The following is a 72,089-nucleotide window of genomic DNA, read 5'->3' on the forward strand; positions in this document are numbered from 1 at the left end:
GCTTAGTTACCAAAAAGAATAGTGTCCCTTTTAATTCCTTGAGTTTGATAATAGTATTCTCATGTTTTTTTTTTCTTTTTAATTTATGATAAATTTGGTAAAATTTCAATAGAATTTGTATTATGGCTTGCAATTGATTGACCTAAATTTTTAGACAAAAATGTCCATTTATATGACATGATGATCATGTAGAAACTAATATCTTTTTTCCTATCCATATGCTTTAGTTTAATCATTCACAAGCCATATGACAAAAAGCGCCAACTACTATATGTAGTGTAATGACATTTCTATTACCATTCCAAATGGGTGGTCACATGATCAAACTTTGACAGTGGAGGCATTGATTCTTTGAGCTACCTTGTTAGGAATATAATACTACCAAACTCATATTTTATCTAACAAAATGGGAAAAAAAATTAAACACTCTTAAAAAAATGTTGGAATCAAAGTTGTTGTCATCATATGTTTAAACTTCACTAAAACGGAGTAACAACAACTATAATGAGGTCATGGTCTAGTTCCTTTTTATGACGTTTGTAGTATTGTATTTATTAGATTTATATATATATATATATATATATATATATATATATATATATATATATATATATATATATATATATATATATATATATATGCTGAATTAAAAATATTCGTTAATATTATAGTACATGTTGGACGGAGATTTGGAGAGTACGTCAAATCCAATATCCTATCTTTGAAACATAACATTGATTGTCACACAAGTATAAAAAAAATAATAAATAAAAAATAAAGTTGTACAATTCCTACTAATAATGATAACTTTTAGGGTTATAATAAGTGCATTATATAATCATTATTTCCTTAAAATTATGTAAACATTCTTAATTGAGCATTATTTGTGTACATGCATATCGCAAAGAGTTTTTATGGAATTTAATTAAGATTCCAAAACTTATGAAAGACGTACTAGTCCATCGTAACGGTCAGAGAATTGGAGTGTCTATTGATTATAAAACGTTACTTCAATCGTCTATTGTATGAATTAATATGAAACCTCCTTAAATTTACTCCCCCCATTTCATTATTAAATTTCTTTCCATTAATGAAGACCAGAAGTTTAATTAAGTTTAACAAGTAAATATTATATTTAGAAGTAGTCATAAATAGGTACTAATAGGAATTTTAGCCTTCAGAAATAGCTTAACTGGTTGAATAATTAAAAAAATATTAAATAGTTTTGTTTCGTTGGTAACACGAAAGTACATTTATTTTGAAGAACTTAAAAGGTTAAGACACATGTATCAATTTACTTTTTCCACCACGTACAGTCGTACACTTCAATCCAGGGACAGACAGTGACTCTTAAAATTGGGGTCCAATTCATTGAAAAACATGCAGGACTCTGAAAAACATGTAAACAATTGAGACCCATCACGTTATCTGCTTCTTCCACCGTGAAAGCTCGATCTAGGTGTCAGATCAAGCGGGCATAAGTATGTCAAATACTATAATTAGTAACAAGTGTATGTAACATTAGATCAAGGGGACAGAACTGAAGGAATATAATGGTATTCAGAAGTATAGTTTAACATAGGCTATAAGAGAAGGGGAAAAATGGCATTCTCTCTAGTAATGGCCGGCCGGAATGACAACACACTGGTGGGGTGTTTAATTTGTAACCCTAATATATGAACCACACAGTGTATGTAACATAGGCAGCCTTAAAATAGACGAAACACAAACATGTGTAGTGTAAAGCTTTCCTTTTGTCTACCCCTTTCAACTACGTTACTTCTGTATCTCTGCAGATCTGGGCTTCCTTAATATGACCACACCACATTCCACGGAACTTCCTTATTCAATTTGTTGTTTCAAATTTGTTGAAAGCCCAGGCAGCATCAAAATTTAATACTACACCACATTCTCATAATTGAAGCATGTGCTTCATCTCAACTAAAAGCCTAAGTTGATAGTTGGATTGCACATTAATGGTTATATGTTCAAATTAAAACACTCATGATAATAATCATATTAAACCATAGAATTGGTTTCTATGATCTAATGATCAAAGCTAATTAAGGCAACGTAACGAATGTGCCATACAGACTCCATCAAATTAACCAAACCAAACTGATCCAATAATAACATAAACTCTAGTTTACAGACTCCAATTAACACAAACTTTTTATTTTACAGACTTAAAAAGACAAACTTTTTCTTCTGAAAACGGGAATTGAGAAGGAACAGCAACAATAATGGCAAATAGGTAACTTTTTTTCATTTCTTGCAATCAATCAACACCCACCCACCGGCCGGCCGGCCTCCATCCAGCGTTGTTTTCGATCAATTCATTAATTCTTCTAAATCTGAAACAGACAAACGAGGTTTAGCAGAATTTAGTGAACTAGGACAGTGAAAAGACGTGGAAGTCAAATGAAATACCAAATGGGTGTGAGGACTGGGTGAGGGGCGGACCAGGTAGTAGACGGCTCCTGGCTGTAAGGGATGAACAGTGACGCCCCATTCATTAGTGGCCAAAGGCTGACCGGAGTAGCAATGAACCAGCACCGCCTCATCGCCGAACGTCCCCCTGACGTCGAACGCCGCCGCGGCCACCTCAAACGGTATGCCGTTCACCAGGAGAGTCGCTTTCTGCGGCTCCACCCCGGCGTCCCCTAAACCTGCAACATCATATCAAACACACGCCCAATTATATAGCAGCCATGCAAGTGATCACCCGTCACTTCCATGTATATTTTTCTCGTACCTTAAAATCGAAAAAGTGGGTGTTGTAAGAAAGAAAGAAAGGAAGTACCTTGGAAATGATAGAGGGTAGATGGAACAGTTGTGGAAGGGGGAGGGAGAAGGGAGAGAGGAGCATTGGTAGCAGTAACAGTAGTGGTTGGGAGTGATGTAACAGTGCCATAACCCAAATCCAAATTGATCCCCTCATTGTCATAGCCTTTAGAAAGAGGAGGGTTAAACCCCATAAGCTCTGTAGGCAAAATCCCAGAAGAATTCCCAATAGTGAGATCAGAAGAGAGCGGAACAGCCGGGGCGTCAGGGAAGAAAAACCCTTGAGTGAAACTAGCGCCGCCGGAACTGTTTGGGGGTTGAGGGTAAAAGTAGGGCTCCGGGAGAAGATCGTTAGGAGGAGGAGTAGTCTGGTACAAGGTTTGCTGCTGTTGCTGGTTAACCGAAGAAGGAGAGTTGGTGAAGAATGGTATGCCGCGGTGGTGGTCGGAGGAATTATCGGAAGATGAGGAAGAGGATGAGGTTCCGATCATGATAGAGTTGTTGCCGAGGAAAGTGACCGCCGGTGGAGGTGGCGGAGGAGGAGGAGAAGGGTTTTGCTGTGGCTCCACTACTACTGCAGCCGCCATGGCGTTCTGGATTTGGAGCTGCCGCTGCTTGTTTTTGCTTCGGGATTTCCTATTCTGGAACCAGTAAAAGACGTTGGCATCACCTACTTCTCCATACTCTTCAAGCCGGATTCTTATCCGTCTTATCTCCTCCCGGGACGGATTCACCACCCCAGAATTAAAAAGAGATTCCAGGATACGTATCTGTTCTGGTTTCGGATTCCACCTCGGCTTCGGCTCCGGTGTCCTCTCCTCAGCCCCTGCAACAAAACAACCAATAATCACACCAATTACACAAAACCCAAATCAAGAAAGCTTAATTATTATAAGTTCCAATTAATTAACCCACCACCGCCGGAGAGGGAGGAGCTGGAGTCATGGTGGCGTTGATTAGAGGCAGAAGGCTTGGACCTGAACAGGCTGGGCCAGTGCTTGTTCGACGACGAAGACATGATATACCGGTAACGGATAAACAAGAAACGTCCTGCGAATTGAATTGAGTGAAAAGATTAGTGAAAGAATCTGGTAACTTAGCTAGCTAGGTAGCGAGGTAGCGGAAGGTCTTTAATTTGCCCACACCTTTAAAAAAGAGAGAGAGAGAAGGAGAAAAAGACAAAACCCAGAACAGAAATCGCCTGTGAAGAAGATAAACAAGAAAGGAAAAAGAAACAGCCCCATACCTTTGATGAGATAAAAACTTGTACAATAGTCAATAGTACAATGGCCAAATAATCACCCTGCAAGAGAAGCAAAGAGAACATTGAAAGACGCACATGCCGGGGCTTATATTAGAATATCAGCGCAGAGCTCTTATGGCACTGCACTGCACTGCACCCCAGGAGAAGAAAAAATTAAGCAAGAAGATAGAGGGGTGGGTTGGGGTTAAAGAAGCTATCCTAGCAAGGGTGTTCCTTCTGAAACCTGATCAGATTGTCTCTTTGTATTACATCATAAGTAAATGATACATACTTTGATGTTTTCTATGATACAAGAGCGATAGATTCTCTTCTTCTTCTACTACTCACAACTGGGAAGAAGAGTATTAATGGAGAGGCCTGGGAGTGGTGTGGATGTAAGTGTTGCCATATATTATTCTAATCACTATTGTAAGAGGTAATGACCGCTATAAATAGGCGCTGCGAGACCAGAACCCCCTAACCCCCCTGTAGAAGGGGGTGGGCCCTGCTGGGGTGTACAGATATATGCGAGATAGAAATATGTATTAATAAAACTAGTCCTCATAATTATTTAGGGTTTGAAGTTTGAATGGTAAGCGGTGATGAGAGGGTAATTATGAAAATTTTGGATTGACTCGAGGGTTATTTAATTTCACTTCATTTAATACTTTCCTCGCATTTGCTATAAAAATAATTACCCAGTCGACCGATTTTTCTTCTTTAGTTTTATACTTTTATTGTTAGATTTCAAAGAAAGTAATAAGTATAGCATAACTAAAATAGATACACTGCACAGAGAGTAATTACACATACATATAATGAAGACTAAATTATTCACGAATGGTATAATTAAAACACATAATATTATAAGTAGATCTGATTTTTCGATGTAACTTTAACCTCTACCTAATATAGCTCTTTAATTACTTACCATACTTAAAACTTGGGGCGGGCATATATATATGTGTAACGGTTTTGAAACCTGATATTCGACCCAAATAATAATTTAGATATATTTAGTTTAGTAGGAAATATTTTGGGTTTGACTCATGTTAGTATGGATATGTCAAAAACTCTGATAAAAGTATTTATGAAATCTATGCACTATAGTGTTTTGTTCAATTTTCCTTATACTTATTAACAGTGGAGAGCTAATAACCCTCCACTGAGGCTCGAACTTACAACCTTCCAAATGGAAATCCAACATAGGTACCATTAGACCACATAATCCTGGTACATCATTATATTTATATATTCCAACTTACATATTACTTTATAAATATTTAAAATTAATTATTTTTACCACCAATATATTACATTAATATGTCTAAAATAAATAACTATAACCATGCTCCCAATGAGATTTGAACACTTGATGTCATCATGTTTGTAATTATTTATTTTTGACATATTAATGTAACATATTGGTGGTAAAAATAATTAATTTTAAATATTTATAAAATATTATATGAGTTGGAATATAAAAATCATGATGTGGTTGTGATGATCCCTCAGCACCACATAAGCTAAGGTAACGGTAATATTAACACCGTTAACTATATTATCCTTAATTGCGCCACTTTTTAAAGTACATGGACTAAATGGGACAAAATAAAGCTAAGGTAACGGTAATATTAACACCGTTAACTATATTATCCTTAATTGCGTCACTTTTTAAAGTACATGGACTAAATGGAACAAAATAAAGGTACAATGACTAAATTGAACGAAACACTATAGTACGTACAAGGACCTCATAAGTACTTTGACCCAAAAAAAATTTGATGGGAAATATACCCCGGGTTCAGACTCCCCGTACGCTCCGTGCTCCTGCTTGGGTCGGGGTCAAATGGTTCGGGTCCCGGTCCACGGGTCAAGGTCAACCCATCAAACCTTGACCCTTTATATAGGGCCTTAGCCCTCTAAATTAGGGGCCTCTCTCCTCCACTATCTCGCTCGAAGATATAAGCTCTCCCCTCTCTCTATACAAGAATAAAAGAACTCACTTTGTTCTACATCTTCTTATCTATTACACTATTCATACATATTATATATGGTACATACATTCTACGTACAGTCCGGAATTAGTACTATCACTTTCATTTTTGGTCAAAAACTTTCCGAATCATTTACCAATTCTCACATGTGGATTGGTTTACTCCCTCGTGATTTTTTGTCAACTAGGATCATAGGTGCCTTTACCCACTTCTTATTTTTGGGTAACACATGTGCACTGACCTTGCACTTTTTTCTCATTATTTTTTAGCAACATTCAACCATTGATCTATCCAAATGAATGGGATAATATCAATCCTCATTTTTATGTGAGTGTATGTTCTTCTATATAATTTTCATATAAAAATTAAGCATTTTTGGATAACGAGAAACCCACAATCACCACACGAAATGTGCACGAGTCATCTGGCATCAAGATTTATCAATAGTTGAGGGTTCTAATTAAAAAAGAAAAAAATACAGGTCAATTTTATAATGATTGCAAATTTTTAAGTTTACAATATTTATAAAACTAACCCTACCATTTTTGTTATTATTTTTCAGCAATTCTCAATTATTGATCTACCCAACTAATGGATAGTCCTCACTTTTACGTGCGTGACTACTCTTATATATAATTTTCATATAAATATATATATATTTTTTGTTTGGGCGGTTAAGGAAACGAGAGATGAAATGTGTGCAGAAAGAGGTAAGAATGTTGGGTAGTTATTTAGGATCGTCTCGGCTCTCTTTAAAGACATTTCAATGGTGTGATGATTTTTTGTACTCTTCTCCGATCCTTCTATATATCGTCTCAGGTAAATGGTAAGATGGCGTGGTGATGATGATGTGGAAATGGAGGCAAACACAGATTCGTAAGTAACGGCTGGCTCCTTCCCACGCCGACAATTTGGTTCAAACACTGATTCCAATCCTCCTATATATGTCTCCAAATCCTTAAATAATACACTACTTACTTAATTAAGATGATACACCATTACCTAATAGCATGTCTGAAAAATTTTAAGTTCTCGATCAGCTTCGTGCATATTGTGTGATATTTTTTTCGTGTTCTGGTTGAGATCAATTTGTACCACTAAATTCATTTTTTTTTTTCTTCACTTATTTTGTGTATTTATAAAGAAATCAAGCAATTTTTGTTTTAAAGTAATCGAAGAATTATTTAAAGTTTTAATGTCTCGTAACGAATGAGAAGACCATTTTTGAACATAATAAAAATAAAAATAAAAAAAGCCCACTTTGGCATGTCATCAATAGTGGATTAATAATAATAAGACCAGCCATAAACAATGTTAGTAACTAACTTTTTTTTGAAAGTAAACTGCTGCATATATTAATTGATCAAAGCCGAAAGAAAAGTCGGGGGATGATCCTCCCACACCATAGAGTTTGCCTGTAACAAGGCTGACTGAGCTAACGAATGAGCTAAAATATTGAAAGTACGAGGAACATAAATAACTGAACAGGTAATAAAAGAGCTCATCAAGGCTCGACATGCTGAAACAGCTAAACCATCATACGTGCGATACTCCTTCGCTGATTTTCCAAGTGCATGACACAAATTCGAACAATCTGACCGTAATGCAACCTCCGTAATTCCTCGATCCCTGAGCCAGGAAAGTGCCTCTTTGCAAGCATAAGCCTCCGCCATGAATGGACCCTGGCATAACGGTAATGGTCCATTTTTGGCTGCAATATAATTCCCATCCGTATCTTGGAGGACAAGGCCAAAAGATGCCTGCCTTGTTGACGCCGAACACGCTGCATCAAAGAAGCAAATATGTGTAGTCGTGGGCTGCCCAGCAGCAGCGCCCAAAGGCTGCCCTGCAACATCCGAATGCACAGTGGGTTGGCGCTGTGTTTCGGTTGCCGCACGCCATGCCGACAACGAGGCCACCGCCCTCTCATATACCAAACGTGGTCTATCCAATTTCCGTTCCCATAATGCCGTATTCTGTTGCTACCAAATATTGTACATAATGGCCACCATAGAGATAAATTGATCTTCATGAATATTTTGTAGTAATAACTCCAGCCATACACCAAAGTCATCACCCACCGTACTCTACATAACAAATCCCGAAAAGTCCCACACACGTTTAGAATAATCACATTGAATCAAAGAGTGTAAAATATTTTCAGGACAAAGATCACACAATGGGCATGCTAGTGGCACATCTACCCTCCTATTATATAAATTCATGGTTGTGGGTAGCACTCCTCTCACCGCTCTCCACAAAAAAAATTTCCACTTAGGGGGTGCCTTTAGGTTCCATATTCTATTCCAAGATGCGAAAACATTGGGGGGAGTCATAATGGTTCCCATCAAATTAGGGTAAGCGGCTTTTACTGTATATATTCCCTTTGGGTCCCCATGCCAATACCACATATCATCATAGGCAGGACTAATAGGAATTTCTGAAATACGCTCTACATCCTCAGCCGTAAACAATTCGTTGAGCAAAGAGATGTCACAGGAAGAGGATGCTGGGTCAATCAACCCCGATACTTTCACCTCGTCAAGGTATGGTGGCTTTTCTGTTATAATCCTTGGTTCAGTATCACTTAATAACCATGGATCCCCCCAAACCAAAGTGGTGTCACCATTTCCAATTCTCCGCTTAATATTACTAACTAACTACTCGTATTAATGTTGTAATTATTGTTTACTAAAAGTGGTTTTTATGGTAGATTAACCCTTCACATCGCCAAATATTTATGGTTTCGACCGCAAGATTTTATTTGCTTTAATACTACCATCGTCCATATTGATTGCCAAGCTTTTAGGTATATAGTTTTTTGTCTTAAAAGAAATAACGAAAGAGGGCGTGCACATATATTGCACAAAAAATGCACTAATTTAGTGGCTCTAGGGCGGGGTGATGAAAAGTATAATTGTGGGTAAGTATTGTCGTTCTCTTAAAAATTGGTGATAGATGTGGAGTGACTTATTATGTTTTTCAAGCACAAGATACTAAATCTTATAAAAATCTAGCCCAACACAAAGATTGGATAAGACAAATAGCAAAACAAATAAATAACAAGAATAAGAAAAGGTGGGGAGAAATAGGAACTTGGATTAGGTCTAGGCAATGCAACCAAATTGGGATCATAGATTGAGATTCAATTGACTTGATGATGGATGTCATTTAACAGGGAGAAAGTCATTAATGCTTTCAATTGGAATTAACTTATCTATTTAAAGATAAACTTGTAAATCAAAGCCTTCAATGATTGCTTCAAATGTAGAAAGTGAACTTGAATTGAAATTGAAATTGAAAATGTAAATTGCAATCTAGGGTTCTAAAGACTAGAAACATGAATGGAAAATTTTTCTATTCTAATCTTTAGTCTAATTCTAAAAAAAATTGACTAACTAGCTAACTCTCTCATTTTTATCGCTCCTCCTTTTATAGCCCTTGGACCTCATTTGTGGCTTCCATCTCATTTTTGCTCCATTTTTATTTCAAATTTCCCTTTAAATTGCCTTTTTACCCACAACAGAATAATGCTTTCAATTAGCTCCTCCCACATAGTTTATTCAATAATTGGTCATTGTAATCACAATTAAAACAATACTAATCCAAAATTGATCAATTAATACACAATAAAAGTAGTACAACTAAAGACTCTTTACGGTATCTTGTTAGTTTAGAATTAGTACGTCTGATGAAGCTAGGATCACTTAAGTATTAACAATAATTGCGTCAAATCTTATTATAACATTTCATTTGATTTGAACCATATTCCGATACATAAAAGCTTGAAATTCTTTGCTACAATTCAAAGAAACCCTAATTCGATGAGGTAGGAATACAATCACACGTACCCAAAATGTTATTACAATCACATTGGATTATATTTTAACATTGATGTTAAAAAAAAAAAAAAAAAAAAAAAAAAAAAAAAAAAAAAAAAAAAACTCACCATGTACACTAACTCTAGATATATGCCGGCACACAGCTCATCTTTTAAATACAGATCAGATTCATTTTACTTTAAGTGTTGTGTGGCTATTCGAATCAATGTTGTATTTGTTCTAATCCAATGTACCGTGGTTTTGGGCTTTTGACTAAGCATTTCGTAGGATGGCTTGCTTTGTAGTGTGTTAAATTGAGAGGTTCGTAACGGTTTATTATATTAAATATGTTAATTTGTAACGGCTTGGACTATTATTAGTGTGTGATGAATTTGAGAGATTAGTAACGGTTTGATCATTATGATGAGGGCCTGCACTCATGCAGTTTTGCTTAAGTGCGGCACCAATTCCCCAACATGTTCAACTTCTTTTACTCTTTTTTTTTTTTTTTTTTTTTTTTTTTTTTTTTTTGAAAGGGAGAACAGTTTCTTTTTCTTTTTGATAATCCAATTTTTCGATCTCGCCACAAAAATTCTTCAATAATGTAATGGTTAGGATGATGGATTCAAGCCATTCAAATTAGAAAAATTAAACCATTAACCTTTTCTTAGATGAAGCACTTTGTCTTCATAAAGTGGAGACGAAGGCGAAGATAGAGCTGCTACTAACTCTATTACATTGTAGTATCTGTTTATATACTTTCTCAACCTACGGAAACACAAAGAGCCAACGCCTCCACTGAGACCCAAACTCATAACCTTCCAAATGAAAGTCCAATCCGGGTACCATTAAACCACATAATCTTGGTAATAGTGCTTCTAATCTAGTTTCTAAAGATATACGAAATAAATTTTATATACTAATATTAAACTTAATATTATAAAAATTAAATTTAAAATAATTTCAATTAAATCTTATTAATTGAACCAGACAAGTAAAATGAGATGGAAGAAGTATTTAAATTTAACTTAACTTGACTCGTTACTCCAAATTATGCACTCAAGTGGTGTAGTTCGTGGGCGTTGGGGTGGGTGGGTGGGAATATAGTTGACCCACGCAAAGGTCACACGGGGAACATGTATAGAGGAATAGAAAAGATGTTTTCTGGGAGGAGACAATGCAAGCTAACTATTCAAACGTTTGACCTTTGTTGACATGATATGATATGATGCGATGCGATGCGATGCATGTACATACACTGACCAACTTAACCAAATCCTAAACAAACCTTACTGCTTAATTAGGTATGTTACGTTAAGTCAGTGTGATGGTTAGTGCTTAAAGTGAGACTGTGATAGTAATGTGACAAGGAAATGAAGTCTCAGGTATACGTCACCGGCAAGGTGAGCGAAAAGACCCCATCACCCATCCTGCTTATGTTTTCAGATTTCACATACCCCGCCCTACCCTTCTAGCGCCCGGAGCGGTGACTTTCAGTGATGAAGAACGTAAATCGTGAGCGATGTATTTTAATGACTTACACATACAGTTTCTTGATAAGAATTGAATAATCTTGAAATTCGTGATGGGTAATAAAACTAAAGAATTCTTAAATTTTGTTTAAGTTAATTAACTAGTTGAGTTATGTTTGGAAGAGTGCGACATGGGTTGTTTGGTTGTTGCAGTTGCTGCAGGTACGTAGTGCAGTGGGATGGGTTGGGTAGAATTATGGGTGACGAACTTCTGTTCTGTTCTCCTACACGTACGTACGATGCTGAGGTAGACTAGGAGTTGTATTTATTGATGCATTATTCCCAAAATTTATGTCATCTTTTTCCTCATCTCATTTGCCTTGCCTTTTCTGTTTCCACCCATTTGTCTCCCTCAAATATGTACATTTAGCCTTTATTTCACTTTTACCTTGCTTTTTCTTTCTTCAATTCTCATTTTCTTTAACCATTTCATTTCTTTCCTTTTTTATTCTTTTTCGAAATTTATAAGTATAACTCGAGACTATAGATGGGATATTCTGAAACAATAAACTTAGGCTGTGGGTGGGTTTAAGGCGAGCCCAAAGTATGAACAATGGACCAATAAGGCGCATCATCGATAGTATTAGAGTTGGCTAGCAACATATATAGCCCTAGGGCATATGGTTCAAGCGAATTGAAGACTTGGAACTTGAATATACCGCAACTACCTAATAAATGTTAAAACATTTTCTATAATTAATTACATTGAAACTAATTCGTTAAATATCATAACTTGCAAATCTTAGCTCCATCATATCAATTCCAACCAAATGCAACCAATCACAATAACCATTTAAAATAACAAGACTAAATAATCACAAATATGTCACAATTTATCTAATACAATAAGTTCTAAACATTAGATTTTTGTTTTGCTATTCCCTATTATTTACTGAAAACCCTTGCATCTGGAAATATGAAGTGAAAAAAATAAATAAATTAGAATGTGAATAGAAATATATTGGACTTCATAATATTATTTATTAATCATGAGAAGGTTATTGTATCATTTACTATACTTTCAATAGTTTTCTTTTACTGAGATGGACCTATATATATATATACACACACACACACAATTTCGTCATATATAAGTAGTGCGATTCTTTCTGCAGGCCAACCCATCACTTCACTCCTTTAATGCATTATTCAGTTGGTCAAAGGTACCTTTATCATTTGCAATAGGTCAAATTATATCAAGGTTAATAACGAAGCATTACCCTTTTAGTATTTATTATACAACCAATAACATCATCTCACCTATAGTTCTCCCAAAAGGTTGAATCCCCAACTCTAAAAGCTTTCAACATAATATTTGAAAAGATATAAATCACAGTGTAGTGACTCAGACTCAACAGACTGGACCAAATGCCTGCAGTGTGGACATGAGATCTGCCTAGTTTAGACATAACCCTTACGTTGCTATCGTCGAGGTTCGAACATTGGTCTCTTCTCCCAAATAATACTGCCTACCAAAACATTGATATGATTAAACATTTATCACTAATAAATAAATATATATATATATATATATATATATATATATATATATATATATATATATATATATATATAATTTTATTTCATAGTTGTGATTTTTCTTCGTCACTTAAAAATATATATAGTTTTATTCTTTATACTTGTGTAGCAGTCAACATTAAAAATTGTTGGATCCTGCTCTTACCACTATGTTTCTTGGGAGAATTACCATTGAGTCCCACTCTCTATTTGGGCAGCTAATTATCTCTGGGAGCTCAGCAAGGCATGATAGCACAACTCTTTAAGGCGAGACAAGGTTACCAACCGAGCTAGTAGCTTAGCCACATACGTCCAAAAATGCTCAATGGTTGAGACTTGAGACAATGCTAAAGTTAATTATACTTAATGGATTATGTGTTAATACATATGAGAATAAATAGTGATAAGCTCGAGTGCATATGACACATGTGATTACTTTATTTGTAACCATTGTCATACATTGTAATTTTATAATCCTTAAATAGCTAATATAAGTATTATTTTTGTAATCAGACAAAGAGGACGATGAAATACGTTTAAATTTCCACCAACAACGTAACAGAAGAATGTTTGTAATTATTATGAAATTACACCCTGAATTGGATGACGGATAATGTGAGCTAAACAACATAGAATGTTAGCATAAAAAGATGAAGATCGAGGAAGAAGAAGTCAAAAATTTGAGCTGAGGCGGAGACGAGATGGAGGAATTGAAAGTAGACAGTAGAAATAGAAGGAGGCTTGACCGGACCCCTGGAAAATAGGTAGGTGTGTGGTGGCACTGCACATGATTACAATGAATGTTGGTAATGGGTATGTGTGTCTTGCGCAAAATGCGCCAACATCATTAACTCCTTCCAAACGTGCACGTAGTAATTGCACACGCCCATCTAGCACCTTACTGCTACTTTCTCATATCCATCCATTTTATTTAATGCATGCTTACATACATCTTATATTATATATTTATATTTATATTGCACCTCTGATATCACCACTATACTACTATTCCATTTCGTCCTGGATTTTCAATTCTGAAATATAATGGCACAGAAAATCTAGACACACACACATACACCACATCCAAAATTTGGTTGTGAACACACACACACACACACATATATATATATATATATATATATATATGTGTGTGTGTGCGCGCGCGCTACTAGGTTAACTTTTGTATTTCCTTTTTTTTGTTTATACTAAATTAATCATATGCATCTTCTTCAACTCCAATTCCTACCGCATCTCTTTGTCGATATCACACGGTTACCACAGTTGAGCATATAGCCATTAATGTGCAATCCAACTATCAGCTTAAGCTTTTTGTTGAGATGAAGCACATGTTTCAATTACCACTAAGTCAAAAGTTAAAACTAATAGTGAATGAATAATTTTATTTCCTTATACTTGTATAATATTCAACGTCGCGGGTTGATGGTAGGATAATAGACTGTGCTCAATGTGCTAGGATAATAGATTGTGCTCCATCTCAACTAAATTAAAGCCTAAGCTGATAGTTGGACTGCACATTAATGGCTATATGCTCACATGCTCTTCAAGCCTCTGCCCAACACACGGTCTTTTTGCGTCAACACCCTTTGATCAACTTGTTTAGTGCTTACTATTCTTCGTGTTTGAAATTTTAAAAAATCTACATCCTACGTTGTGACTAACTATTTAGTCTTGGTTGATCTATAGAGCAGCGTTCCCAAAGATATGCTACATATGCATGAGTTCAAACTCCTGAACTTATATTTAAGCAATTCATAAGTATCTCTTCATATATATTCTCAAACTTTTTTGTTTTACATATTGAAAAAACTTTTAATTTTTTACCTAATTAAATTCGTAGATGTATGCCATTTGATTTTAATTTTGTTTTAATGGACAAAAAATTTTCACCAAATCTTTCAACTTCTTACGTAACAATAAATGGTGACAAATTTTGATAAAAGATTTGCTCAATATTTTATCGATCTCTTAAAAAAAAAAAAAAGAACTTAAGTTCAATGGTACTACTCGTATACTATATGTCTATATCTATATATATAATTAATTAGATGGTCTGTAATTGAATTTCATCCATTAGATTTGTTTCCTTAATCACCAACAAGAATTAATTCTTCTTTTTAATGATCCGCGAATCGTGGATCAATGTTGCTGCTAAAACTTCTGTATACAAATTTCCTAATGTGAAAGGTATTACTCTCATAGGAAAGTAAGGAATATAAGTTATATATTATAATATTATGCTTCTAACTTATTTTAAATAGTACCACTACACATAAATTCTATATTATTTTATTATTTTTTTTAGTACTACTGACTCTGTTATCATGTAGTATTTGTTCATAAATATTTTCTTAACCTATTGAAGCATAAGGAGTCAATGTTCCCCTTGAGATTCGAACTTGTGACCTCTCAATATAAAACTAATTTCAAATATGTAAGATTTTGTAAACAAAGATGTAGTATTTTTTTTTTTTTTTTTGAAATGCAGATGTAGTATTTTTTTAGTGGGTCAATAAGTAAAGTATTAGTCGTTCTTAAAAAGAATTAGTGAAAATCTGATACTAATCTATCATTTTTTTAAAAAAAAATATTATTCTGCAAGTTTTTATTAAAAAGTATTATTCATCTCATGTAATATTGTCTCACACAAGTTCAATCCTTAATCAATTACTCCACAAGACATTAAATATTTGTTTTCCAGCATATCGATAATTATAATAATCATACATGCATTTTTAATATCAAATACGGAGTAGTAATACGTACTACTTAGTACTTATCACTAATTACATTAAAGATATTACCTTATATTAAAATATACACTAAGATAGAGGTGTGGGAGGGGCTTGGATCATTTAACGATATGGCCGGCTAATAGTTCCAAATCATGTGTATGTAGCAACACTCTTGGAAGAGTTGCTCCTGAATGGGATCGGAATTGATTGAGACTCAGTTGTCGCGGAAAACTTGAATTTAAAATCAGTCTAAATTAACCACTCATTAGATTTATTATGTTATATTTGCATATTTAATTACGTAACCCAAATTACTAAACAATGTATTGGAATGCTAAAGGCATCACGGAAATGTGAAGAAACGAACCTGCAAAAAATCACGAGAATTATGAGAGTGCTTAATAGGTTGGGAATGTCAAGTACAATAGTACATTTAGTGAAAGAAAATGTTTGGTCGTTAAGCAATTATTTTAATAAATCCGTATGGTGGATTAGAATATTTGTACCACATTGTGTATTTGTGTAACATATATGTCCCACAAAGAAACAAGAATTTCCTTTTAGTTGAGTATCTAAATCTCACACACACAAAAGTGGTGGAATCATTTTCAAGTACAAATATAATAATACTACCTTTCTTTTTGGGTTTGATGAATCGATTGTTGCATAGCCAAACTCTTCCCTATCATAAGATCTATATATGATCTTCTTTGCTAACATAGTAAGTTTATCCGTCAATTTTGACTTATTTGACCATTATTAGTTGTTTGATTTGACTAAACAATCAATATAATTGTTTGATTAATTAACTTTTTGTAACAGTTTATTATTCTAAAACGCTAAAATTAAAAAAGTTACTCAAAACAGTTTTTTCGATTAACTTTTTGATAAGGTCGTTTGCATTTAATCAGCTAACAGTTAATTTACCAAACATATTTCTACAATCAGCTAATGTTATCAACTAGTCATACCCACTAATCCAATCAGCTAACAACTATTTACCAAACACTCCATAGTGGTACAAATCCCCTTCTTGGGACAAGTGCTTGTTTCAAGCATTTTCACCTTCATTTTCCAACTTAAATAGATCTACTTTGAGAATCAAGACCTCATTTACTAATTATCCGTTTTGAGTGTACAATATATCAATCTCTTTGTGTCACTACGAAGATCCTGAATCGACTTTGACCTGATCCAAATAGAAAGTAAACCTCACATATATTTGTACCACAAAATAACCACTTACAATGTTATTTTATGTCATTTTACTTTTTCAACAAATTCTACACTATATTTACAATTTTCTTGGTGCAACAAATGTATTGGAAGTGATGGAGAAGTTATGTTTATGGCAGCAATAAACTAAATGATTCTCCTTGCATGCAACAATCATAGGCTTAAATATTGAAGTTCCCAACTCTCAATGGCGATGGCTGTGTGGTTTATGGTTGGTATTAATCTAAAAGTCAAAAACAGCTGCAATTAATTCCGAGGAGGATCCTTGCCATGCACTGGTCCATGAAACAACTTGGAAACACCATGCATGCCAGTCTTCCTTGCTTATCCCTTTCCACTTTTTTTTTTTTTATTTTTTATTTTTTTTTGGCTCAAGTGCCAAATAGCACCATGAACCAACTACGAAATGTCATCCCGCACCCTAAACTTATATAAGTGTTTATTCGATTCTCAAACCAAAAAAAAATTGTTCACCTAGCATTTTTTACAGGTTACCCTGTTACCTAGATGACATGGCTCCGGTTAAAATTGACGTGGCAGCTGATTAAAATATTTATTTCGAATTTGACTTATTTATAATGTATTCATCTTCTCCCTATCGCAGCCCTTGTAGACGACAGACACATCTTCTCCCCTTGGCAGCCCTAGGTTTTCCGACGATAAGCCAGAGATCTCCAAGATGTCATCTTCTTCAACTTCATCACGGGTTAGAGTAAACATGGAGTACGAGCCAAGTGTATATTGTAATTGTGGATTGAAAGCTCCAATTTGCACAAGTAGAGAATCGGGAAAACAATTCTTTGGGTGTCAAAGATGGAAGGTATGTATTTATTGAAATTTTGTATGAATTTTGAGTTTATTAAAGCTAGGGTTCGTCGTTTTTTGGGTATTTTATTTGGTTGTTGATTTTGGTAATTTTTTACTTTTTTATGTGTAATTTGTTTAATTGAGTTGTATAGGATGGCAATGGTTGTGGCTTCTTCCTTTGGAAGGATCACAATGCAAGGAGGAGTGGAGATGAGCATGAAGACCTAAAGAAGATGGTGGGGTCTTTGAGGAGTGAAATCGAAATTGTTAAAGAATTAATTGTAAATGAGTATTGTGGTATGAAAAAAGAAAACGAAGTGTTGAGGATCAAGTGTGTTGTTCTCCTAGTTGTAATTGTGGTGCTTCTAGCAAAAATTTTTAGTTAGAAATTGTAATGGTTTGGCATTGTAATTAAAAAATGGTATTTTGCAATTTAAGTTTCCTGTTTTCAATTTGAATTTCCAGATTTAAGCTTGCATTGAATTCCAGTTTATAGATTACAGATTGCAATTCCAGTTTATAGATTCCAGATTCCAGTTTTAAGCTTCATGGATCAATGCTTCTTGAATAGATTACAGATGACAGATTTCAGTCCACCAATCAGCTTAATAATCAGGTTAATAATCAGCTGTAGATCAATGCTTCTTGTATCAATGCTTCATGGATCAATGCTTCTTGTACTCAGCTTAATAATCAGGTTAACTTGACAGATTTCAGTTCCTGCCTTAAATACAGGAGGTTAACCACATCAACAACCAGGTTAATAGATTCCAGTTTATAGATTCCAGATTCCTGTATTGAACCAGGTTAATAATCAGCTGTAAAAGGTTAACCACATCAACAACCAGCTGTAACAATCATGCCCCATCTAAAATAGTTAAATAATGAACACCTTCAGGCAAGTTAACCACATCAAAGGGCTATGGAGAACAAAGTGACTTGAAACCACCACTTAAATGACTATGGAGAACAATCAACTAAAATCAATGACTGTATTTTACAGAGAATGTGCAGCTACTGAACCAGGTTTATAAGACTAGCTGATTACATAAGTCATACTACATTGGCAATTACATAAGCCAATAAGTTAGATTTACATATAATACATAAGCCAAAACAGTCTATTGATGTCTTCATCTTGCCAAAAGAGTCAATGGATGTCGTCAAAACAGTCATTAAGCATTCACTTTATCTTGCCAAAACAGTCACTTGATGTCTTCAAAATAGTCATTAAGCATTCACTTTATCTTGCTAAAACAGTCACTTGATGTCCTCAATTTTCAGTGCACTCTACAAGTATAAACAAAAACAAAAGATTAGTATCATAATCTAACACTTATAGGAAAAATATAAATAAACTTTTGTATCATTACCTGACATTCCAATGTAGCTTTCTTGAGATAACAAGCCACTATCAACATTAGCAACAGCTCTTCCACCACTTCCAGCAGCCCTTCCACCACTTCCAGCAGCTCTTCCACCACTTCCAGCAGCTTGTTCTTGTTGGGTAGGACAATATCGTTTGTTGTGCCCCTTCCCCTTGCATAACTGACATGTCATTATCCTTCCCTTCCTTGACAACTTTCTAACTTCTTCACTCATTTTGTTTTTGTCCTTGTTCTTTTCATCATGTTCAAGCTTTCTTTTTTTCTTGGGCCTGCCGGTCATCTTCCTTGGAACTGGAGCGTGTAACTCATCACCTTCAGTCCTTGGCCAAAATTGTTCTCCATTCATGGGTTGTATTACATGCTCATATGTCTTCATGTACATCTCTTTACTGTAACATATATGTATGTACTGATCTGGCTGATCCCCCTTATGAAAGATTGCACAAACGGAATGAGGACATGGCAAACCAGTCAACTGCCACATTCTACACGAACAAGTCCTCGAATCTAAATTGACTTTGAACTGAAACCTTCCCTTTTTCACCTCATATCCATCAACTCCATTGAACACCACCTCCCAATCTGTACTCCCAATAATGTTTTCATTCAACTTCTTCAAAATAATTGGGCCATAATTCCCATTCCATCTTTCACCAAGTGCTTTCTTCTTTGCAACCCTCTTCATCATTGCAACTCTTATGTCCTCTAGCATTGGAATGATATTCTTACTCCTGGCATTCAACAATGTCTTGTTGAATGCTTCACTCAAATTATTATCTACCATGTCGCATTTCACTTCCTCTTTGAAAAAAGCCTTGCACCATAGTTTCATAGGATACTTGTTGAGATCCTGAAGAGCTGCAACATCTGCCTTCTCTAAAGCTTTTAACTTGTCTGTAAGTAGTGCTTGGTTAGGGGTTTTTGCAATCTGCCAGAACAGTCCCTTGAGAACCTTCCCTCTGTGAGTCTTACTCCAATTGGCATGGACATGCCTAGCACAATTTCTATGCTCACAACCAGGGAATAATTCCTGAATTACATTAGATAACCCCTGCAAATATTGAAGACAGATTATATATTGAATGCAATAAACAGATTATATAAACCAGATAATATAAGCAGATTAGTCAGTGATGATGAGCAGCAAACAGATTTTCCTTTAGTCAGTGATGATGAGCAGCAAACAGATCTTCCATTTATTATTTACTTCTATTCTTTGAGACCTTTATAATGTGTGTGGAAAGAAATATACTTCACATACAAAATGAAAACTTCTACAGTAGCAGCAGTGTCACTAACAAGGATGTCTGCTTAGTGAGGATTGTTCCATTGATTAAAGAAAACTAGAAGGGTAATTGGAGCTGCTAAACTACAAAAAAAGAACACTTCAATCTGTTTTGTAGGTCTAATGGCAGATTAAAGAAAGCATATTACAGATTATAGAAACCAGATTACAGATCATATAAAACAGATTATAGAAACCAGAATGCAGAAACCATAAACATAATTACCTTCTGCTGATCACTCATTAAAGTCCATTGAGTGTTGTCCTCAATCTCCAAGTCAGTCTTCAAAAGCTTTAGAAACCAACTCCATGATGAGTTATTCTCAATCTCTACCACAGCCCATGCAATTCGGTACATTTGATTGTTCCCATCTCTGCCCACAGCTGATAGGATCTCACCTTTCAATTTACCTTTCAGAAAGCAGTCATCCAGTCCAATAAACCTTCTACAACCCCCTAGAAAACCCTTCTTGATTGCATTGAAACACACATATATCCTCTGAAATATCACGGGTGAATTAGGAACAGTGGTAGTTGTTGCAATCTTCACAGTAGAGCCTGGGTTAGAATCCAAACATTCTTGTGCATAATCCCTAAGTATTTTAAACTGGCTCTCATACCCTATGTCAAGCTTCTTCAAAATCCCAGTAATTGCCCTTCTACACATACTAATAGTGACATTGAGGTTCAACTCAGACTTTATATCTTTGCTCAACTCAGAATACCCAATAGTTGGATTCTGCCTAACCTTGTCTTCATATTTCCATTCCAACCATTTTTGACTAACAATGCCTAAGGTAAATTGAGTGTTGCATTTATGATCCAAATTAATAGCTTTCAACTGAAAACACTTTGTTCTTTCCTCCCACCCTGCACTCACATGGAATTCACATCCCTTTCCAAGACATTCCACTCTAACATACTTTAAACTATTCTTCTTCCAAAATAAATCCCTCTTGGTGTGTATAGCATAACTTATCATGGCAAGTTTGAACTGCACATTATCATCAAAATACATGCCTATTTCAAGAAAGGGTGGATCAGATTTAGCATTGTATTTAGGGTACTTATCATTGTACCTTGATTGAACCTCATTCCCATCATCATTATCCAAGTCTTCTTCAACAGTTGGTGGATCTTGTGAATCATAGTACACTGAATCTACTTCATCTATTACAGGATTTTCAGCTTGTGGTATAGGTTCAGCTTGTATTCCTATTTTCCTTTTCCTCTTATCTTGACCCTCATTGCCACTACTTATATGCTCACTGCCACTACTTATATGCTCACTGTCACTCCCAACATCATAATCACCATCTGCTTCACTCCCTTCTTCCTCACCAAGTTCTTCATCTTCTCCTTCCACTTCCTCACCCAATACTTCATCTTCTGAAGCTTCTGCCCCTAATCTCTCACCCAATATATCAGCTTCTGCCTCCCCCTCCTCACCCACTAATCCAGCTACATTCCCATCATCCTCAGGCCCAGGTAAACATAAACCAACCACCTCAGGCTCATCTACCCCATGCTCAACATATATCTCAACCTTTTTATTTTCACGAGCAATCTGAGCTAAATGTAGACTACTAGCATCATTATTTAACAGTTTTAAAGCTGTAAAGGGTTCAGAGGTCAACTTATAGGTAAGTGAGACTATTTTGCCATACCTTTGGGATGCTATATATTTCATTAAGTGGGGATAGCATATTAAGTCAGGGTCCAAATCCACTACCTCTATCTCACCATTCACATATTTAAACCTAGGGGATTTGACAAAATTACCACCATGATGAATGATTAAATCCACAGTATCAGTCATCCTGACAAAAAAGAAATGCAAAACACACTTTAAACACTTTACACTATACAAACTAGAGCAGCAATACAATATGCACTTTATACTTTATCAATTTACACTTTACACTAAACAAACTAGAGCATGGATGGTATCAATTTACACTTTACACTTCACATGCATATTTAACCTTAACAGTTTACTAGAATAATGCAGAGAACATATTTAAACTTAACAGTTTTGAAGTATACTTATTAGTACATCACAGTATAATTGCAGGATGATTTAAGTCCAATGGAAATCAGTTTGTTATTTGTTATTCCCCTAAATCTGTATGTGACAAAATTGGTCCCCCACCCAGCATCATATTCAAAGCATATAAAGTAGGACCCCACTGCATCACAGTATATACATACATATATTCAAAGCATATGGTCCCCCACCCAGCATCATATTCAAAGCATATATAGTAGGACCCCACCCCACTGCATCACAGTATATACAAACATATATTCAAAGCATATGGTCCCCCACCCAGCATCATATTCAAAGCATATATAGTAGCCCCACCCCACTGCATCACAGTATATACAAACATATATTCACAACAACATTGAAAGAGTGTTCTACATACCTGACTCGGTTTGAGGTTTGAAACTGATTTCCAATCTTCTTTCCAGTCTTCTCGGTTCAGTTCCTCGCTTCTCGGATTAGGGATTTACGGTGTCGAATAACAAATTCAGATTAGGGCTTAGGGCTTAAGCTAGGCGATTTGGGTTTGCGATTTCGGATATCGGTTTGCGATTAAGCATTTGGTATCAAGTCACCATTTGGGATTGCGATTCTGATTTTGAGAAGGAGATTTTCAGACATTCAAAGGGAGTGCGATTATGATTTTTAGGTTTATTTCGCCTATATTATTACATTAAAGAGATGAATGGATGCCACATCAATACACGTCTCTGCCACATATACTAAATACGACACGTCGCACCCAAGTCAGCGCCACATCACCAACTTATAACCTTTAACTTGAGGGTAACCTGTAAAAAATGCTAGGTGAACAATTTTTTTTGGTTTGAGAATCGAATAAACACTTATATAAGTTTAGGGTGCGGGATGACATTTCGTAGTTGGTTCATGGTGCTATTTGGCACTTGAGCCTTTTTTTTTTGTCAAATCGTATTAAAATTTCGGGAATCACTATATTATTATTATTATTATTATTATTATTATTATTATTATTATTATTATTATTATTATTATTATTATTATTATTATTATTATTATTATTATTATTATTATTATTATTATTATTATTATTATTATTATTATATTATTATTATTATTATTATTATTATTATTATTATTATTATTATTATTATTATTATTATTATTATTATTATTATTATTATTTATTATTATTATTATTATTATTATTATTATTATTATTATTATTATTATTATTATTATTATTATTATTATTATTATTATTATTATTTATTATTATTATTATTATTATTATTATTATTATTATTATTATTATTATTATTATTATTATTATTATTATTATTATTATTATTATTATTATTATTATTATTATTATTATTATTATTATTATTATTATTATTATTATTATTATTATTATTATTATTATTATTATTATTATTATTATTATTATTATTATTATTATTATTATTATTATTATTATTATTATTATTTTATTATTATTATTATTATTATTATTATTATTATTATTATTATTATTATTATTATTATTATTATTATTATTATTATTATTATTATTATTATTATTATTATTATTTATTATTATTATTATTATTATTATTATTATTATTATTATTATTATTATTATTATTATTATTATTATTATTATTATTATTATTATTATTATTATTATTATTATTATTATTATTATTATTATTATTATTATTATTATTATTATTATTATTATTATTATTATTATTATTATTATTATTTATTATTATTATTATTATTATTATTATTATTATATTATTATTATTATTATTATTATTATTTATTATTATATATTATTATTATTATTATTATTATTATTATTATTATTATTATTATTATTATTATTATTATTATTATTATTATTATTATTATTATTATATTATTATTATTATTATTATTATTATTATTATTATTATTATTATTATTATTATTATTATTATTATTATTATTATTATTATTATTATTATTATTATTATTATTATTATTATTATTATTATTATTATTATTATTATTATTATTATTATTATTATTATTATTATATTATTATTATTATTATTATTATTATTATTATTATTATTATTATTATTATTATTATTATTATTATTATTATTATTATTATTATTATTATTATTATTATTATTATTATTATTATTATTATTATTATTATTATTATTATTATTATTATTATTATTATTATTATTATTATTATTATTATTATTATTATTATTATTATTATTATTATTATTATTATTATTATTATTATTATTATTATTATTATTATTATTATTATATTATTATTATTATTATTATTATTATTATTATTATTATTATTATTATTATTATTATTATTATTATTATTATTATTATTATTATTATTATATTATTATTATTATTATTATTATTATTATTATTATTATTATTATTATTATTATTATTATTATTATTATTATTATTATTATTTATTATTATTATTATTATTATTATTATTATTATTATTATTATTATTATTATTATTATTATTATTATTATTATTATTATTATTATTATTATTATTATTATTATTATTATTATTATTATTATTATTATTATTATTATTTATTATTATTATTATTATTATTATTATTATTATTATTATTATTATTATTATTATTATTATTATTATTATTATTATTATTATTATTATTATTATTATTATTATTATTATTATTATTATTATTATTATTATTATTATTATTATTATTATTATTATTATTATTATTATTATTATTATTATTATTATTATTATTATTATTATTATTATTATTATTATTATTATTATTTATTATTATTATTATTATTATTATTATTATTATTATTATTATTATTATTATTATTATTATTATTATTATTATTTATTATTATTATTATTATTATTATTATTATTATTATTATTATTATTATTATTATTATTATTATTATTATTATTATTATTATTATTATTTTATTATTATTATTATTATTATTATTATTATTATTATTATTATTATTATTATTATTATTATTATTATTATTATTATTATTATTATTATTATTATTATTATTTTTTTTATTATTTTTTTTATTATTATTTATTATTATTATTATTATTATTATTATTATTATTATTATTATTATTATTATTATTATTATTATTATTATTATTGTATCCCATTTCCCTACTACTATAAGACTTCATATTTGGCCCTAATTGTGCTGGTAGAGTTTGATAATTATTTGGGGAAGACTTGACCTAAAACACTCCTTTATAACATGACAAACATGCATGTTGGTCAATTTTACAATTACATTAACACTTATCAATTGTCCAAAACTTTTTTGTTAATATTTGTTTTTTTTTTTACAAGTAGTACTACATATAACTCCTATATTTTTCTACAATCTTCCATTCTTGATGTGTCATTATGTTATTAGACTTTTTTAATATTTAATTATTAACTAAATTCATTTTTAATTAGTTGTATGGTAATTCAAAAACATCTAATGAATGAAAATCACATCAAAAGAGTAACTTCAAAATATTTTCCTTTTTTATTTCTTTTTGAATTAGCTAGCCTATAGGAATGATGATCAATAGTTATGTTGTGCAACCGAATGCACCATGCCTGGTGCATACGATGCAAAACGACATCGTTTTGACTAAAAATGTGCGTCCCACTTAAAAAAAAAAAAAAAAAAAAATCAGGTTCGATTCTCGGCAATAGTATTATTGTGGATATATACTTATGAATTTCTGGATATATAGTTATGAATTTATGGATATTTAGTTCATTCATTGTGGATATTTAGTTCAATCATTGTGGATATTTAGTTCATTCATTGTGGATATTTAGTTCATTCATTGTGAATTTTTACTTTATTCATTCAGTGTGGATATATAGTTATGAATTTATGGATATATAAAAATGCTATTGTCGGGAATCAAACATGATTTCTTTTTTAAGTGGAACGCGCTTTTTAACCATTAAGTGCACAGCATAATTTGCAAATGATGATAGCATTGATAAATAAAGCCCAAAATGTGTTGAAAGAAGTAGCAGATCTGTTAATAAATGGGCCAACCGCTGAATATCCTTCGGCCCATACTAAATCTGGAACACATATATTTTACTATTGTATATAGGAAGTTGGAATATTCTCTATATTAAAAAAAAAAAAAAAAAAAAAAAGAAATTGTGATTTTAGTTCCTCAATTTTCATTGCTAGCGCTTTTAATTTCTAACTTTTTACATTGCAATATACATTCATAAATCTTCAAAAAAGTTATAATTTTAACTCTGAACAAACAAAACTATTAAATTCTATTAAAATTTTACTTAGTACATGGTATTTTAGTATTTTTTAATATTTTTTCTTTAATTATAATCTTGTTTAGTCTTGATATTTTATTTGTAAAATAAAAAATATGATTTTAACATGGCCTTTAGAGAAAATAAGGACAATGTGCCACAATTGAAAAGGAAAATTTTAACGAATAATGTTGTCAGATCCCTATTTTGCAGATGATCGAAATACCAAAACTGGCAATGTTATAAAGAGCAAAGATAACAAGATTTTAAAATATTCATATACTAAGTAAACTTTTAATAGAGTTTAATAAATTTGTTGCTCTAGGGATTAACATTGCAACTTTTTGAAGAGTTAAGGGTGTATATTGACATATGGTAAGAAATTAGGAACTAAAATTGCTTGTAATGAACAATTGAGAGTTACATTTTTCCAAAAAAAAAAAAAAAGTTAAATCCTTTTCCTTTAAACATTCTTTTTTTTTTTTTTTTTGGTAGGGTTTTCCTCTAAACATTCTAATACTAGATTAGTTAAACCCTAATATCTCTTGCCTCCTACTCCAATTTCAACACCCCCTCCCATCCTTGTTTCTTCTTCTTCTTCTTCTTCTTCTTCTTCTTGTCTTTCTTCGATCTATTTAAAATTTCTGTAGAAGTAAAAAAGAGTTGTTTCGTTTAATCACAAGCCATAAATTTGAGTTTTTTCTTCGATGGAGGCCTAAAAGATTTGTTCTGGGGGCCATAGAAACAAGAATTATGGAGAAGAATAAGGAGGATGAAGCAAGCAATTCGCCTGCATGCGCTGCATGCAGGCATCAAAGAAAACAGTGCAAAGCAAAGGAGTGCGTTATCTGGCCACACTTCCCGTCCGATCGGATGGAAGAGTTCCTGGCGGTTCAAAGAGTTTTCGGCATAGCCAATGTGACAAAGATGATGAGAGAGCTGGGCAATGATGAACGCGCCGCCGCCGCTGCCGCCGCCTCCCTCCTGTGGGAGGCCAAGAGTTGGACGGAGGATCCCGTCCACGGACCTCTCCGGAAATTCACCCGCTTAGAACAAGAGCTTAACGCCTTGAAAGCCTCAGTGTTCCAATACCAACCTGCCGCCATGGATGCTGCTGTAAATACTAGTTTGGTGCCTATGGGTGATAATAATATTCTCCCACAGGAAGTTAAACAAAGCTTAGTGATCAGTAATGGCGGTTTTCCTCACCCTTACCCTGCTAATTTCGGACATCAATGGCCGTCTGCTTCTCCAGAAATCATACCCAGCTGTCTACAATTACCTCAACAACAACCTCCGACGATTAATCCTCCCATTCCTGGTCTGATCAGAGGAGACGGATATGTCGGAACTATGTATTCTTCTCCCTCCGATCTTCCGGTTAGAGACATTGATGACTTTCTTGGAACAATTTTTTCGACTTCTGATGACGTTGGAACAAGTTTTAACCGTCTTTCTCGTTCTGATGTTAGAGGAGAAGAGAATTGTGGAACAAAATTTTCAACTTCTTCCAATCTTCCGATTAGAAGAGAAGATAGGATTGGAACAAGTTTTAATAGTCTTTCTGGTTTTAATGTTAGAGGAGATGAAGATAATGTTGGAACACAGTTTACAAGTTCTGTCAATCTTCCGGTTAAGAGAGATGGTGTTCCTCCAGCATTTGGTCAACAACATTCGAGGAACTCTAACCCACATGATGTTCGAGGTAGACATTAATTATAACCTCCATATGCTTACTAGCTACTAGCATTTTTTAATGAAAAAAAGTGTCAATTAGAATTTATATTTTTTTTTACAATTCGGTGGAGGCATTGTTGACTCTTTGTGTTTTATTAGGTTGAGAAAGTTGAACAAATACTACAATGTAATACAGTTAGTAGTATTCAAAAAAAAAAAGTTATTGAACTATTGAACATGCAATTGATATGCAATTGAGATATTTTTTTAATTTCTTTTAGACGGAATACAATCATATTGCTTATATAGTATGTACTAAGAGTTTTCTAGTTTCATATGGTAGGTTAGTTGTGAGAAGAAAGTAAAATATTTCAACTTAAATTACATTAAATGAAATTAAAAAAAAAATGTCCCATGTTTTACTTGTTTTATGGTCCAATGGTACACTTTTTGTAATGGTTCATAACTCTTTATTATTTAAGAACTTTTTTCTTTTTTAAGAAATGACAATGTATTTACTTATTTGTTTTTTGACTTTTGTCGAGCCTAGAGTAGCTAGTAGTGTAAATTGTAAAATGTGGTTTGGGTCATGCCAACGCACATTCCAATCTGATCTAAATTTGCATGGCCCACCATAATTCTGAGCCCATGAGTGTTTGGGTTGGGCCATCCTAGTAGGATTTATATGGCAAATTATTGATCTATACACAATGTTGTGTGAATCATTACAAAAAATGCATTATTCGTGCATTAAATGTACATTATACAAAATAATGTACTTTCTACGAATATAATGTACATTTTTAATATACTAAAAATAAATTATTTATGTACTGAATTTATATTATTTGATAGTATGGTCCATACAATAATAATTGAATTTATATGGCATCACTACTTATAAATTTATTTATGTACTTATTGTTTCAATATGTTTTTGTGTAATAGTCAACAAATAATACAGAAAATAATAAATCAAACTTGTGAACTTTTGTTACAAGAATCATGCTCCACCTATTTGGATTTTCATGTTTCACCTCCTCAGCCACTCCATTCAAGGCTATTTGCTTATTGTTATAAGAGGATATTCATCAAGCTATATAGCCTGAAGACCAAGCAGGATTGCTCTAGGAATATTTGATTCCTTTGTACGTACATATGTAATAGTGTTGTTGTCGGGTCAACAGAGTGTAGCTGCAAATTTTCTAGAATTTACCCAGTGCGGGGTTTGGTTGGGTGTTGATCTATACTTTTGACACATGATGGAGATGGCTAATATTTTTTATGCCCTTATTGTTTTCTTAGAACACCTTCTCTGATCCTTTCTTTAATTTCTACGCATGTTTGTTGCTATTTGGCTTTAGAATGAAGAACATTTCTTCTTAGTTCTCCTTGAATAGATTGAACCTGCTGGCTTCTCTACCTTAGTTTTAGCTGCAGTTCTTGAACCATGAACATCTGGTTGGCGGACTATGAATTAACTATTTTATCTCACTGTTGTAAGCAAACTCAACTTGTGTAACTAAGTGCAAAATCCCATTTTCCTGACTTGTTCAACAAATGTAATTACCAAAACCTATTAAGTTCAACCACAAATGTAAACCAACTATAGCTAACTGCCTTTAATTAATAAAAACATACAGAAAAGTGAGTTGAATTCAAATGAAAACAATCTTGTAAGAGCATCCACAACAATAGATTTTAGAGGTTTTTGTAGAAGAAAAAATTGGGTGTAGGTTTTTGGTCTAATGGGGTGGAGTTTTTTGATAATTTTTTCTCTTGCAAATAATGATTTTTTGTGAGACGTATTAGTTAAGAAAATTGGATGATGATATCGGGTCGCCTATGCATGTGGCCCATGTGACAGCTAGGCGCGTAATTGTAATTTTTTTTTGTCAGCATTTTTTTTTCTTTTTTCTTTTTTTACTTCTCCCTTCCATCTCTTTTTTTTTTTCTTTTTTGAACAAAAACGAGAAACTTTCATTAATAATTCAGAAAACCGGAGATACAAGTAGGCGGGATAACAACCCACTCTCCCGAGACAGCCGAAGAACCAGTTGCCCGTGCTAACTCATGAGCCACTCGGTTCGCTGATCTCATGACATGGCGAACACATACATCCCCAATGTCATTTGCAATGGACAGACATTGCTTAATAATTAAACCTGTATACGAATAATCAGATAAACAAGAATTGAAAGCGGTACAGAAATTTAAACAGTCAGTTTCCACAACAATATGATGGTATTGCGATCCTTTTAGCCATGAGAGCGCCTCCTTCACCGCAATCACCTCCGCCGTGAAAGCATCCCTTGCGCCCGCAATATAACTTCCCTTCGCTGCCACGAAAATGCCGGCATGGTCCCGTAAAACAGCACCATACCCTATACCGTTTGCGAAGATCGCGGCATCGACGTTGCATTTCAAAACTCCTCGTGCTGGTGGACTCCATTGTTCCAGAGTTTTCGCACTCCCCTCGCGTCCTGCGTTACTGTAACCAGCTTGCCACATAGATCGGAATTTCTGCACCTGATCACGCATCATGTTGGGAGCTGGCGGAATGTTACGCCACACAAACGCATTCCTCGTAGACCAGACCACCTCAAAGATAGCTGCCAACGTTAATTGCATATCCTTGTCTGAACCCCCCAGGACGGATTCCATAAACATAGGCAACGATCGATTCTGTATAATAGCATGCTGTCCCCATAACTCCGCTGCGTACCAACAGTCTCCGAAGAGATGTTCTGCCGTCTCGGATGCATGCCCACACATTGGGCAACCCCCACCTATCCACACCTGCTTCATTTTGAGATTTTCACGGACTGGAATCACCCCCCGAGCACAACGCCATAATAAAGTTTTCACCTTTGGAGGAACCGGCAAAGACCATAATGTTTTCCAAGACTGGAAACCCACACCCGTGATATCGTGACCTTCACCGTTCATTAACTGTCGATAACCATGCTTCGCCATATACTTACCCCTTATGTCCCCAACCCAGCGCCATGAATCATTAAAAGCGCAGTTGACGGGCGTAGCCAAGATTCGTTGAATATCCTCGTCCACAAACAAAGCTTGAATGATGTCTCTGTCCCAATTACCCTCGGCATCTAGCAAGCCGTTAACAGTGGCCTCTTTCAGTTCTTCAATACAAGGCGTGTGTATGGATGGATTAGAGTTGTCTGAAAGCCAACCCCAACCCCAAATCTTTGTGTCTGCCCCATCCCCAATCCGGCGAGCTATCCCCATCCTCAGAATATCTTGCCCTGCGAGAATGCTACGCCACAGGAAGCTGGGATTGCTTCCCACACGTGCATCCAAAAAACCAGTACCTGGAAAATATTTAGCCTTTAAAAGTCGACTAACCAGTGATTCAGGATGTATGAGAATACGCCACCCTTGCTTTGCAAGTAAGGCTAGGTTAAACTCGTGTAATCTTTTAAACCCCAAACCACCGAAAGCTTTTGGAGTACACAATCGGGACCAACTCAGCCAATGGATCCCTCTACTCCCTGTACCCCCACTTCCCCACCAGTAACGATTTAGGCATTTTTCTATCGTGTCACAAGTCCTCCTAGGTAGGAGGAAAGTGGACATGGTAAAAATGGGAAGAGATTGGCCAATGCTTTTGATGAGAACCTCTTTACCTGCCCGGGATAGGAGCTTATGTTGCCACATCCCAATGCGTCCACGTAATTTATCCTCAATATATTTGAAAGTGGATATCTTATTCCGACCTATCACCGATGGGAGGCCCAAATACTTGCCCAGGTCATCCGCAATTTTAACCCCAATGCAACTCGAGATTTGTTCACAGATAGTTGGAGAGGTATTAAGGCTAAAGACAGCATTTGACTTATCAAGATTGATCAATTGGCCCGAAGCTGTACAATACATATCCAGGCATTCTTTAATTTTTAATGCTTCAGATTGTAAGGCCCTGAAAAACAGAAGACTATCATCAGCAAAAAAGAGGTGGGTGACTGCCGGGGCCCCCCGAGCCACCCGTACCCCATGTATGTCACCACGGGCTTCCGCCTGTTGTAACAGAATGGATAGACCTTCAGCACACAGGATAAAAAGGTACGGGGATAACGGGTCACCCTGTCTTATCCCCCTCGACGGGCACACTGTCCCAATGCCCTCACCGTTAACCTAGATTGTGTAACTTACTGTTGAAACACAATGCATCAACATTTGCGTCCATTCGCGCTCATAGCCTAAGGCTTCCAACATCCCTTCCAAAAAACCCCATTCCATCCGGTCATAGGCCTTCGCCATGTCCAGTTTCAACGCCGTCCACCCCAAAATCCCACTCGTTTTTCTTCTGAGGTAGTGACCAATTTCCCCAGCTATAATGATATTATCAGTTAAAAGTCTTTCTGGGACAAAGGCGCTTTGAGATTGTGAAACCACTGTCTCCAAAGTTCCTTTTAGACGGTTAGCCAGCATCTTGGCTAGCACTTTGTATGTTACATTACAAAGTGCGATCGGACGCAAATCAGACACTTTCTCAGGGGTCTTTTTCTTGGGAAGTAATACAACATTCGCAGTATTAAAACCCGGCGGGAAAGCCCTGTGTGTTATACAATTAAGGATAAAAACCGACAGGTCATGTCCTAAAACCGGCCAGAAATGTTGGTAAAAAGCCGGGGACATGCCATCAGGGCCCGGCGCCTTGTCCGGTGCCATGGAAAAAAGAGCCAATTTCACCTCGGCCATCGTAAACGGTTTTAACAGGGAGATATTCATCTCATCCGTTACCCGTTTCTGGACTCAATGAAAAATGTCCGAATTAGTATTACTTGAGCGAAAGATGCAATCAAAATACCTCAGGATTTTGGTGTGCATAGTTGACCCTTCTTTCCAATAGTCATCTTGGCCTTTGATGCGTTGCAGGTAATTATTTTTACGGCGAATTGTGGCAGCCTTGTGGAAATATTTGGTGTTTGCATCACCGTGTTTCAACCATAATTGCTTTGCTCGTTGCCGCCAAAAAATTTCTTCTTGATGTAGCAGAATTTCCAATTCCTGCCGAAGAGCTATGTACTCGTTCACTGCCTGGGCGTCACGATCTTCCTTAAGTTCTGCGACTCAACTCCGTAGTAGTCGAATTCTATTGCCAAAAAACTTGTAGTGTTCCCCGCCCCATGTCCACAACTGTTGCCCGCAAACTATAATCCGATCCTGAAAATCCATGCCCAGAGAATGACGCCAGGCCTCCTCTACGACTTTTGCGCATCCCTCCTCAAGAAGCCAGGCTGCTTCAAATTTAAAACTACGCATGGCCTATTATCCACATCGATAAAGATGGCAGTATGATCCGATGAAACTGTGTGCAAATTCCTCACCATTGCATCTTCAAAAATTTCAGTCCATTCCATCGTTGCGACCGCTCTGTCTAGTCTCTCTTCCACCCACTCCGTTGTACCGTGTCCACGTTCCCATGTGAACCTGCCTCCCACCATTCCTAGATCATTGAGACGACAATCCCCGAGAGCATCATTGAATCCCTCGATAAGCGATTCAGGATGCGAATGTATGCCTCTCTTCTCCGGTAATCCTGCTATGTCGTTGAAATCTCCCACGACCAGCCATGGGAGAGTGTACTGATCATGAAGCCGCCGCAACAAGTCCCACGACTCATGACGATGAAGCCTGTCCGGGTGACCATAGAAGCCTGTTAGCCTCCATCTCGGCTTACCCGGGATATCAATCATCACATCAATATGGTGCATAGAGTAACTCAACAAAGTAACCGTGTCAGCGTCACGCCAGAGCAACACCAACCCACCACCTAAACCCACACGATCCACCCCAAACGCGCCTTCAAAACCCAGCTTTATACGAACCTCTTCTATCTTGCTGTTTACTGCCTTCGTTTCCAACAAAAAAAACAAAAATGGGCCGCTGTCTGGACACCATGCCCACTAATTCACGAACTGTCCGGGAGCCGCCCAATCCCCAGCAGTTCCAGCTTATAAGACTCATTGGTCATGGCAAGCCTGACCCTCCAGGCTCGCCACAAGCAGTTTTGTGTTTGGTTCCACCATTGTCACATCTCCATTGTCTGAGTTTCCCGCATCCCCTACTTCCTCTCTGCGACGCTTTAAATCACCTTGCAGCCCGCCATTCTCCTCCATAGCCAAAGTCGTGCGTGGAGCTGGACCGGCGTTCGGAATACTGGGAATTGCATCCATTTTAACCTGAGAAGACAACAACCATCTGGCGCCCACCGGCCGAACCTGCCTTCTTGAACCCGCCTTCATCCAAGAACCGAATGGAAACTCCTCCGGAGCAGTTCCCTCTTCGTAAACCCGCTTACAAAATTTGTCTATATGGCCAAGAACACCGCAGCAGAAACAGAACGTGCTCAGGCGTTCGTAGCGGAAGGAGATCCACTGAAAAGTGTCGTCCTTTCGCAACAGTTTCATTCTACGCTTCAGAGGGACATCGATCTGCATTTTCACTCGAATCCGGAAGAAACTCCGCCATGCGCCACCAAAATTGCCGGAATCAATGGCTACGAACATGCCTACATAATTTCCGATCCGTGTGAGGAACTCCGTAGTCGCAAACACTGCCGGTAAACCATGGACTTGAATCCAAAAAGAGACCGTATTCAGAACGACATCTTCTGGTTTCACATCCTTTGAGACCTTCTCGCAAATCAGCATACTGTTCTCAAAGGTCCATGGACCATCATCAAGGACCCTATTCAGATCCTTTGGGTGGGGGAATTGAAACAGAAACAACTCGTCCGTGAGCGGTGTGACCTGCATACCCATCACAGGCCTCCAGACTAAGGCCATGATTTGCTGCATATATTCGAATTTGATCGGACGTTCCGTCAGAAAACGGCCGACGAGATCATGAAGGACTGGTGCCTCAGTGCAAACCTGGATATCGGGTGCTTCCAGACCTGTAGCGTCTTCCTCGGCTAGGTGCATTGCCGCACATCGATCCTCGATTTGTCGCACGTCCATAGTGACACACGGGATACCAACAAACGCAAATAGCACTAAGATACGAAACTGATGTATTAGATCCATCGGAGGAAACCAGATATATAAATGCCCTAGAAATCTAGGTAGACACTCTCTCAGCTAATTGCTAAGAGAGGGGGCCACGATTAACAAGCACGAATCGGAAAAGTGATCGACGAAACCACGATCAAGAAATCACGATCGGAAGATGGAGATGAAGATTGACAGAACGTCGCGCGAGTTGCGGAGCATTTCTTTTTTTCTTTGATTTAATTAAGGTCCCTTCCATCTCTTTCTTAAATGGCACTACAAAAATTGCAAAAAATTAGCTTGGTTGAGGTTGGTCTAACAATGGTGTTTATTAGTTCCATGAACCTAGAAAAGTCAAAAGCAAAATTGTATGTACTTTTAGTGTGTTACGAACCCAGTGACGTTGTGTGCTTCTAGAATTCCATGCAGGAGATCAGATAGATGATGGCGTCTATATTAATTTCTCAGGATTTCTTGGATGGTCAAATACCTGAGGTCATTAAATAGTCCTTGTTTTTTTGAAAGGGAATAGTCCTTGTTAAATATCACAAGCACGTTTTTGACTCTCTGCAGCTTCCTGCTAGTTTCCTCGTACACAAAAATATTAGGTTGTCCCAATTTAAACAAGGCCGCCACCCCAACCGAAAACCACAAACTTCACAACCTTAATTTTTACGATAAGACCAGACATGGTTCCTGGTACCCAGAATGAGCTCCCCTTGAACGAAAACGACTCACAGGAGGTGGTTTTGTACCAGATCTTGAATGAAGCCGCCGCCACACTAAACTCCAGCCCCTTTTTGCAGCCCAGAAGCAGAGGAATCCCCCAGCAGAGCATCCTCCGCCCAACGCAGTCGATAGCCAAGAAGCATTACAGGGGCGTGCGGCGGCGGCCGTGGGGGAAATTCGCGGCGGAGATTCGCGACTCGGCCAGGCAGGGCGCTAGGGTGTGGCTGGGCACGTTCAACACGGCGGAAGAAGCCGCCTTGGCTTATGACCGGGCGGCTTTTCAAATGCGTGGCGCAAGGACACTCCTCAACTTCCCGGCCCACTTGGTGGAAGCGCCGCCGTCGTCTGTGCTTAGACTGCACTACCCATCCAACAGTTGCAGCAACGAAGCTTCGAGTGGCGGTACGGTGAATCCAAATACATAAAGAATTCTGTTCTCCTGGATTTTCCGACAAGTGGCCGCCGGAGATAGAACAGAGCTTACATGCATGAAATGTTTAGGAATCTTATAAAACATTATTATATATACAATATAATTTAATTTGCATATCATATCGTGTAAATTAAATCTCTAGCTTTCCATGTTTCTCGTTTACTTTTCTTCCATTTCTCGATCTATTGGATGGATGGGAATTGGTTGTCTTGTTGTTTCTCGGATGAACATTTTGAATTTCGCATTGGTTTCTTACTACTTTTCTTCTTTCCAAAAGCACATTTTGAAAAGTTTAATGAAACAATTGATTGATAAATCAAAAGGAAAAGGAATTGAAGATATATACTTAGTGGTCGTTGGTAGGCACAAACACACTAATTTGTGAAAGTATATACAATTAATAATACTAATGGCAGGAATACCTAAACCTGGTAACAACTGTTCAAACATATATATTCTATAGGAGCATAACTATCACAAATACAGAGAGATAATATGTCAACCACATATATCCTTAATAGTAACTTCTTGGGTGTCAGATTGTGGGTAAGAATTCTTAAATCTGTCACGAAATTAACAATAAATGTTCTAGATAATCACTTCCAAGGTCTTGAAACTCCACTACATCTGTGAAACTAGTCTCAAGAGTTTCTTCCAAGCGTGTTTGGGGCTGCATCTTCTGGGCAGGTTGTGTAATCATGCATGAAGAATCCTCAAATATATCCCATTCCCTGCTAACCCTTTTCCTTGAATCGCAAGTAATCTCGCCATATCCAAAACAAGAACCAATAAAGCTGCAATTAGCTGATGATAATTCATTCTGGTTGCAGCAAGTCCCACGGGCATCATCAACTGTACTTTGAAGAGGGAAGTTCAAGTAAGCTTTAGGGCCTCTAATTCTCAAAGCAGCCTTGTCATAAGCCATGGCAGCTTCTTCTGCCGTGTCAAATGTCCCAAGCCAAACCCTAGCTCCTTTTCTCGATGAATCTCTTATCTCCGCCGCGTATTTCCCCCACGGCCGTCTCCTCACGCCTCTGTAGTGCCTCCTCCTCACCACCTCCTTCTCCACCTTCACCCTTTCCGGTGAACTCTTTGGACCACCATTAATGGAAGTTTGCAGCTCTTCAAGACTTGGAAGCCTGTGTAGAATTCCATCCCAATTTTCATACTCGTATTGGGATTCCTTTGATTCATTCTTGGCTATGAAGTTTGCCCAGACATTCTCTAGGATTGCGTCCGATGATGCTGATTCCTGTTCTCTCTCAACACTGCCCATCTTCTCAAATCAACACTCGTGCACAGAAAAGAAAAAAAAAATTGAAGGTTATATATATCGTAATACATATACGTATATATATATATATATATATATATATATATATATATATATATACATATCATATGATCTACAATATAATATAGGTTAGGTTTGATTATTGCTTTATCCTGATTTATGATTGGATGCCAATAGGAAACTTTATGTTGAAAATTATGACTAAGCTAAATTCAAAGGATGAAACTAAAATCAAGGCATTAAGAAAGGTGTTTAGCTTGCAATTTTCAAGAAAATACGCGGATTTATACATGCATTGCTTACTAAGAAGCTAGGATTAATAACTTTAATGCATTTTATATTTGAAGATCCTCCCTGTACTTAATGATGAATGGCCCAAGGTATAGTAACAAGAAAAGATCAGATATACCCGATGTATCTGGGAATTGTTGTTTACAAGTAATTAGTTTTTTATTTCACACACTAATCCTATCCCTTGTAGTTTTATATAATTGAGATTATAAATTTTGATATGATGTTAGTCCACAAATTAAGAGAAAAGAGGATGGGTTATAAGTGTGGAGAATACATAATCACAAAATCTTTAAGATAAGTAGTGATCAAAAATAGATTTGTACAGGTGAAGTTTAATTCTAAAATGGATCGTTATTGAAATGGTTTTCAGTGATATGTAATTGTATTTGGTACTATTAAAATTATTTTTTAATAATACCAGTCGAATGATTTCACATTATACCATGTATAATCACGATATTATTAAAAAAGTAAAAATGTTTCAAATAGTACTTATACACTTTATGATCATATACTTGGTACAGTTATGTACTAGTAAAGACTATTTCAATATTACACAAATGTCATTGTGATTTAGTGGACGACATTGTTAATTACCAATCGGCAGGATAGGCTTTCCCTAAATTTTAAATATTAACACAAATATTTAGAAGGTTGTAAGTTCGAGCCTCAGTGGAGGCCTTATTGGCTCTTTGTGTTTCAGTAGGTTGAGAAAGTATATGAATAAATACTAAATTGTAATAGAGCTAGTAGCATTCAAAAAAAAAAATATTAACACAAATATTTCTATAATATAAGGTCAAGATTAAAGTTAGCCAAATACCCTAAATTTTCAAAAAAAAATAAAAAAAATTGCAAGTTTTATTAAAATGACGTACATCTTAAAGATTGAAATAGTAAACTTCACTCATGTGTGATAATCTACAAGTCATACTAAAATGACCTTATATAACAGGTTCAATCAAGAAAATGAAATCAAATTCATGACTTTCAAATATAATAATCACGTTCCATCCATTTATCATAATTTATTTTTTTTCTATCAAAATTTTGTAAACATTTTCTTATTTTTCTAAGTTTGGTTGACTAAAAAAAAAAACAGAGAGTGCAGAGGTAGGTTCATCGGATTTTAGGTTTTGAAGTTGAAAAGCCAAAACATAATGTCGTAAATGTAAAAATACGTAAAGGTGTTGCGGGATTTGTGGGTTTGATTGAATAGTTTGACTGTTAGATGGTGGTGCGGATTTGGAAGCCACACGTACGCTTCGCCGTATAAGAATAATAATAATACTTCGATCCACTTCGATCTTGACGTTCAAGTGTCTTAAGTAGGAAGCAATACCTGAGTTTATGCCATTCCAGCAATTAGGATATGCTATTTGTAGCTCGCATGGGCTTAGTTCAATGGTTCAATGGACAGTATTTGAGGGAAGAAACTAAGGTTTGAACTTTTATAGCGGCAGTGTGAAGATTATGTCTAAAGTGGACTTTTAATTTCAACAAATTTGATACTCGAATTGTTTAAAATTTCGTTAATTAAACCTTTTATCAGAAACTAAAATGGTGATTTCTATATTTTTAAAATTTCATCAATTTAATCGCTAAAAGGATGTAATTGACGAATTTTTAAATAATTCGATGATTAAATTTGTTAAATTGAAAACTGTAGACTATATTAACAGTTAGGAAACAATTGAGTGATTAAAATGGTGACTTATTGAGTTAAGTGTAACACTATAACGAGATCAATATATTAGCTTATAGTGGTGGAGTTAAAAAATTACATTAGGGGACAAAGGCAATGTATTGTAACGATGACATCTGATTTATTCCACCAATAAATGTTTGGGAAAATGGCACTTTTTCCCCCTGAGTTATATATCTATAGCATTTTTCTCCCTGAATTATTGAAGTGGCTATTTTCCCCCCTGAAATGTTAAATAGACATATTTACCCTTAAAATAAATATTTCATTTATTTTTTTCTCCAACAAATTATGACTATAATTTGGTTCAAACCAAACAAACACTATAGCAACCAAACCGAAATATTCCAATTACAATTTAGAATCGAAACCCGATATTTAGAGTTTATTAAAATCGTGAACCGGAACGGACGGTTCATGTTCCGAACTGGAAAAAATAAAATACATTTATTATTGAATTTAGACTATTTTAAAATAAAAATTAAAAATTTAAAATAAAGACAGTTCAAAATCACGAACCGGATCCGGAACCGCCGATTTACGGTTAAAGATTCAAAATTTTTATACATAATTTTAATAAATTGACATCTAAATATTGAGTTCTAGATCTGAATCATAACCGAAAATTTTTAATTTGATTGCTTTAGTGTCCGGTTCAGTTCAAACCGAACCGTGGTCATCCCTACGTATACACAATAATTTGTTGGAGAAGTAAAATAAATAAAATGTTTACTTTAAGGATATAAATGTCAATTTAATATATTAGGGGGGAAAAAGCATCACTTTTAGAACAATTGAGGGGGCTAATGTGCTTACCTAAATAATTGAGGGGCAAAAAGTGCTATAAGTATATAACTCAGGGGAAAAAAAAATGCTATTTTCCCTAAATGTTTTGTGACAATAAGTAATTAAATAAATTAATAATACTACTATATTTAAGATTTTATTTATTTGATTTAATTAGATTTTGCTTAATGAATTGTAATTAATAATATTTTACAAAATTTTGTCCAAGGGAAGAGGTTATTTTTTTACAGATATTATTAATTATTTATACATATAATAACAACAAAATGCACAGATATTAAAAAAAAAATATTGCAAAAAAAAAAAAAGGGCGTGGCACTGTTTAGCTTTAATTAGGAAGAAATCTACATAGTCGAATTTGGCAAATTATACTGTGAGCACGTGTCCACTTTGCAATGGTACGGTTTCATATTGTAGATTATTTTATTGCAGTATACACCGCCTTTACTGAGGCTCGATTTCATAACCTCCTATATAAGAGAGTCACTACATGCATGTCATCAAATGTTTATTCTTTTATGTCAAAAAGTATAGTTCACAGTCAAGACGCAATTTTATTTCTTATATATCAACATCACATTTTCGAGACACAGTGTTACACTTTGCCTTTCACCGACTTCTGCCCAACAATAGTCCTAACACCAATTGTTAGATTTGACCCTTCACCGACCTCCACCCAACAATTAACTTTGTCACAACCTTAATAATCATTCTTCATGACTCATGAGATCCCACTTAAAAAAAAAATTAAAAAAAAAAACTTCCATATGAGTTTTAATGAGCTGCGGCAATTAGTGATGATGGTTGGGGATGGGTCACGAATTGCCTTTTTGTGAAATTTTAATATATATAACGTCAATTCAATATTATCAAAATATGGATGGGCAAGTTGTATATGGCATTCGTGTCATCATTTTTTTTTTGTTTTTTTTTTGGGTGAATTGTAATTATAAGAGTGAAAATAGCGTTATCAATCACTATCCAGAGGGCTATAGATTAATGATCCCATGCATACCTACAGTAAACACCAAATACTTAAATATTGAAACAGATATTAAAATTAAGTTCATAACACCAGCTTGGGTTGGCTTATTTAGTTAGTTATTTTGTGTCCCACAAAAAATTATTAGCACATGGCGATGCCTAACTTCTAACAACAAACACAAAACATCTCCACACAATTTATAATAACTTCAATGATCAGTGAGTTAATATACAGTCTTTTAATTGAACAATCTTCTGTTGTATTTTGTTGGCCACGAGTTATGAGCTCTAAAAAAATTCGAGAATGTACTAGCTAGCAAAGACTATAGAGATCTGTGGACATAGCTAGTCAGCCACGCCTATAAAAATGGTCGGGTTAAACCCTCTAGTAGTCTTTAATTTTTTTTTTTTTTAAATCTTATCATGGTGTGATGCCATCCGTTCTGTGCATAAATTAACTTCCCAATGTATGTATGTAATAGAATATGTCCAATATGATTTCATTCTTTTTTTTTTTTTTCAATGTAGTATCTGTTCATATCTACTTTCTCAACATGTTGAAGCACAGAGAGTTAATACCACCACCCCCTTCCATTTGGAAGAGTCACTTCATACCACTATACTACAAGGTCATTGGCAATATAATTCCATTTTAAAATCTCTTTAATAGATATGAGCAAGTAAAATCTCTTTAACACACACACACACACACACACACACACACACACACATATATATATATATATATATATATATATATATATATATATATATATATATATATATATTTATTTAATTTCACTCTATTATAATAGCTGTTAGTGTTATTATTATTTCTGATAATTATTATGTTATATTATATAGTTGTTTAATATATGGTATTTAGAATAGCTGACATAGCTTGTTATATTAGTTAGGATTAGTTAGAGTTTTGTTATTGATAGACTCTGTACTCCTATTGTTGTGTTAATGATCAACAGCCTTTTCCAATCTGGTATCAGATAGGTTATCGGATCCTTTCCAAACCTCCACCGTACAATCTACCCCCTCCCACCCTATCTCCTCCGCCATGTCAACCAATTCTTCGGAGCACACTCCGTCGGCCGCCGGTGCCCCCTCATCGGCTGCCGCCAACCCTCTAGCTGGTGCACATCACTATGTCACCATGAAACTTACATCGAAAAACTTCTTATTTTGGCGGATGCAGCTCATTCCCTTCCTTCGTGGCCAAGAACTCTTGGGTTTTGTGGATGTTAGTCTTCCGTGCTCACCGGAGACAATCATCGGCGCTCCGTCGACAGGTGATTCCTCGACGACCACCACCGTAGCAGCAGCCACTCCAAACCCGACCTACCATGCCTGGGTTAAACAGGATCAAACGATCCTATATCTTTGTTGATCTCCTCCATGTCGGACGAGGTCCTTCATCTGGCTCTCGGAAGGCACACCTCCGCGGACATAGCTAACAACAAATCACTCTCAAGAACAATAGAATGGAAGCCTTTAACCAAACAAAGCTTTGGCCTTAACTAGAGGTTTCAAATTCGAATCCTAAGAATGTAGCTATTTTAAAACTCATGAGGAAAGTGTGTTATCATCTTTGAGGTCATACCTGACACGAACAAGATTAGTCTTAATGTGTAGTTAATTGACTTATTAAGGTAACTAGTACTCAGAGAAAAAAAAAAAAAAAAAAGCTTTGGCCTTCTTTCTACAATTTTTTTTTTTGTTTTATTTATATAAATAGTACAGTTCCCATCATTATCAAATTTAAGACCAATCTTTTTTAATTAACCTATAAATAGCACTACTTATTGCCGCATTGGGCAATTAATGGTGGGGATCTCAACATAAACACCGCTCCCGATTATTAGCTTTAATAATTTATTTTCTTGCACTGTTGCACCTAACACATCTACAGCATTAATTGGTCAGCTAGCTTGGTTGCTTTCAAATTTCAATGAAGCAATACTGAGTTGGTTCGAGAAGGAAATTTTTATTCAAAAAACGTATTCTCAGTTTTTTCAATTACGGTAATTCACAAAATTAAACGAATACATATTTTGTTTCCAAAAAAAACTAATACATATGACATTTACATTTTTCTTTAAATCAATATATTTTCTTTTCGAGGGTATTAAGTGCGTTTAAACATCAATTTTCTTAAACATAATAGATTCCAATGAGGTCCATTGTCTTTGGTGGGAATTCCAAATTTAGTCATTATTATTTTTGTCATTTAACATCCCAGACTATTGTTGGTCACTTTTAGTCTTTTCCAAATCAGAGGTTACCTAAAGTGTCCAAGAGTTTAACTCAATGAGAGGTTGCTCCCCCATTGCAGTTGATGAGACTCAATCCCGGGTCATGGTTGTCAATTTTACCCCTGTGACCAACTGAGTTGTCCGAACAATTATTTAGTTTTATAATTTGTAGGCTATATTAACAAATCTTTTCGGGTATTAAAAAAAAAAAAGGAAAAGAAAGTTAGCCCATTATTTCACATTCAATGTCAAATGTATGTACTGCTAAAAATGGGTTTCCTAAGTTTATTCATTTCCGATTGTGTTAAAGATCATACCCAACAAATGGATTCACACTGGATTTTTTGCTTTTTAGGTGAATTTTGATTCATCAATAATAATTATGTATTTTTTCTATATTTCATTTTTAAAATATGAACATAAATCTAATACAAATTTATTTTGTATAAAATATTAATTATTCTAATAATGGTAATAATGGTTTTTATATTAAAATAAAAGTATAAATTAAAATTTATAATAGTTATAGAAATTAATAACAATTATAATAAAAATATATAAATAAATAGATTTTAACTTCTAAATTATTATAATAAAAATAATAGCAAATTTTACTTTTAAATTAGTTTTAAATTATTGTGTCATTGTCATATTTAGTCATACTCTTTTTAATTTTATTTCATTACATCTGTGACTCTCTTTTTATTTAGTTTGCCGCAATTAGTCCTCTATTTAAATTTTCGTCATTCAAAATTTAACAAAGATAGCTAATATGTAATTTAATCATTCAACTTTCTTGCGCCAACATGTAATTTTTCTCTCTTTATTGTAAACTATTTTAATTGAATGGCAAAATTATATGTTAACTACCTTTATTAAATTGTAGAATGATATAAATTTGAATGGACTAATTGTGACAAGCAGATAAAAATCAAGTATGAAATAATTGGACAAAATTAAAATTAAAGTATAAGACTAAATGTGACAATGTCACAATAGTTGGTGACTAAATTTGAAATTTGCCTCTAAAAATAAATACATGAATTATAAATATAATATTTCTAAACTAAAGAAATTAATGGGAAAAATTACTCTTTTTTTTTAGGATGTGGGTAAAGAAATGTCAATGTTTTTATTATTTTGCTCAGCTTGAACCCACTCATATTAGGCATTGATAAATATAATAACTTTGAACTAAAGGAATTAAAGAAAATATCTTTCTTTTTAAAAAAAAAAAAAGGTTGTTAGACGGGCCAATATTTTTATTCTTTGGTTTGACTAAGCACAATCTATAGATGCAATAAGTCTAAACTAAAAATATTGAGAACACAAAAAACTTTAGGTATTTTTTAATTTTTTGGGTTATGGGCGGGATTGGACTAATATTTTTTATTGTTTGGCCATACTCATATTTTATTCGAAGAAGCTATATATTCCAGTCCGCGTAATTTTTTATTTTTATAATGCCACTGGCTCTATTACATTATAGTATCTTCAAACATACTTTCTCAAGTCTAATGAAACACATAGAGTCAACAAAACCTCCACTGAGGCTCGATCTCATGACCTTTTACATAAGAGCTGAGAGATTACTACATGTTATTTGAGCACAAGGTGTTTGACAATCGACGTAATTTTAAATATGAACAGTTTTGGAATATATAGCTTAGTTTCAATGTTCACACATGTACATAAAATATTTTCTCAAAAGATTGAATGTTCAACTCCAATAGTACATGAGAATCTAGTTCGTTAAATATGGGTATCAATTCTCTTTTCAAAAAAAAAAATATGGTATCAATTTCACGAAGAAAAAATAATCAAATTTATGTTGAAAACCTTTCTACCAATTCAAAAATCTCAAACGTACCAATGTACCATGTACCATTGTTCAGTTGGTCAGCCATATTTTATGACGGATAATAAATTTCAATTTTTAAAATCAAAACATTGAACATACAATCTCTTAATGTCTGGTGGAAATCCTGAGTATACCCAAAAAAATATATTCCAAAATGTCTCTTAATGTATTTTTTGATACAACATATAATATTTTTAATATTATAAAATTAATTCATTTTTTTAGTACTATACCTCTGGTACAATGTAGTATCTCTCCATGCATACTTTCTCAACCTATTCAAGTACAACGAGTTAATGCGCCCACTGAAATTTGAATATGTAACCTCCCATTTAAGAGAACCACAATCCGCTCCACCCCAAGGTCTTTGGCCTCATTATGTTTAATTAACTCTTACTATGCTCTACCAGAATTGATTTATCAACATTAGTTGTGGATTTATTCTTATGTCTCTGTCACAGCGGTACAATAACATTTAGTAGAATTCAAATAAAATTTTTCCTTTCAAAAAAAAAAAAAAGAATTCAAATAAAATTCAAGTGTTAGTTAGGAATTTATACTTCGATCGTTGTCACGTAGTAAATATTTTAGTTTGTCTGGCAGAGGACGTGCCACACAATTACAACATGTGTTTGAATCTTGTACGAAATTATTATTCTATGCAATACTAAATGAATACAATTACAACATAATTTTTATTTATTTAGGGCTAAGTTGTTTAATTGTATTCATTTAGATATTGTAATAATTTTCAATTTATTTATCAAATTATTATAATTATGTTGTCACGCTAATTATAGAATTAAAGAAAAAATGCTTACTATTTATATAAAAATATCTCTGTCTAGATAAGAAACCATATTTTGTATTGCTTATCAATTTTGGGTACGTGTAGTAATGTTGTTGCTCTAGTATGTCACTATGTCAGTGTCAGAAATATTTTAGTTATCAATTATTGTGATATTTTTATATTTAATAATATTTTTTATTTTATTTGCTTATTATTACAATTAGTTATTCTTTTAAAATTTTGTTTATATTCTTTAATAAATATGATTAAAATGTAATTATACTTTAGTCGTATTTATTGAAATAACAAAAATTTAAACAGAGAATTAATTGTGAAAAATTAAAGATGTAATGAGATAAAATTAAAAATAAATGAAATTAAATGTTGAAATCCTGCAATAGTTAATGAATAAAAATAGAATTTGTGCTTTTTCAAATAGGACGGTAGAACAGAAAATAATAAATATATTCACATAAAGTAAAACAGCGTTATGATTTTATTGAAATCGTTTTTTTTTTTTTTGTTAATTGCTTATTTATTTGTAATTTAGTCACTTACATGATAAATTATTATTTTTCTTAGAAAATTTTCTTTTACGATTGAACATTGGATGTAAAATGGCATTGTCATTGAAAATGCCATCTTAATTTTACATAATCAATTTTGCTCAGTTTGATACAATTGAATCCAAGAAGTTATATGTCTTTCATACCAAATACGCCGATCCGTATGTTATAATAATAATAATAATAATAATAATAATAATAATAATAATAATAATAATAATAATAATAATAATAATAAAAAACTACAACTTTATTCTTTGACATGCACAAACACAAAGGATCAATATTGATTTCATTGAGGCCATAACCTCTCACAAAAGAAATAACTTGATACCATTGAACTACAAGATCCTTGGTATTACAGAAGTATTTTAGACTTTTAATCTTTATATTATTATTAATTTTTTAAAATTTTCAGTAATTCTATTCCTTCCTATCAAATAATAAAATTTGAATTCTTACTTTATTCCCCATTATTCTTTTCCAACAGATTACAATTCTTTTCCCCTCCAATTCCTTGGATTCCTCCAAACAACACCAACGCCCTGTAATTTCATTGTCATTCTGCATATATATAGTACGGAGATATGAGCAAACACGTCAAATTTAAGAATGGAGGGTTATCATCATCATCATGCATATAAGGCACAATTAGTGTGCAACTTCTCCAGTCATTCCAACGTAACAAAAATGGCTTCTCCTTATACCTGCCTTCCACTTCTCTTCTTCTTACTACATTTAACAATCTTCTTTCCTACTACCACTACAGCTGTGAACAACTACAGGCCCAGGCCCTTCAACAACACAGTGTCGGCCGTTTTTGTGTTCGGAGATTCCACCGTCGACCCCGGCAACAACAACTTCCTCGACACCGTCTCCCGGTGCGACTTCCCGCCGTACGGAAGAGACTTCGATCCCAACCACACTCCCACCGGACGGTTTAGCAACGGCCGCCTTGTTACCGATTTTATCAGTTAGTACATTATATCTATCCTATCCTATCCATCCGCGCTTGCTTACATTTTCTTCCTCTTGAATGTGATAATAATAATGATTAATTAACGTTAGTTATTGTTCGTTTGAACAGTTTCATATGTGGGAATCAAAGACTACGTGCCGCCGTACTTGGACTCAAGTCTTAGCATTGAGGAGCTGATGACCGGCGTCTCTTTCGCCTCCGGCGGCACCGGCTATGACCCTTTTACTGCCCAAATAAACGTCTGTACTGTTACACAAAGTCGAGTTCATATATATATAGTTTGAGTCATAATTAATGGTGTTTTTAATTTGTATGGCAGGGAGGGGTGATTCCTGTATTAAAGCAGCTGGAATATTTTCGAGATTACAGAAATAGAGTTGAAAAAGCTGTGGGAAAGGAAAAAACAGAAATGCTTATAAGAAACGCAGTATTTCTTCTGAGTGCCGGCACAAATGATATGCTTGCCAATTATTATTTAACCCCATTTCGCCGGCAAACCTACACTGTCCCACAATACCACAACTTCATGTTGGATCTCACCCAGCAATTTCTGCAGGTAACTAATAACCTATTCAAAACTATTGTGAGGGAATCCACTAAGTTCGTCAGATAATTGATTTTGTAACAACAAATTTTTAAGTTGGAAAAGATAGCCATTTATTAGCCTAGCTTGATTTGGTAGGAGCATAAATACTATGCATTTATATTATGAAAAATTATATTTTGTCCTCTAAATTATATGCTATAACACTTTTCTCCCTAAAATATTCATGTATCTACATTAGTCCCTCAATTATTTCTAGCTATTTTTCCCCTCTCTCTCGGTTAAACGGGTTGTTAGATGGTTAAACATAAAGGCAAAATAATATAACCCAACATGGTAGCTCAAGTCTCAAATGAGTTCTCTTTGTGAGGGAGAATTCTGGGATTACCCGGGTTTGATTCTCATAAGTGAAGATTCTTCTTGGGCCAGCTTCCGTGCCTTCCGGAGCGAACGGGGACTAGTTGGGTGGTGGATCTAGACCACCGTTAAATGGACAGAGAAAGACCCAAACCACCTTGTGGTTTACACCAAAAAAAAAAGGGGGAAAATATGTATTTTATTTATTTTTTTCTCTAACATATTATTTTTATATGTGGAAATCAAAATAAATGTAAAAAAATAATAGACACCATTTATTTATTTTTGAAGATAAAGGTTTAATTCAAATAGATACCATTTATAAATATTATTATAATTATAACTTCAAGGGCATATTTGATTCGCTGGAAAATGTTTTCCTTTAATTTGAGGAAAAGTGACTTTTCCTTTTTGTTTGATTCATGAAAAACATGTTCCATTGAAAAACATTTTCCTCAAGAATGATGAGGAAATTTTCATGCCCTTTTAATATTTTGTTTTCCAAGGAAAATTTTTTCTATAGAAAACAAATAGGACCATTATGTCATCACCAACTTTTCATAATTACCATTATTATAATTGTTGTTATTATTGTGTAAGGGTATAAGTATCTTTATACTCATTATTCTTTACAATTCAATAATTTATTTTCCACAAACTAAACAATAGAATCCATTTTAATTTCATTTCCCTTATTTTTCACAAACCAAACAATGGAATCCATTTTTTTGGAATTTATTTTTCATGAAATTTTAATTTCATTTCTCTTCAAATATTTTTCAGCAAAGGCTATAAGCTAATTATAATAATAGAATTAAAATTTAAACACAAATGAAGATATATACCTGAATAATTAAGAGAAAAAAGTGTTGTAAGCATATAATTCGGGAAGCAAAAGTATCATTTTCCTTTATATTATATGCTAAAAAAGATGTTGGGTGCAGGGTTTAATGAAGGAGGGGGCTCACATAATAGGCGTGGTAGGACTACCACCGATTGGGTGTATACCGATTGCCATCACAGCACTTTCCGACAACATGCTCTCTCGCCGCCGGTGTGTCGAAAAATATTCCGCCGTTGCAAGACAGTACAATACCATGCTCCAAAACAAATTGAAGGCCATGCAAACTCCATCCACCAGAATCCTCTACGCCGATATCTACACCCCTTTGGATGACATTACCAAAAATCCCAGAAAATATGGTAAATAAAATAATACTTCTATTTGTTACCATTTTTAGTGACGACATTAACGAATGCAAACCAATTTCAATTCGTTCCACTAAATGTTTTTTCCTTGTTTTGATCCCCTAAGGTTTCGAAGAAGCTAGACAAGGTTGTTGCGGGAGTGGATATTTCGAATTTTCTATTTTGTGCAATCCCAAATCTGTTGTGTGTCCAGATGCCTCCAAATATGTATTCTGGGATGCAGTGCACCCGACTGAAGCCACGTACCATAAAATATTTCAATCTTTTATCCCCTTGGTCAATTCTTGTCTGAAGAATTAAAGATTTCATAAGAAAAAAAAAAACATCAAATCTCGAACATGAAATAGGAGGGAAAACATGCATGTATACAAGTTTCTATTTGTTTGGTTGGACGATTCATATTTAGTGTACTCGACTTTTGCATTTAACGACATATAATGTATTCTATCATTTTGGTTAGGTTGACTAAACTTGATATTTGAATTTAATGACACACAATAACTCTGCATCACCTACTTGACTAGTCATTTATGGGGATTGATGTTAGTCTTTTTTATGCATGATACGTGAAAAATATATGCCCAATATTTATACTTTTAAAAATAACTAATAAATCCTTATTAATTAAAATCTATATGAAATCAAATTTATTTATTATATTAATCCAGTATATAATGTTTACAAATATTATTATCATTAAAGAATATAAGAAAATATATGGTAGATGCATGTCTACGGTAATAATAATGGAAAAGATAATGGAAGTTATAACAGTAGGGATATTTTTGTCTAAAAAATTATATAATACAATTCTAAAAGCACAATATACAAAATGATTAGCACTAAAAATATGAACATAAATTATAGATATAATTTTAATTGAGATTTATTATGTTTTTTAGATAAAATAATTTACACTTGAATCAACCTAAATATAAATTTTGGTAGGTAAATGATAATTAGATAGGGTGTTGCAGTTATCTAGATTGTTGACTGTTGATGGGAGTAATTCATGGTAACAGTACAGTTGTACCAAAATGCAAATTAATGAATTTAAAACAACCCCATTTAAGAGAATGGAGCCCACCATGACCTGGTTGACCCTTTATCATATGAAGTGAAAATCATTATAATTCTCCTACTTTTTCATAAATTAAGGAGTCCTTTAATTTATTCAATTATTGCTGCCGCCTTGCATTATGTTGACTGTTATGCACAAATATAAAATACGGAGTAAAATTATTTTTTTCAAAAAGTTCAACCTCCAACATCAAGGGTCTCCACATCCAGACCCAACAAAAAAATTAGTCATACTATCACTGGTGAGACTTGATCTACGGTCTTTATTTTTAAAGTGAACAACTGAGCAATTTATGCAGACAATAAAATAAAATTACATTTTTTATTATTAACTATATATTTTTTGGGTAAATTTTTCATTGAGAACGGATATTAATTAGAGCAGGTGATGTGTTAATGTATATGGTTAATATAATGAATGCTATTTATACATCTAAGATGCATTAAACATTTTCTTTAATTTATTTTGCTTATATAAATATTATTATTATATATTGCTAAATGTATAGAGTTAAAGGGGAGGGGAAAGAAAAGGAAAAGAAAAAGATGAGTTTTCACAGGTGGGTTGTAGTTCCAAGTTTGTTGTTGAGTATTAGTGTCATCGTCATCTCGCATATAACCGGAGCGGCTGCGACGGCGGCGGCGGAGCAAAGGCGCTTCAACAATACAATCTCGGCGATCTTAATCTTCGGAGACTCGACCGTCGACTCCGGCAACAACAACTACATTCTCACAATCGCTAAGTGCAATTTCCCACCTTACGGACGGGACTTTCTCGGCCACATCCCCACCGGAAGGTTCTCTAATGGCCGCCTCGTTACCGATTTCATCGGTTTGTGTTCTAAAACCCAACCCCTTCTTCGGTTTTCTTTTAATTATATATGTACTTAGTTGTCTAATACCATACTATACAGCCTCGTATATGGGAGTGAAAGAGAACGTGCCGCCGTACTTAGACCAAAGCCTCGGCGTCGAGGAGCTCATTACCGGCGTCTCATTCGCCTCCGGCGGCACAGGATACGACCCTTTTACTGCTAAATCAAATGTAGGCCGGTTTTCTTTTTTTTTCCGGCAATATGTGGGACATGGTTGATGTTATGGTGATTGTTTAAACTTATTTAACGCATGGCAGGGAGGTGTGATTACTGTACAAAGGCAGCTTCAATATTTCAGAGAGTACAAGAAGAGACTGGAAAATCTCATCGGAAAGGAGCGGACAAAATGGGTTGTAAGAAATGCCGCCTTCTTTGTGAGCGCCGGCACTAATGATTTGAACAACTATTTTGGCAACCCATCGTTACGCTGCCAACAATACACGCTTCCGGCCTACCAACAATTCTTGATTCAACTCGTGCAACAATTTGTGCTGGTAATTAAATAATTGTTTTTCTTTTTCTTTCATGACGGGGAACCAGTACGTGCAGTCACCACCAGAGGGTGTGTATTGCGGGGAATCAGTACGTGCAGTTACCACCAGAGGGTGTGTATTGCATAAAACCACCTTCTAATTCTAGATCAAAATCATGAAAGTAAACCAGATTAAATTGTAAAATCATGAAAGTAAATCAGATTAAATTGTCCAAATAAGAGGCTTTGTAATTACCAAGTCACCGTTTAACCAACGTGGGTGGTCCCAAATTGTTTTTCATTCTTCTTGTATGTATTGGTAGGCAATTAGTAGTTAAATTCCTCAATGGTATGTAGGACGTGAGAGCCATCCCACTTTAATGCAATTCAATTATTTTTCTTTGGTTTTGGCGTAATGGACAGAGAAGAGTATTTAAGTATACTGACATTTTATTTACGATGTGGGACATAGCAAGAAGCTCTGATCGGACCAGTAGATTTTTCGAGGGACCACAATGCAACAAGCTCTTCCTTTTATGTCTAAGACATTATTTCCTTGAATTTAAGTGCACCACTGACACTGAGAAAAGAAATGATGTTTAGGGTTTAATGGAGGAGGGAGCGCAGCGAATCGGAGTGGTTGGGCTGCCGCCAATCGGGTGTTTGCCGACAACGATCACCAGGAATTCCGGCAGCCCACTGTTTCACCGCCATTGTCTCCAGACGTACTCCGCCGCCGCCAGAGACTACAACCAACTGCTCCAGAACAAACTGAAAACCATGCAAAATAATGGTGCCCCGAAACTGGTCTACTTCGACATCTACAACCCTCTGGAAGACATGATACAGAATCCCAGAAAATTTGGTGACTGCAAATTTTAATTACTTTCAATAATACGATTCTTTGCCGACTAGGATCAGAAGAGCATAACAGAGTTTATTAGTGCAAACCCTCGAATAATGTTCTTTTTTCTTTTGATTTGCAGGCTTCAATGAAGTGAATAGAGGGTGTTGTGGCAGTGGGCTATTTGAACTTTCAGTTCTGTGCAATCCAGAATCCATAGTCTGCTTAGATGCATCCAAATATATGTTCTGGGACGCAGTGCATCCAACTCAGGCCACATACTATCAGCTCTTCAAAGCTTTGGTTCCCTCCATTGATTATATCCTCAAAGGCTAGCAAATGAAAGAGCCATGGCGATATATAGAACTGCAACAATAATTAATTTGTTTGGGATTTGGATCACTGCTTAGCTTGTTTGTCAAAAAGGAATTTCTTGAAAGACAGCAAGAGAGTGAAAGGCCTCAACTTTTGAGTTGCTTCAATTCTTTGCCGGTTTCACTTTGGAAGATTTCAAACATTCATCACAAATTTATAATGTTAAACTCCATAATTAATATTTAATTTAATATTAACCCATTATGCATAAACGTAACAATGTATATGTTTGTAAACTATATTAAAGTTAAATTTCAAACACTAAAAAAATATTACTCCTATAGTGGTTTTTCTCAATTTCGTCCTAAACGACTTTGGTGACCTAGTATCGTCCCAGACTTTTGTGTTTCGCTCAATTTAGTCCTCCATTTGTTATTCCGTCAAATTGGTGTTAAATTTAGGGACAATTCAGTAATGTCAATATTGATCTCTCTTTACTTTCAACTTGTGAAGTGCGAAATTCCTCTTTCTTGTACGAATTACACCCAGAATTACTCCCGGACCTGCAAATCAAATTTTATATTTGCAGTTTTAGGAGTAATTCTGGTACTAATTCGTAAACAAAAAGGGATTTCGCAGTTCACATGTCTATGAGTAAAGAGATGCCAATATTAAAATTACTTAATTGTCTATTTATTTAACATCAAATGGATAGAATAACAAATGAGGGACTAAATTGAGCAAAAACACAAAAGTATTGGACGAAATTGAGCGAAACATAAAAGTCTGGGACGATATTAGGTCACCAAAGTCGTTTAGGACGAAATTGAGAAAAACCACTATAGTCGAGGACGATTTTGGGTATTAACTCATAAATAATACTAACAATTGAAGTTAGAAAGGGACAACAAGAAATTATTGTGGATGAAACTTAGATATTATATATTTCTGGTCAGTGAAAAGCAACAAGTCCGTTGTAGTCTAGTCGGTTAGGATATTCGGCTCTCACCCGAAAGACCCGGGTTTGATTCCCGGCAGGTTCGATTCCCGGTTCGGTTAGGATATTTTGCCTTTGGAAAAAACGTTTTACAATTTTGGCTTGAGCTGTTACAGACTTCATACAAACGGTGATGATCTTATTGGCAGAAAAGAAAATGGTTGAGCAAATGAAAGTTCAGTGGCATTTTTAATACAAAAATAAATAAAAAATATTTAGAACATTGGACATCAAAATTTTCCTCTGTTGCTCTTTCACTTCAGCCCTTCTCAGGTGAGTACAAGAAATTTTGCGTAATGAGACTAAAAATGTTTCATGATACAATGGAATAATTGTAGAATATCTTGTTAAGAAGTTAAATGACATTGCGACATCCCCGTGCACTCACTTTGACGGCTGTGATGAGTCAAGTTGCATCGTAACAGGCCCATCATTCACCAAGTTCACCTTTCACCATGAAAATAACCACAGTTCAGGCGTGGTGTTACCCTATTAAGAATAAAAATGGAGCTCGAAATTGAAAAATAAAGGAGTTCACCTTCATCATTGCGCCAAATATGCCATCTGTTTGAGACAAGACACAAAAAAGGGATTTAGAATGGATGAATATTGCGTGACAGAACAATCTAACAGTACATATTATGGGTAGAGACTGGAGAGATAGATATGACTGAAAGATAAAGCCAAGGCAACAGTTTAATAACCATATCCAGCCTAACCTCTCCTTAATCAAACAGGCATAGCAGATAATAGTAATTAACTGTTGATAAAATGAAGCAGGAATAGATAATCCTTTTCAACCTCAATCCTTGAGTTAAAAGCTGTGAAAACTGAAAAGTATCTCCAGTCATTTCTGCTAGTAGAATTCTAGAAATATTCACTATATTTGTCAATCCCATTTTGCTACCAATACATTCAACATAAAAAATAGCAGGAAACTTAGACTGTCATAAAAATCAGGGTCACAAGTAAAGAAATCTTGGCGTGTTTACCTGCACTTGGGAACTAATTAGAAAGTTGAGGATGATGGATTGTTTAATTGGGAGGATAAAGGGTTTTATGATCACCTAGTAAATGGAAGTAGGCTTCTAGAGCTATGAGAGAAGGCAATCAGTACCAGTCTACCAGAAATGCAACAAAGAACTTCATAGGATTTGACTAGTGATTGCAGACAAGAATTTATATGGACAACAGCATTCAGTCTAACAATGTCAGAGTAGAATGCAAAGAAAGAATAATTCTTAGGGTTTAACACTGACAACAGGGAAAAGTAAAAAAGTCTAGGTATGAACGAGAGAGCTTGATAAACTTTAGATACTTTTAGGAATTACTTATCAAATCTGAAGTGTCAGTATATAGCCAGTAATGATTAGTCATTTTTTTAAATGTTGAAACTTGTACCTATCAAAAGAACAAACTACTAAAAACTATCCATGAAGACAATGAAATGCCAGAAAAGTATTACAAAGAACGAGCACCTCAGGGGAAGGAACAAAGTTAATTCAAATATAAGAGAAGAAAGATAAACTACCTTTCACAGAATCTGGTTTGTAAGCTTTCTGGAACTTTTCCACCACTGCTGCATAGAAGGGTTTTGCTTTATCCGGAGGCATTGCTACATGAAAGTCGGGCTTATTTCCCTTCAAAATCCCATATAATGTAAACTGACTCACTGCATAATCCATAACATTAGAAGAACAAGGCAATAGCATGGTTACATGTGAGTCGTCATAGCATTCCCTAATCAATAACAAAAATATAAGAGCAAAGCATATACCTAACAGAATTTCATAATTCTTCTGAATAACCTGCCATGAAAAAAAGCATTTGCCTACAGTGTTATTACCAAATCAATGATGTAAAATATGCATTACAGTTATCCATGCCCAAAATAAAATTTTAAGTTACTTATTATGTTCTTTGAAGTAATTCAATATTTAAAAATGTTGATATGGCGTCTCCTTAATATAATTGAGTTCTGATACATTGTTTGAATCAGAAATCTGAATAAACTCTTTTTACTGCCAAAATGCTTATTCTCAGACAATTTAATACAGGCATTTTTGGCTCTCTTGGTTCCATTTATTTCATGATTACTCTACCCACATTGTACTGTGAAATCACATCATAAAACCGTGAATAACGTAGAAATGGATAGAGAAATTACACTGTGATCCCAAGTTTTCCCAGTCTCTTCGTTAGGAAATAATCTCATGTTCAGCACCTTACGGCATCTGCTCATGAGCATGAATTAAAACACAAAATTAGCAACTTCTGGATACGAAGATGAGTAATATAGCAATCACAAATACAAATTACTACGAAAAATCATATTGCGTACATGTAATCAGCATCGGAGTCAACATCCGACTCGTGAAGTCCGACGAGGACCAATAGGCCCGGCCCGATGGCTGATACAACTTTGCCTTCCACCTGCAAATTTATAGCTCGCAGTTTAGCACACGAATTACATAAACAGAGAGGAAAATGTGAGGGAGGAGGAGCCGAACGGACCTCAACACTGGCAGAAGTCACTCGCTGAACTATGGCCCTCATCTTAATTTCAGTTTCTTTCTAGGGGCGAAGTGGGCAACTATACTCAGCAGTGCTCCATCCCAATTCACTGTTTGCTTCTTCAAAAATCAAAACTAGGTTAATTTTTACTCTAATTCTTTAATTTTATTTAAGAAATAATGGCTAAATAAGGCATTAAATTACACACGAAATAATAATTAAGTCGGCAAATTCAAAAAAATATAATTAAATTATGAAATGACGTAAATGAGTGCAATTGAACTTAAAATTACATGTTTAAACCGTAATTGCTGACGTGCCGATTACAATATTAAAAAAATATTTTTAAAAATTTATCTTACTAATTTTAAATTAAATTAAATAAGAAAATTTGTTTAAAAAATCCATAGTCTTCGTCTCTAGCCGGAGATGAAGAAACCTTAATTGTCTTTGGTTAGAGACGAAAGACTTTGTCTTCAAGCTAGAGACGAAGAAATCTTCTTTATTTTTGGTGGAGATAAATGTAGGGGAGGGATATATTTTTAGATTTTTTTAAAAAAAATTAATTTAATTTAAAATTATTAAAACAAATTTAAAAATTTATTTATTTTTATTCGGTAATCACAACGTTAGCAATTACTGAATAAACAAATCATTTTAAATTCAATTGTATGAATTTATGTTGTTCAAAATTCGATTACAATTTTTTAAATTTAATAAGCCAATTGTAATTTCGTATATATTTTAATAATATATGTGACCATTTTTCCTATAAAAAAGAGTAAATACTCAAAATGGTCCCTCGACTATAGCTAAATTCATAAATTGGTCCTCGACTTTCAATTTCAACAAATTAAGTCCTTAACTTTGTAATTTTGACACGATTTGGTCCTCCATCTATTTGACCGTTTGTTGACCGTGATGGACGATCTCCAAAAGAACCTTCCGCTCTCGTCGGAGCACGTGGAGGCCTCAAGGATGACGTTGCATTGGTTCGGAAACACGTCGTCTTCTTCGCTCTGGTATGAACTCAACTACATTGAATTCAAAGGGAGGATGAAGAAAGGCGACCAGATTTGGTAGATTGCTTTCGACAGTTATTCAAATGTAACAGTGCGATTTGGAAATGCAACCAGAACCTTAAAAAACCGACGATGGACCATGAAATTACATATATATCCTCAAAAATCACTGTCAACAAACGGTCAAATAGACAGATGACCAAATTGTGTTAAAATTACAAAGTTAAGGATTTAATTGATTGAAATTGAAAATCGAGGACCAATTTGTGAATTTAGCTATAGTCGACCATTTTGGGTATTTACTCAAAAATAAATTGTCTTTACTTGGATAATACATTTTCCTTTTTTCAATCCACCATATAAAAATAGCACCGCGCGCTCAGATCATCAACTATATAAATAAACTTCCGATTCGTACCGTTTATTCAATATTTGTAATGCGATTGCGCGAAAACCCTTTGACGCAGAGAGAGGAGCAACGAACGATTTTACTTCGCCTGCAACTGCGAGAGCCAGATAACGGAAACCAATGTCTCTCTCGCATATTAATCGATCTACATTTACATTTTAAGATCCGGTTTCGGAAGAGTGCAGTCAAGTATTAATTAATTGCTTGTTTTAATTTATCTCTTTGTTTTTGTACCGAATTGCAGAGTGTTTAATTTCGAAGAAACTCCGATTGCTTTCATGCCGTGCCTGATCTGAGTACTCACGATAGTATACCGGTAAGTTTCTCTAATCTCTATATTACTTTAAATTTTTGTTTCCAACACTAGTGTAAGTTTGCATGCGTGATTGACTCCATCTCGCTTGGTTTTGATTTATAGTTTGGATAGTGTATATTCTGTTGATTATATACATGTGAACTATTAGCAGTATGTATGTCAGTGTGAGTGTAAATGTATACGGTATACATGTATACCTTTTGTTTAACTCTTGGATTGCAGAGAATAACCACCTATATAAGTAGAACCACAAAACTATTAGTGGCCAATAAAGCAAAAGTTAGCATCTAATTTTGTGTTTATGACAGGAACTTATTCTGTGTATTTGCTGAGAGGACTTACTTGTAGTGTTGTAATAGGTTAAGAAAAGCTAAGTATTGTTTTTGGAGCAAAGGATAAAAGTAGTGAAAGTTTGTTTCAAAAGCCATAAAATGTTACTCCGTAATACATTTTGATGCCCAAGATCTTAAATCTCTCCATAATTTGAATTTTGTTTTCTAAGATGTTGAACAATGAATACTGCCCAACGTTTCAAATTCTGCATCCACGCTTTGTGCATTGATATTAAATTGTTAATCAATACTGGGATATGTAGATTTCTATTTTGGCAATTGCATTTGGGTGGTTATATGGTCTATTATACTTTTGACAGACTATTTTGTTTTATATATATATATATATATATATATATATATATATATATATATATATATATATATATATATATCATCTCAACACTTGGTAAGAACAACTTTTGGTCTTCCTTGATTGGGAGTTTTAGTTGTAGTTTATGATTTTACTTGACGACCAGATATTTTGGACCCACTTCTTGATATCTCAATAGTTTGTTAACAACTGAAGTATGATTTTAAAACCATAACATTTTCAAATCTTTATTCCAGATGACAGAAACTCAGAAGGGAGCTTCCTCATCTGCCAAGGCAAAAGAGAAAAGTCCATTACTGGGTATTCTAATCTCCAAGATGTTCTTGTGGTTTTTCATTGAAACCTTGCAGTTGAACAAGAAGAATTCTTAGGGGTTTTTTCTGGTTTCACAGATTTGGTCAGGATATTGGGGGTAATTAAATCCCATGTTTGGTACATTTTGCACATCCTTGGAATGTTAGTTTGGACAATACACAGGAAGAAACGGGCAAATGCCTGAGCCTGGGCAATACACAGGAAGAAATGGATAAAATGCCTGAGCCTGAAAAAATATTATATATTTGGCAGTATAAGGAACCATCTAAGAATCAAAATCTGCATATTATTAAACTAAAAAATATGTAGGGGCAATATACTATATTTGAGGGTTTTTTTTTTTTTTTTTAATAAATATTTTTATTATAGTTTTTGGCATGAAGTAATTATGATTTTGCATTATGTTTGCTGCAGATCTTGACATTGGAAATGATTTTCTTAACTCATGGAAATCAATTTCCATTGGGGATGAATCTATGGATTTTGACTTTGGGCCTATTTCCAAGAATAAGAAAAAGACATTCAACTTTGACAAAGAGTAATTACTGTCAAAGTTTCCTCTTGCTGTTCCTGATTATACTTAATTGTATTCTGGTGGAAGTTATCTATGTCTTCTATGATGTATTAATGAATGCATGTGTGTTAGAAAGGTAGTTTGTGCTCTAAACAGATTCTTGAAAATCTCCAACTTGATGGTAGCTCATCAAATCTTTGTATCTGCTCTAGTCCCTGTTCTGCATCAAGCTTATGTCTAAATTTTTGCTCACAATTTGTGTGTATCCTAAACCATCTTGCTTATTGTACCTAGTAATTTTGTGTTAAGAACTAACATGTCATCCTTCAATATGTTAAATTTCCAACAGGGATATGGATTTCAATCTTGACAGCAATTTTAGCAAGATATCATCCTTCAAGATTGACATGTCAGACCTTGATATTTCTTCTCCAAGTAAGAAAAATGGAAAGACAAAAGAAAAATCAAATGAAGAATCTTCTGGTGCCAGTAACAAGGGGAAAGCAGATAGCTTCAACTTCAACTTTGATTTCAAGGAGTAAGTCAGAATTTTTCATGGTTCTCAGGTTACTAAATTTCTTGATCTTTTAACAATCACAGCTTGACTTATTACCTCTTCTCCATCTTCTCCCTCTGATTGGGTTTAGGGTGGATGGTCTTAGTTTTGAGTCAAGCCCGAGGGCAAAAGAACAACCTAAGAAGATTCTAGAAATTGAAGGTTCTTCTGAAACAAGTGCGCATCAAGGCTCTGGACTCCATCTGAGTGAAGATGTTGGTGAAATAGACGGTGGCACACCCAAAAAGAACTCTGAGCCAGAGATGGCAATTACTTCAACTGCTGATTCTTTGGTTGACAGTGGTCTAACTCCTCATACCATAGACACAAATTGTTCTTCAAAGTGTACTGCAAACAACAATGATGCATCAATTTCTGCAACCGTTAATCACAAAGATGAACTAATGCAAACAAGAATCTTTCCAATGAGGAAGACATCTACCAACACACAACATACAGATTTCCCAACAGAGAAGGGAACCTCTCCTGAATCAGTTGCTGAGGAAGCCATACAGGATGTATCTCCCCATTCTTCTGGACGTGAGTCAAGCCAAGATGCAGGTTCTGACTTGCTGAAAGAAGTTGGTTCTCTGGGTGCAAAACTGAGTTCTTCAGATGTAGAGAAGGATCTTGAACTGATAGCTGGTCTGGACTCAAATGACAATAAAACAATGCCTGAAAGATTTCTTGTACAGCTGAGCAATGCCTCGCAGGAAAGTAGCAAATTTGAGAATGACAAAAATCTTTTGGTTAGCAATATAGAGGGGAACAATACACACCCCGAATGCAATATTGCAAGAGCCAAGAAGGATGAGCATCTCAAAAAAGTCAATGACGAGATACAAGAACCTATTTCCAGGCTACTTAAAGCCCCATTAAGCAGGTAGAAAATGCTAACTTCCTATGGTTTTATTATCATTAATCAACCATGCATGGTTGCCTTTTTGCATTCAAAGAAGAACCAAACTATAAAGCACTTAAACTCCTCTTATTCCTAATCAGTCTAGTGACTGAATTAATGTAAACTATGCATCATTGATAAAGCATGATTGCTAAACTTTGCTTTAATAAGTATTGTTTGATATGGAATGCACATGTTTGTATAGTGAAACTGCTGTTCAAAATTTGACACAAGGGAAAGGTGACTGTGGCACCATCAGGTCAAAGTTCTTCAAGCCGTCAATTGAAACTGCTGCTCATAAGCAGAAGAAATCTTTGACACAGGCAAAACATTTTGGCACAAGCCCACCAAGTCATGGTGATGAAGGAATGTAAGTGGAAATTTTCCATGATTTAAAAAGTCTTATCAGATAATATATCTTACTAGAATATTCATCACAGGGCACAAAATGGTAAAGGTGATGAAAATGGGAAGGAAGTTGTTTCATTGCCAGGTTCTAGATCACCCAAGAGTAGCATTCTTCAGGCAGGAAGTCAGGACAACTGTAAAGGTTTTTCCACAGACATGTAAGATTTTGGTGACAAGAGTTTCTCCTCAAACTTAGTTTTAAATTTCTCCTTTATTTGAGATATTTGTTGCCTTAACTATATTATCATATGGTAAGTTTTGTCTATTTGGTAAGTGAAACTATTAGTCTTTATAACCCATTTGTCCATTATGACTAAATGACCTCAGGGACTGCTCTAAGTTTGATGGCATGAACCATAGAAAATGTTGATTACTACCTCAAGGATGAGTTTTGGAACAATACAGAAATCTGTTTTAGTAGAAAGTGGGAACATCAATAAAAATATCGATACCCCAGGTCATTAATCTAATATTGGGTTTTCTAACCAGGAATGAAGAAAAATACTACAATTGACTCTTTGGGTACTTTGTGAAAGAGCCCTTTTCTTCAAAATGAATTCTGCATATGTTGTCTGCCATGCATTACATTCTTTACCCAATTTCAAGAACTGGATCCTTTTGACAGACTTTTTTTATCACTCATCATCGTGGGATACAGATGCTCTGATTTTTTGACAGTCCCACCTTTTTGTCTAATTATGCATCTTTTTTACTTTTTGTTATATCTGCATATTATTTCTGCTACAAAGTCTGTGAGTACATTCTTGGTACTAGTAAATGCTTATATCATAGATATAAGATAATATCAAAATGTATTATTATTTATTACTGAAACAAGGTTTGTGGGTATGTTTTTCATCAGTTCTCATGTCAGGCCTTTGAGTACGGGCGAGCAGAGTAAGTCCATGCCACACAACAATGGAAATCCAAGAGTTCTAAGAAGTGCCTTTCCTTCAATGGCAAGGAAAACTTCTGGTGGTGACAAGAAAATCTACCCTATCAAAGCTGGTAGACAGACACTGGATTTCCCTAGCTTGAAACTTTCGAAGTATTACATTGAGTTGTTTTAATCTTCTTATGTTAATGCCTCCTTCGTTGGGTGCAAAATTTTTATGAACCATTTCTGCTAATACAGAAATGTGGGATCAAGTCCTTGTGTATCTCAGTCCTTGTTGCCGAAAGATGGTAAAGCCTTGGGAAACCTGGAGCAGAATACTAGTCTAAAAAGCATTGCACAATCAATGGTTACTCACCCTATTACAACATCAGCATCAACGCAAAAGCCAAACATCACACCTCTTAAAAGGAAAACAACAGAGGTTTGTTATCATCAAGGGAATTTCACTTTTAAATAGTTCCACTGCTGCAAGGATGTCATGATAAGAAATTTATGGATTAGAATGTCACCTAAATTTATATTATAATCTATTATGCAGACGGCTGCAGAAATGATAATTACTAGTCCATTTAAACGGCCCTTGGAATCACCAAGTGAACACAGGTTCTTTTTGTAATGATAGTGTTGGTTACTCGTCTTTTTCATTTGTGTGCACTTAAGACCTGATTGTTCAAACATTTGCAGAGATTTTTCCAGAATTTCAGACACACAGGTGATTCACAAAAGATAGATACATTAAGATGGTTTCTCAAGTTGTCCATAAAAAATTGAGTATGAAGATTATGCATATGTTAATCTCTACTTATTTCTCCTAACATATAGGACTTTTACAGCAAGGATTGGACCAACTGTAACACAAGGGTTGAATATAACAGTTCCCAGACCTCTGCACATGATATTCCTCAGCCTGTGAACAAAAAGGAATTAGGAGTCCTTCCAACAACGGTAGATGATGACAATGTAAAAAAGGCTGAGGCATATTCAAAAGATCTTGATGATGTAATCATCTTACCGTATTCATGAACTGCTTTGTTAAGATATCCTGGATCCTTCAGCTTGGAAGTAATTGTGGACAAGAGACTGCCGTGTCTAACGGTAAATTTTTTTTTTTTTATTCTTTTTACCTTGTTATTTTCTTGGTCATTTGCAGATATGCAACAAGCTTAGGAAGATGCATGAGGAAGCTAAAGAACTATTTGTCCAGTCTATTGTGAACAATAATAAGCTGCTGTTGCTGAACCATCCTATTTATGAACAAAAGATATCCTTCATTTTTGCCTTGTTAGTTGTTTACCTTTCAGCATTCTATAATTCAGTCCCAGAAGTTTGTACTGCCTTCACTGCTTAGAACATACATGTGGTTAAAAATTTTGCTGCTGGATTGATGAAGAGGGAGACCCAAACATAACCATAGTGCAATAAATTGGTATTATTCTCTCTCTCTTGCAAACATATACGCCTAGAATATATGGTTGTCACTTGTCAGTATATCAGTTGTTTGAATTATAGGCATAGTTGGCCGTACTTCATTTAACTGCACGAAATGTTTTCTTTCTCACAGGTCAAGGAAGCTTTTAGCAACATCAACTTACTGAGCATTAGGCATAAAGAATGTGATCGCTGGAATTAGAACTTTCTTGACACCCTAGAACAATCTGGTACACAGGTACAGACTCTTCCCAATGTTAAAAACTTGTAATTACTGTTTTCTTATTGTTGGTTGTTTACATCAAAATTGAGTGATTGAGCTAGATGCCTAGATGTACATGAACTGATGAACTAAATCGTTATGTTGAGAATATAATTTGGCTACTGAAGTAGTAGTTCTAGTCTTCCATCCAATTTCCAGTGTGTCAGGGCAATGTTTCAAGGTATTCCCTTTATTGGACAAGAAATAAAGCAAGGCCTTTAGCACTTTACCAAAATACCAACATACTATTGCTGGTTGATTCCTTCTTCTTAGGTAATACTATACTCCTATTGGTTAAGTTATCTTCTTTTTTGGACAGCCTTTTGTACCTTTTTAAAAAGAAAAGATCAAATGTTAGTAAGGAATTTGTTAGTTTTCACAAAGCAATAAAAGAAAAGGACATTAATGCATTTTTATATGAAGTGTAGATATAGGTATAGATTAGAAGAATTTTTAAATGGTATAATATCATGCTCCACTTCTTAAAGGCAAGCACGTAGTCTGTAGTAGTAGTAATTCTTTATTATATTTTTGACATGTTGAAAAATGAAATTAAGATATATTAAAAACTGCTAAGGGACATTAAAATTAAATGAGTAATGGTTAGGGAGAAAGGTCAGCCGTTGATGGCTTGATTTTTTTGGTTTGTTTGTTTTAAATAAGATTTTTGCATATGTATGTATTTTAAGGATCGCTTATACAGCTGTGCACAAGGACAAATGACAAATAAGATTTTGGTAGAAAAGATAAGGATGTAATTGAGATAATTTTAAGATCGAAAAGCGCAGCCATCGCCATATTTTGGGATGGATAGATACTGAGAATTTTTCTTCTCTTGTTTGAAAGGTAAACTAAATGAATTGATAGGCCAAGTGGCCAACCAATCCAATCCTATCACGTAGTCACGTTAGGTTTATCACTAATGGCAACTAGTGGTATATATGTAACTATATATATATGTTTAATTTACTATGTTACAGACGAGAAGTTGACAAGCAACGTTTTGTCTCATGCTATGGGTAGCTCTTATTGCACATAACTAATGGCGACAACTGACATTAATTATTACTCTAATTTCAGAAATATATGGTCCATGCAAGAAAAATTATGGCCATGCGGTACCGAATCCAATCCATTTAACATATTAGATTTTTATACTCTTTTTGTTAAAATCATAAGATTTATGAATTATTTTTATAGAATAAAAAAATTAGTCATTTATAGAGTATTTATTCATGTTTTAGTCCTAAAAAAATTATCAATTGCAAAATTATATCTTAATGCAGCTAAATATGTTCAATTTTGGTCCTTTTGCTACCATTTACCATCAATTGTTTTTTTTGTTTTTGTTTTGTTTTGTTTTGTTTTGTTTTGTTTTGTTTTTTTTTTTTTTTTTGGATGACGAGGGAAACCTACAGCTAATACCTAATGGTGTGTACGAAGTAAACCTCCAAACATGCACTAGAAAATTCCTATGCCACGAGCTCGATGATACTCTGATAGAGTGCTGATAATAATTAAACTTGTAAACTTTTGGTATGAGAACCATGCTCTACCTCTACCCATTTGGTCATCCCCTTCGAGTCAACTTCTTTTGTTAACTTGTGATAATTAGTATGAAGATAAAATTAATAAATAAATAAGGCAATTGACAGGAACCAATAGCAGAGAAGTAAAAAAATATGGAGTAATTGAGTAAAAGTTGCCTAGTAATTTATATTGGGCAAATGTTGTGATCAACATTAGACAGAGACACAAAAGACAGAGACACAAAAGAAGTAAAGTTAAAGAGTGGATGGATAAAAAATTTGTAAGACCAAAAGAGGTGAAAGCCATATATCAACAATTGGAAACATATTTCATGCTATACAGGGAACATGTGAGAAATACAGCATTTACACTAATTAAAATTTTGCAATTATTGGTGATTGATTAAACACGCATCAAAAGTCTAACAATAACACATGCAATATGATGATGTGTTTACTCTACCCTATAGTGGAGCTTAAATAATGACAGTTAGTCACCGGCAATGCACAATATCAGGGATAACCTAACCTTTTGGTAGGTAGGAAAACCTGAAATTTCTCTGAATTTCATCCAAATATCAAATCAAAGTGAACAGTAAAATAATTGTTAAAAAAAAAGAGTAAAATAATTGTTAAACTCGCAGATCGAATCAAAAGTGATTTTCACGTGCATGTAAAATAATTGTTAAGCTCGCGGATCGAACCAAAGTTATTTTCACGTGCAGAGAATATAAAATGACCAATGGAAATATTGATAAATGCCATTATCATATTCCAGTTGTTCAGAACTTGGAACAGTTCAATCTAAATCCTCATTAAAATAATAAACATTTTTGTTACGTTGTGGCTGTTTTCTTGGAATCCCAGGTTTTGATTCGTTCCATTTTCTCGTTTTCCAAGAAGTACTGTAATACTTTTAAAAAAGAAGAAGTATTGGAAAAGTTGCAAAAGACGTTGACCTTATTAATCCTCCATATCATTCACATGTTATTACTAAAATGAAATAAAAATTATGACCAGTACATCCAGTTGACGATTCCATAGTTGTATCATATCCTAGATCAATTAAGCAGCCTCCCCAGATTTTGGATATGTGTTTCTATAAATACCCAAACTTCAATTTTCTTTCGTGAATTTAGTCAAAATATAATCCTATTTTAATTCACCGCCAAGATCCATCAATGGCAAGAACCTTGTTCATACTTCTCCTAGCGGTTGTGTTGGTCCAAGGGAGGTTTTTGTCGGATGATGATGGTGAGGTGGTTTCTGATGGAGTCCACGACCATTACCATGCTCATGCTCATGCGGCTAACCAATCTGTAGACCAGTCGTCGTTTCTTGCTCTCGGCGGGCCACGCCTATCGTCCTCGTCTTCCTCGACATGCGACCACGCTTATGGGTTCTTCCCCTGCGCGGAGAACATCCCCGGCTACCTTTTCCAGATAGTGATTTTCCAGTACTTGATGAGCGTGGCAGAGCAGCTGGTGAGCAGTTCAAGCAAGAAGATCTTTGATACTCTGGGCACTGGGATTTTCGGCGCCACTGTCTTCCGAATCCTCATGGTTTTTCCCAGAATCATCATGACAATCTGTAAGTTGCTTAATTGCGTTTTTAGTTTTTACATCTAACTTTCAAACGATTATATATATGTAATAATGTAATTCGATGTTGTGGAATTGACAGCGTCGGGGATATTCAACAGCCAAGAGGGTGCACAGAACCAGGTGTTCTTTGGTATCAGGGTTAACGCCGGAGCCACCATCTTTAACCTCACAGTACTTTGGGGTCTCTGTGTAATAGTCGGCCGGAGAGACAGAGCCACTCAAGAAAAGGATTCCCAGTCTCAGCCCTCAACCCAATCTTTCGCTTCCAATTGGTTGAAGACTTTGAACGGTTAATTCAATTCCTTTTAACATTAATTTTATATCTTTTTCTCTTTCACATAATTAATTAATATTTTATTCACGCATGCATGCCCAATTGCCCATTATATTCTTTTGCACCCAGGACCAGATAGTGGAAGGGTAAATGTGACTTTTGCCTTTATCTACTTTTGTTCAAGAGTCCCACACTGTTGTCTGATAGGATTGTGGACAGATAAATTGTTCATTAGGTTATATCTTGTCCATTAAGGGAGAGGACTAATACCGAGTTCAATTATTGATGCTCATATTCTAAAATAGTTATTTTTGTGGGTTTCTATAAATCCAGAATGCGGTATTTCAACGGATGCCTCAACTTCTTTCACGGCCGGGCTTATGCTGTTGTCGTTGGTGCCTTTTGTGTTGGTGGAACTAGTCAATGTTGTCTCCTCCGCGTCTGGGCAGCGAATTGTGGTTTTGGTTGCTCTCATTATCACCGTTGCATTTCTTCTCGCCTATTTCGGTTATCAGGTAATTAACTATACTACATTTTCCTGTTATTAATTTTTTTTTTTCCCACTAGCTAAATCCAATTCAATTAAAACCATGCATGCATGCATGCTAACTTTATGTACAATGAACATTTCATGTACGTATAGATTATAGATCCAACGATCCAAAAAAGAAGCTTGCACTATTCAAGGTTTGAGAATCTTCTCACACAAAATGGGAAGCCCAATGTTTCACGCATTCGACTGTAAGTATACACAATTATGTATGTCCTTAAATTAGTATAGCTAAGTATGACATTACAATAATTTGCAAATTAATGATACATATATGTGGCGCATTGCATTGCAGTTTCTTCCATTTGTATGATTCCGACAACAACCAGCAGATGTCGTCACGAGAACTGGAGAAGTTTCTTCGATTAATAGTGACGGATGAAGTGCAACGTATGGTGGCAGTGAAGACGATGATGAAGGATCTGGATAGAGATGGAAACAGCAGAATCACCGAACAAGAGTTTCTTAATGGAATAGAAAACCTGCTTGCCAATAATTCCTCAGCCGACAACGCGGCCGCCGCCACACCAACTTCTACACCTGAAAATGATGACCAGGAGGTAAGTGCAACCACTTTAACTAGAGAAATCACTTTTGGGCACCCATGGTGAATTTATTGTCTTGGTAATTATAAAATTTCAACTTTTACCCCAAAAGGCTGAATCCCCAATCCTAAGGGTCCCAGACCCGACAGAGCATGTGGGAGGATGTAAATCAGGATGATTCAATGGATTAGTAGACAGGGCCAAATGCCATAAAATTTCAACTTTAATTTGATTCTCAGTAAAAGTTGTCTATTACCCTTCTTAATTTGAATCAGTCACCTATGGATAACTAGACTGATTTACCTCTTGTGATCCTTTGTCAATTAAGGTCACAAGACCAATCCTTTATTGTCAGCTAGAAATAAAAAAGCAACGTTTATTTAGTGCACACCATCTCATTGTGGACACGCATACTATGTTAATTAGGATTGAACGCGACGTGTATATATATATATATATATATATGTGGATAAAACTGTTATTTAACTTGACTTTTACGGTGATTATAATTTGTAGAAAAGCGGAGAAGAGACAAACGGCGCAGCGGGAGAGGTAGAGCAGGCGGGCGGAGAGAAAATGGGGACATGGGATTTCATAGTAACAGTGTTGCAAGTGATATTGGGAGTTGCGATATTGACGTTTTGTGCACAGCCCTTAATGACTAATGTGATACAATTCTCTGGCGCTGTGGGAGTGCCTACCTTCATCATCTCCTTCGTCGTGCTCCCTATAGTCATCAATGGCAGGATGGCCATAGCAGCCATTTTTCCAGCAAGTCAAAAGAGCTCCAAAGCTGCTTCTTTGACATTTTCTGAGGTACTTATTACTGCTCCCAGCCCCTCTCAATTCAATATCCTTATTTTTGGTTTAATTTATACATAAAAGACAAATGGATGTTTGGTAAATAGCTGTTAGCTGATTGCGTTAGTGAGTTTAACTAGTTGATAGCATTAGCTGATTCTAAAAAGATGTTTGGTAAATTAGTTGTTAGCTGATAACTGATTACTTGCAAAATGACTTTCTCAAAAAGCTGTTTTGAGCAGCAAAACAGCTTTTTGAAACAATAAACTGTTACACACACTTTTGCTGATTGTGGTCAAATAAGCCAACATTGGCTGATAATAAGTTAACTATGTTACTGAATAGGGCCAAAGGCCCATTATAATTTAATTTTGTTAGTCACTGTGTGGTAATTAAATTGGTGAAATATATGCTTGCATGCATGCAGATATATAATGGAGTGACAATGAGCAACCTAACAGGGCTGCTATCATTGCTAGCAGTGGTGTATGCAAGGGAGTTAACATGGGACTATTCTGCAGAAGTGTTGGTGGTTTTTGTCATATCTCTCACAATAGGCTTTCTTGCTTACTTCAAAACCACATATCAACTATGGACCAGCATCTTTGCCTTCTTCCTTTATCCCTTCTCCTTGGCTCTCTTTTACGTTCTCCAGCTACTGGGATGGAACTAACACCCCCACCCCACTCTAGTTAGCTAGCTAGCTTTTTGTTTTTATGTGCATGTATAATGTATTGTTAGTCTAATTATATATGAAGTTAATTGTAAGCTGATCATTTCATTATTATATTATATGCAGTACGTACTGTAAAATCATTTTCCGATGAGATATATATAATATTTGTGTTGAATTATTGTGTCTTTTTCTTAATCTTAGCTTTACAATAGATACATGTATAATCCAATAATTATTGTATGGACCAACCTGATCGTATTATATTATATATGCATCCTGTCCTGTTTCCAGCCTTCTGCAACACATTTTCTTGTGTTATAATGTTGTTTTGGTGCTACCGTGCTAGGCTAGGCTACCCTTATCATCTGTGCAAGTTTATCTCATTTTTAAAAGTAGACTATAATTTCAAATCTCTATTAAAATTTCAACTCACTTTTTTTAAATAATAATAATAATAATAATAATTAAAAAACCAAAAAAAAAAAAAGTACAAAAGCGGCAAAAAAAATAAGTACAAAAGCTGCAAACAACCCGGATTTTTAATTTTGTTTTTGTTAGATTTTTTTTTTAAAAGCAAAAAAATAAATAAAAATAAAAGAGGATGGTTGCCCACGGGGGCATGTATTACATGTGCCCACTAGGTGTTGTTGATGCGTTTAATACATACTAGCAGTTGTTTATTTTTTTAATTACTTTGGTGGGGATCACTGTTTAAACAAAAAATCACTGCTCCTATAAGAACCTTTTATCTTCTTTCTCCACTCTCTCTCTCTCTCTTTTACATCATATTTGGCCCCACAGAAAAATCATAAAATCTACAATTGGAGATGCTCTTAGAGCATTCACATCTATGATTTTTTAGGGATTTTGTAACTTTTTTTTTTTTTTTTTTTTTTTTGCATAGGTGGGGGAGAGAGGAAAAAAAAATTACGAAAATGAGGATTTTTGTGGGACGACTGTCCCACAAAAAATCTATTTGTTTCGTCTCAGGTGTGTGTGATGCACACATGGCGCACTAGCATGCACACGCCAACTGGGCGCGT

The 72,089-nt window shown here is 34.3% G+C and overlaps 7 protein-coding genes across 12 annotated transcripts; 5 read left to right on the forward strand and 2 right to left on the reverse strand.

The window, feature by feature from the left end:
* Positions 1-36,022: 36,022 nt before the first annotated feature.
* On the forward strand, positions 36,023-36,879 carry LOC109158695 (pathogenesis-related genes transcriptional activator PTI5-like). Its single transcript, XM_019306590.1, has one exon. The coding sequence runs from the start codon at positions 36,149-36,151 to the stop codon at positions 36,611-36,613; it is 465 nt and encodes a 154-aa protein (XP_019162135.1). The 5' UTR covers positions 36,023-36,148; the 3' UTR covers positions 36,614-36,879.
* Positions 36,880-37,171: 292 nt separating this feature from the next.
* LOC109158850 (ethylene-responsive transcription factor ERF105) lies at positions 37,172-37,982 on the reverse strand. Its single transcript, XM_019306742.1, has one exon. The coding sequence runs from the start codon at positions 37,895-37,897 to the stop codon at positions 37,187-37,189; it is 711 nt and encodes a 236-aa protein (XP_019162287.1). The 5' UTR covers positions 37,898-37,982; the 3' UTR covers positions 37,172-37,186.
* A 9,773-nt stretch (positions 37,983-47,755) lies between these two features.
* LOC109158699 (GDSL esterase/lipase At5g45960-like) lies at positions 47,756-50,786 on the forward strand. The gene is made up of 5 exons (XM_019306595.1): positions 47,756-48,159; positions 48,274-48,404; positions 48,485-48,721; positions 50,011-50,269; positions 50,382-50,786. The coding sequence occupies exons 1-5, from the start codon at positions 47,799-47,801 to the stop codon at positions 50,573-50,575; spliced, it is 1,182 nt and encodes a 393-aa protein (XP_019162140.1). The 5' UTR covers positions 47,756-47,798; the 3' UTR covers positions 50,576-50,786.
* Positions 50,787-51,826: 1,040 nt separating this feature from the next.
* LOC109159163 (GDSL esterase/lipase At5g45960-like) lies at positions 51,827-54,028 on the forward strand. The gene is made up of 5 exons (XM_019307211.1): positions 51,827-52,187; positions 52,270-52,400; positions 52,488-52,724; positions 53,306-53,567; positions 53,689-54,028. The coding sequence occupies exons 1-5, from the start codon at positions 51,857-51,859 to the stop codon at positions 53,880-53,882; spliced, it is 1,155 nt and encodes a 384-aa protein (XP_019162756.1). The 5' UTR covers positions 51,827-51,856; the 3' UTR covers positions 53,883-54,028.
* Positions 54,029-54,976: 948 nt separating this feature from the next.
* Positions 54,977-57,498, reverse strand: LOC109159164 (D-tyrosyl-tRNA(Tyr) deacylase). 2 transcript variants are annotated; one of them, XM_019307212.1, is made up of 7 exons: positions 57,367-57,498; positions 57,200-57,300; positions 57,026-57,092; positions 56,636-56,666; positions 56,390-56,530; positions 55,397-55,422; positions 54,977-55,305 (listed from the first exon to the last, which is right to left on the reverse strand). In XM_019307212.1, exons 1-7 carry the CDS (start codon positions 57,412-57,414, stop codon positions 55,243-55,245), a joined length of 477 nt encoding a protein of 158 aa, XP_019162757.1. In that variant the 5' UTR covers positions 57,415-57,498; the 3' UTR covers positions 54,977-55,242. The 2 variants fall into 2 exon arrangements, with proteins under 2 accessions (XP_019162757.1, XP_019162758.1); XM_019307213.1 differs by having other exon boundaries at positions 55,020-55,305; positions 57,200-57,291; positions 57,373-57,497.
* Positions 57,499-58,807: 1,309 nt separating this feature from the next.
* On the forward strand, positions 58,808-65,212 carry LOC109159161 (uncharacterized protein At4g18490). Of its 5 annotated transcripts, XM_019307204.1 has the most exons (16): positions 58,808-58,925; positions 59,048-59,119; positions 60,022-60,085; positions 60,515-60,638; positions 60,964-61,152; positions 61,262-62,053; positions 62,277-62,441; positions 62,512-62,637; positions 63,342-63,527; positions 63,615-63,798; positions 63,916-63,980; positions 64,062-64,089; positions 64,200-64,376; positions 64,528-64,638; positions 64,729-64,803; positions 64,939-65,212. In XM_019307204.1, exons 3-15 carry the CDS (start codon positions 60,022-60,024, stop codon positions 64,783-64,785), a joined length of 2,268 nt encoding a protein of 755 aa, XP_019162749.1. In that variant the 5' UTR covers positions 58,808-58,925; positions 59,048-59,119; the 3' UTR covers positions 64,786-64,803; positions 64,939-65,212. The 5 variants fall into 5 exon arrangements, with proteins under 5 accessions (XP_019162749.1, XP_019162750.1, XP_019162754.1 ...); XM_019307205.1 differs by lacking the exon at positions 58,808-58,925 and having other exon boundaries at positions 58,937-59,119; positions 64,074-64,089; XM_019307206.1 differs by lacking the exons at positions 58,808-58,925; positions 59,048-59,119; positions 60,022-60,085 and adding an exon at positions 60,093-60,197.
* A 2,369-nt stretch (positions 65,213-67,581) lies between these two features.
* On the forward strand, positions 67,582-71,313 carry LOC109159162. The gene is made up of 7 exons (XM_019307210.1): positions 67,582-68,186; positions 68,280-68,489; positions 68,808-68,989; positions 69,118-69,215; positions 69,320-69,584; positions 70,086-70,385; positions 70,798-71,313. Exons 1-7 carry the CDS (start codon positions 67,778-67,780, stop codon positions 71,041-71,043), a joined length of 1,710 nt encoding a protein of 569 aa, XP_019162755.1. The 5' UTR covers positions 67,582-67,777; the 3' UTR covers positions 71,044-71,313.
* Positions 71,314-72,089: the final 776 nt, after the last annotated feature.

This window comes from Ipomoea nil, unplaced genomic scaffold (genome assembly GCF_001879475.1).
Source record: "Ipomoea nil cultivar Tokyo-kokei standard unplaced genomic scaffold, Asagao_1.1 scaffold2826, whole genome shotgun sequence".
NCBI classification, from domain to species: Eukaryota; Viridiplantae; Streptophyta; class Magnoliopsida; order Solanales; family Convolvulaceae; genus Ipomoea; species Ipomoea nil.

What these genes read in the sequence shown, in the direction of transcription:
- LOC109158695 (XM_019306590.1), top strand. Translation starts at nt 36,149, where the DNA reads ATGGTTCCTGGTACCCAGAATGAGCTCCCCTTGAACGAAAACGACTCA.
- LOC109158850 (XM_019306742.1), bottom strand. Translation starts at nt 37,897, where the DNA reads ATGGGCAGTGTTGAGAGAGAACAGGAATCAGCATCATCGGACGCAATC.
- LOC109158699 (XM_019306595.1), top strand. Translation starts at nt 47,799, where the DNA reads ATGGAGGGTTATCATCATCATCATGCATATAAGGCACAATTAGTGTGC. An exon ending in CCTTGTTACCGATTTTATCA is followed by an intron (nt 48,160 to 48,273) that starts GTTAGTACATTA and finishes TCGTTTGAACAG; the next exon opens with TTTCATATGTGGGAATCAAA. An exon ending in CAAAAATCCCAGAAAATATG is followed by an intron (nt 50,270 to 50,381) that starts GTAAATAAAATA and finishes TGATCCCCTAAG; the next exon opens with GTTTCGAAGAAGCTAGACAA.
- LOC109159163 (XM_019307211.1), top strand. Translation starts at nt 51,857, where the DNA reads ATGTATAGAGTTAAAGGGGAGGGGAAAGAAAAGGAAAAGAAAAAGATG. An exon ending in CTTTTACTGCTAAATCAAAT is followed by an intron (nt 52,401 to 52,487) that starts GTAGGCCGGTTT and finishes AACGCATGGCAG; the next exon opens with GGAGGTGTGATTACTGTACA. An exon ending in TCGTGCAACAATTTGTGCTG is followed by an intron (nt 52,725 to 53,305) that starts GTAATTAAATAA and finishes AATGATGTTTAG; the next exon opens with GGTTTAATGGAGGAGGGAGC.
- LOC109159164 (XM_019307212.1), bottom strand. Translation starts at nt 57,414, where the DNA reads ATGAGGGCCATAGTTCAGCGAGTGACTTCTGCCAGTGTTGAGGTCCGT. An exon ending in GGAAAACTTGGGATCACAGT is followed by an intron (nt 56,667 to 57,025) that starts GTAATTTCTCTA and finishes TTTTCATGGCAG; the next exon opens with GTTATTCAGAAGAATTATGA. An exon ending in GAATTATGAAATTCTGTTAG is followed by an intron (nt 56,531 to 56,635) that starts GTATATGCTTTG and finishes TGGATTATGCAG; the next exon opens with TGAGTCAGTTTACATTATAT.
- LOC109159161 (XM_019307204.1), top strand. Translation starts at nt 60,022, where the DNA reads ATGACAGAAACTCAGAAGGGAGCTTCCTCATCTGCCAAGGCAAAAGAG. An exon ending in ACATTCAACTTTGACAAAGA is followed by an intron (nt 60,639 to 60,963) that starts GTAATTACTGTC and finishes AATTTCCAACAG; the next exon opens with GGATATGGATTTCAATCTTG. An exon ending in AAAGGTTTTTCCACAGACAT is followed by an intron (nt 62,638 to 63,341) that starts GTAAGATTTTGG and finishes GTTTTTCATCAG; the next exon opens with TTCTCATGTCAGGCCTTTGA.
- LOC109159162 (XM_019307210.1), top strand. Translation starts at nt 67,778, where the DNA reads ATGGCAAGAACCTTGTTCATACTTCTCCTAGCGGTTGTGTTGGTCCAA. An exon ending in TCGCCTATTTCGGTTATCAG is followed by an intron (nt 68,990 to 69,117) that starts GTAATTAACTAT and finishes ATGTACGTATAG; the next exon opens with ATTATAGATCCAACGATCCA. An exon ending in CTGAAAATGATGACCAGGAG is followed by an intron (nt 69,585 to 70,085) that starts GTAAGTGCAACC and finishes TATAATTTGTAG; the next exon opens with AAAAGCGGAGAAGAGACAAA.